This window comes from Somniosus microcephalus, chromosome 2 (assembly GCF_052327205.1).
Source record: "Somniosus microcephalus isolate GS21.2 chromosome 2, FLI_Smic_1.0, whole genome shotgun sequence".
NCBI lineage: Eukaryota > Metazoa > Chordata > Chondrichthyes > Squaliformes > Somniosidae > Somniosus > Somniosus microcephalus.
The window spans coordinates 365,296,379-365,368,467 of record NC_140988.1 but is presented as its reverse complement, the minus strand read 5'-3'; the positions used below and the strand labels follow the sequence as shown (position 1 = coordinate 365,368,467).

Genomic DNA, 72,089 nt, shown 5'->3' with positions numbered 1-72,089 from the left:
GTATTTCTCCCTTTTTAAGCTTAAATCTCTTTGGTTTATAGTTTCTAAGGTGTGATATTCACCATCTAGAATCGGGGCAGAGGGTATTTAAGAATAATATTAATAAATTTAATTAATTACATAGAATGGGAAATCAGGTGATGTGTTGCTGCTGCAATATGTGGGAGCTGGTGGACACCATTGATGCTCACGGTGATCACATTTGCAGTAAGTGTTGGCTGCTCGAGGAATTCCGGCACCGTGTTGAAGAGCTGGAGTCCGAGCTTCAAACACTGAGACACATCAGGGAGGGGGAGAGTTACCTGGACTCTGTGTATCACGAGGTATTCACACCAATTAGATTAATTAATTCAGATGTAGTCCGTGGCCAGGGTCAGGATGGTGTGACTAGAAGTGAGGCAGGTACGGGGATCCAGGAGGTAGTGTTGGAGGAGCCGCAGCCCTTGCACTTGTCCAACAGGTTCGAGGCTTTTACTCCCTGTGAGGATGGGAACAGGGACTGCGGGGAGGATGAGCAATCTGGCCACAGCACAGTGGAGCGGGGGTCCATTCAAGTGGGGGGAGTTAAAAGAAATGTTGTAGTGGTAGGGGATAGTATCGTTAGGGGGATATATAGAGTTCTTTGCAGCCGAGAGCGAGAGTCCCAAAGGCTGTGTTGCCTGCCCGGTGCCAGGGTTAAGGACATCTCCTCTGGACTGGAGAGAAACTTGGAGTGGGAGGGGGAGGATCCAGTTGTCATGGTCCATGTTGGTACCAACGACATAGATAGGACAAGGAAGGAGGTTCTGCTGAGGGAGTTTGAGCAGCTAGGGGCCAAATTAAAAAGCAGAACCACAAGGGTAATAATCTCTGGATTATTACCTGAGCCACGGGCGAATTTGGCTCGGACAAATAAAATTAGAGAGTTAAATGCGTGGCTCAAAGACTGGTGTGGGAGAAATGGGTTTTGCTTCCTGGGACACTGGCACCAGTACTGGGGCAGGAGGGAGCTGTTCCGTTGGGACGGGCTTCACTTGGCCAGTGCTGGGACTAGAGTCCTGGCGGATCATATAACTAGGGCTGTAGAGAGGGCTTTAAACTAACTAGCGGGGGGAGGTTCCTCGAGAGCAAATAATAAAAATGACAACAGAGAAGGTCATAGACTTAGGTAGCAGTGGGGAAATTAAAAACCAGAGCGTGTCAGGAAGGGGCAGAAGGTATGGAGTAAACGGTAAAGTAATAAAAAGGGCAAAAGCAGGAACTAAGTGTCACAAAACATATTTGAAAGTTCTCTATCTGAATGCACGTAGCATTCGTAACAAAATAGACGAGTTAATGGCACAAATAACTACATATGGGTATGATCTTGTGGCCATTACAGAAACATGGCTGCAGGGTGACAATGCCTGGGAATTAAACATACCAGGTTATTTAACGATCAGGAAGGACAGGCAGGAAGGAAGGGGAGGTGGGGTGGCTATGTTAATAAAGGAAGGAATCACTGTAATACAGAGAAATGATATTGGGTCAAAGATCAGGATAATGAAACAGTTTGGGTGGAGGTAAGGAATAATAAGGGGAAAAAAACACTAGTGGGCATAGTCTATAGGCCTCCAAACAGTGGCAACTCTGTTGGACGGAGTATCAATCAGGGAATAGTTGAGGCTTGTAATAAGGGAACATCTATAATTATGGGGGATTTTAACTATCATATTAATTGGACAAATCAAATTGGGTAGGGCTGCCTTGAGGATGAGTTCATTGAGTGTATTAGGGATGGGTTTCTTGAGCAGTATGTAACTGAACCGACCAGGGGGCAAGCAACCTTAGATCTGGTCCTGTGTAAAAATGTCCTAGTAAAGGATCCCCTTGGAATGAGTGACCATAACATGGTTGAATTCCATATTCAATTAGAGGGCGAGAAGGTTGGATCTCAAACAAGCGTGCCAAGCTTGAATAAAGGAGACTATGAAGGTATGAGAGAGGAATTGAGTAGAGCGGATTGGGAAAATAGATTAAAGGGTAAGACGATACATGATCAGTGGTGTACATTTAAGGAGTTATTTTACAACTTCCAAAAAATATATATTCCACTGAGAAGAAAAGGGTGTAAAAGAAAAGACAGCCATCCGTGGCGAAGTAAAGAAATTAAGGATAGTATTCGACTAAAAACAAGGGCATATAAGGTAGCCAAATCTAGTGGGAGGATAGAGGATTGGGAAAACTTTAAAAGGCAGCAAAAAATAACAAAAAGATTGATTAAGAAAGGGAAGATAGACTATGAAAGTAAATTAGCAAAAAATATAAAAACAGATAGTAAGAGTTTTTATAGTTATATAAAAAGAAAAAGGGTGGCTAAAGTAAATGTTGGTCCCTTAGAGGATGAGGCCAGGGAATTAATGGTGGGAAATATGGAGATGGCAAAAATACTGAATGAATATTTTATATCAGTCTTTACAGTAGAAGACACTAAGAATATCCCAACACTGGACAAACAGGGGGCTAAAGGGGGGGAGGAGCTAAACACGATCAAAATCACTAAGGAAGTGGTACTCGGTAAAATAATGGGACTCAAGGCGGATAAATCACCTGGACCTGATGGCTTACATCCTAGGGTCTTGAGGGAAGTGACGGTAGGGATTGTGGATGCATTGGCAATAATTTTCCAAAACTCCCTGGACTCGGCAAAGGTCCCGGCAGACTGGAAAACTGCTAATGTAACACCCTTATTTAAAAAGGGCAGTAGACAGAAGGCTGGAAACTATAGACCGGTTAGCCTAACATCTGTGGTAGGTAAAATTTTGGAGTCCATTATTAAGGAGACAGTAACAGGGCATTTGGATAATCATAATTTAATTGGACAAAGTCAGCATGGTTTTATGAAGGGGAAGTCATGTTTGACAAATTTGCTGGAGTTCTTTGAGGAAGTAACATATAGGGTGGATAAAGGTGAACCAGTGGACGAAGTGTATTTAGACTTCCAAAAGGCATTTGACAAGGTGCCACACAAAAGATTATTGCTTAAGATAAACAATCACGGGATTGGGGGTAATATTCTGGCATGGATAGAGGATTGGCTATCTAACAGAAGGCAGAGAGTTGGGATAAATGGTTCATTCTCAGACTGGCAATCAGTAACTAGTGGTGTTCCGCAGGGGTCAGTGCTGGGTCCCCAACTCTTTACAATCTATATTAACGATTTGGAGGAGGGGGCCAAGTGTAACATATCAAAGTTTGCAGATGATACTAAGATGGGAGGGAAAGTAGTGAGTGAGGAGGACATAAAAAACCTGCAAGGGGACATAGACAGGCTAAGTAAGTGGGCAGAGATTTGGCAGATGGAATATAATACTGGAAAGTGTGAGGTTATGCACTTTGGCAGGAAAAATCGTAGAGCAAGTTATTACCTTAATGGCAAGAAACTGGAAAGTACTGAAGTACAAAGGGATCTGGGGGTCCTGGTGCACGAAACTCAAAAGGTTAGTATGCAGGTGCAGCAAGTGATTAAGAAGGCCAATGGAATGTTGGCTTTCATTGCTAGGGGGATAGAATATAAAAATAGGGAGGTTTTCCTTCAGTTGTACAAGGTATTGGTGAGACCGCACCTGGAATACTGCGTACAGTTTTGGTGTCCATACTTAAGAAAGGACATACTTGCTCTCGAGTCAGTACAAAGAAGGTTCACTCGGTTAATCCTGGGGATGAGGGGATGGACATATGAGGAGAGGTTGAGTAGATTGGGACTCTACTCATTGGAGTTCAGAAGAATGAGAGGCGATCTTATTGAAACATATAAGATTGTGAAGGGTTTGGATCGGGTGGATGCGGGGAAGATGTTCCCGATGATGGGTGAAACTAGAACTAGGGGGCATAGTCTTAGAATAAGGGGCTGCTCTTTCAAAACTCAAATGAGGAGGAACTACTTCACTTAGAGGGTGGTAGGTCCATGGAATATGCTGCCCCAAAAAGCTGTAGAAGCTACATCATTACATAAATTTAAAACAGAGATAGACAGTTTCCTAGAAGTAAAGGGAATTAAGGGTTACGGGTGTATTGATTTCTTTGTGGGTTCAATGATGAGACATTTATGAAAGAGAATGTCTTTTAATCCAAAGTCTGTTCAACTCTTTATACAGCATTTACAGGAGACATTATGCTAGTGATGCATCTAGAACAAAACTGAAACTAAACTCCACTGCCTTGCTTGTCTCGGTCACATGCCCTCTGCTGGTCAGGCACAAGCAATCAATACATGCAATCATGCTGGTAAGGCATCATAATCGAACAGGCAAATACCATCTCTATTTGCTGATATCATTACAACGGGGAGCGGGCAGGAATTTGGACATGAGTCTAGGTTCGGATCGGTCATGGCCCTGTGGGTAGCGGAGCGGGCCCAGGGGCCGTGTAGCCTGATCCTGCTCCTATTTCGTGTGTCTAATTCTGTTAGATTCAGGAGATGGTTCTGTGATAGTAGAGTGGCGGTTAGGATCAGATCAGCCATGATCTTATTGAATGGCGGAGCAGGCTCGAGGGGCCGATTGTCCTACTCCTGCTCCTATTTCTTATGTTCTTATGTTCTTATGAAAGAACTGAAAGTTGAGCCAGCCCCTTAGTAGGGTTAAGGAAGTACTTGCACTTGTATAGAGCCTTGCACGTTAACAGGACCTCCCAAAATGCTTCACTTTCAAAGTATAATCATTGTTGCTATGCCCACAAATGCAAGAGCCAATTTATGCACAGCAAGTTCCCACAAACAGCAATGAAATAGTTTACCTTTGTATTAATTCATTCTCAGGATGTGGGCATCGCTGGCAAGGTCGCCATTTATTGCCCATCCCTATTTGCACAGAGATGCTCTGCAGCAACTCGCCAAGGCATCTTCGACAGCACCTCCCAAACCTACGACCTCTACCACCTAGAAGGACAAGGGCAGCAGGCACATGGGAATACCATCACCTCCAAGTTCCCCTTCAAGTCACACACCATCTTGACTTGGAAGTATATCGGCCGTTCCTTCATCGTCGCTGGGTCAAAATTCTGGAACTCCCTCCCTAACAACACTGTGGAAGTACCTTCACCTCACGGACTGCAGCGCATCAAGAAGGCAGCTCACCACCACCATCTTCTTGAGGGCAATTAGGGACGGGCAATAAATGCTGGCCTTGCCAACAACACCCACATCCCATAAATTAATGTTTTTAAATCTTGGAGAGTTAAGGGTTAATAATCGAACGACCTTGCATCTTGGAACAGCAGGCCTTCCAAGATAAACAAGATTGCTTCAGGGTGCCATGAGAAGAAAGTATGGCTTGTCTTCTGCTTTTGATGTTTTGAGTATTATCTATGAGAAATGCTTGTGCCAGGAAATAAGTGACTGGGAAGATATCAAGCATGAGTGATTAAAGTATAATTTTAGGGGCTGGTGTAATAAACATAGGCAGAGGAGTCTATTAACTATAGTATAGAAAGATAACGGTTACTAAAACTACTACTCAAAGGAGTGTAGAACAGATAAATCAGGAAGTCTTGTTTGAAAGAAGTATCTATTAAAGTAAACAACTATGACTGTGTACGTGAATAGACTGTTTTCAATGGATTCAGGAACAGAAACATCATGAGGTCTTAGCTGTGACATGTACCTTTGAAGTAGACAAAATATTATTATGATATATAAAGGAGCATGGTATTCAACAGTTCCTCGGAGGGCTCGAAAGAGAGATGGCTTTTGGTTTCTGGTTCTATGACAAACTCCGTTCCCTAGCCACTGACTCCATCCCTCTCCCTAACATCTGTCTGAGGCTGAACCACACTGTTCGAAACCTTGGTGTCATATTTGACCTTGAAATGAGCTTCCAACCATATATCCACAGCATAACAAAGACCGCCTATTTCCACCTCCGTAACATCTCCCGTCCCCGCCCTTGCCTCAGCTCATCCGCCGCTGAAACACTCATCCATGCCTATGTTGACTCTAGACTTGACTATTCCAATGCACTCTTGGCTGGCCTCCCACATTCTACCCTACGACATTCCTTGACATCCTTTGTGACTGTGACAAAGGTAAACTATCCCTTGTAGCCCTCCATTCTCTCCGATCCAAACCTAACATTGTCATTGAACCTGCTGACAAGGGTGGTGCTGTTGTTATTTGGCGAACCGACCTCTATCGTGCGGAGGATGAACGGCAACTCTCTGACACCTCCTCCTACCTCCCCCTGGACCATGACCCCACTACCAAACATCAAGCCATTGTTTCCAAGCCGGCCATGGCTCAGAATAGTATCAGTCTGCTATCCAGCTTTGAGAGGATTTGTTATTTGGCCATCCCTGCATACATTGCTGCAAGTGTCAGCCTTGGCTCAGAGGTTGCACTCTTGCCTCTAAGTCAGAAGGTAGTGGGTTCAAGCCCCACTGCAGATAATCTAGCCTGATGCTCCAGTGCAGTACTGTTGGAGGTGCCATAATTTGGATAAGATGGTAAATCAAGGCCATGTCTGCCTGTTCAGGTGGATGTATAAGATCCCCACGGCACTATTCAAAGTTCAGCAGGGTAGTTCTCCCAATCTCTTGGCCAGTATTTATCCCTCAACCAACACCACCTATAAAAAACAGATTAACTGGTCATTCATCTCATTGTTGTGGGTGGGATATTGCTGTGTTGCAAATTATCTGTTGCATTTTCCCACAGTGACTGGACGACAGAAGTAGTATAGTGTAGGAATTGACGAATTCCTAACTAATAATTAAGGTCGACTCAGGCGATCAATCAAACAGGTCTTTAATGTAAAACTAAACGAGTTCAAACAGTTTGATGAGATCGATACAGGAGAACCACGAAAACAGGTCTTAACAAGATGGAGCTTCCACGAGGACTGCCAGGGCGGTCCCGTGGATGGCGTCATGACGTCATCATGTTTTTCCCGCGCTTGGGGGGTCACGTGATTAGCGGCATGTTGTCATCGCGTTTGCCCGCGTTTTACTGCGGTCTTAAAGGGACCACGCCCCGTACATGCAAACAGTATGTACAAACACAGAAATAACTAACAGACTGGTACAGGTTTAGGTTGGAGTAAAACATCGTTAAAGGGAATTATGTGCAGTTGCTCAGAGTCCCTCAGTGGCTCTGCCACAATAGAAAGATAACGGTTACTAAAACTGCTACTTAAAGGAAGTCTTGTTTGAAAGAAGTATCTATTGAAGTAAACAACTATGACTGTGGACGTGAATAGACTGTTTTCAATGGATTCAGGAACAGAAACGTCATGAGGTCTTACCTGTGACATGTACCTTTGAAGTAGACAAAATATTGATATATAAAGGAGCATAGTATTCAACAGTTCCTCAGAGGGCTCGAAAGAGAGAGTGGCTTTTGGTTTCTGGTTCTATGACAAACTCCGTTCCCTAGCCACTGACTCCATCCCTCTCCCTAATACCTGTCTGAGGCTGAACCACACTGTTCGAAACCTTGGTGTTATATTTGACCCTGAAATGAGCTTCCGACCACATATCCGCAGCATAACAAAGATCGCCTACTTCCACCTCCGTAACATCGCCCATCTCCGACCTTGCCTCAGCTCATCCACTGCTGAAACCCTCATCCATGTCTTTATTACCTCTAGATTTGACTACTCCTGGCTGGCCTCCCACATTCCACCCTATGTAAACTTGAGGTCATCCAAAACTCGGCTGCCCATGTCCTAACTCGCACCAAATCCCATTCGCCCATCTCCCCTGTGCTCGCTGACCTACATTGGCTCCCGGTTAAGCAGCACCTCGATTTCAAAATTCTCATCCTTGTTTTCAAATCCCTCCACGGGCCTCGCACCTCCCTATCTCTGTAATCTCCTTCAGCCCCACAACACCGCCCCCCCCCCCGAGATATCTGCGCTTCTCTAATTCTGCCCTCTTGAGCATCCCTGATTATAATCGCTCAACTATTGGCGGCCGTGCCTTCAGCTGCCTAGGCCCCTAAGATCTGGAATTCCCTCCCTAAACCTCTCCACCTCTCTTTCCTCCTTTAAGATGCTCCTTAAAACCTACCTTTTTGACCAAACTTTTGGTCACCTGCCTTAATTTCTCCTTATGTGGCTCGGTATCAATTTATTTTTCTTATAACACTCCTGTGAAGTGCCTTGGGATGTTTTACTACGTTAAAGGTGCTATATAAATACAAGTTGGCACTGTTGTTGTTTTGTGCGAGCAGCCGGTGAGAGTCAGTGAGGGCCTTGGGAGTCGGGGGGAAGAAAGGAAGACAGGAGAATGAGTTTGGCGGGGGGTGGCGGAGACTGGGGGCACCGGGAAAGAGAGGGGCAATGGGGATCGGTGGATGGTATAAGATTCGCAAAATTCCCACATTCCCCCAAGGTTATTAATAAAAGGGACCTTGTATGGACAATTTTAAAAGGGGTACCCAAAAAGATGGTGTCCACACCTCGTGGTCAAAAGCCTGCAAGATTTTACAAGCTTGGACTCTGCAGCACAAACAGGCAGCTTTGGGAAATCGAAACTTAAAATGCATTTCTGTGAAAAGGACTTTGTGTTTGAAAAGCCAGACAGCTAGGCAAACACTGAATATGCATTGCGTCAGATCGAAACAGATCAAGCCCAGTTAGGCCTAAACATGAGACCATTAGTTTGTCCGCATAAATAATTGGAAACAGCTCAAGGGAGCCACCAAGGCTGGACAGGCTGATTAAAATGCATTAATGACAATACAACCCGGACATCGGGGCCATCGGGTGCGATAAACGGTCATCTAAAGCCAGTTAACTTAGATTGGTATAATTATATTAAACGAGCCCGTCTAAATTGGACAACAGACTAACCTGATTTGGCGCGCAGATAAGGGCCTTCAGAAGGAGTATAATTGTAGGCCCATCAGTAACCAACGCTCTCTTGCTCTTCCTCCCGCACTCGCTACCTGGCCACCACCCGTGTCTTCCCCAAATCCATCAGGGACACCCGGTATTGCACCAGGCAAACACGGTGGCATAGTGGTTAGCACTGTTGCCTCACAGCGCCAGGGACCCGGGTTCGAATCCGGCCTCGGGCGACTGTCTGTGTGGAGTTTGCACATTCTCCCCGTGTTTGCGTGGGTTTCCTCCGGGTGCTCCGGTTTCCTCCCACAGTCCAAAGATGTGCGGGTTAGGTTGATTGGCTATGATAAATTGACCCTTAGTGTTAGGGGGATTAAATACGTGGGGTTACGGGGATAGGGTGGGATATGTGTTGGTGTAGGGGTTACGGGGATCGGGTGGAATATGTGTCGGTGCAGGCTCGATGGGCCGAAATGGCCTCTATCTGCACTGTGGGGTTTCTATGATTTCTATGATGAACATGGGCAGACCAGGCCAGGCGAGATGGGACGAGACGAGACGGGACGAGACGAGATGAGACGAGACGAGACGAATTGGAAGAAGATTGAAAAATGCTTTGAATAATCGGGCCTTCAATCCAGCCGACCGACGACTATCTTCATGCAAAATTCAACCGCTGCCACCCGGAGAAGAAGAACCATCATCCCTGCGAGGTAAAGTACCCAAGCAAAGACTTTAATCTCGAGGTACTTTACCTGGACGATTCCCTTGCAGCGCCCTGAGATCACATGAGGACGGCGGGCCCCAGAGAGCACAAAGAGCGAACCCCAAACCCCACAACCGTTTTAAGTCAGCAGATTTTGACTTGGTGAGCATGAATTCTGGCCCCTCTTAGCTTAATCTAGGTTAGGTATAGGGGTGGGATAAGGATAAGGGGATTGTTAATGTAGTTGTTTTCCCTCGATGTGCTGTGTGTTCCCCATTCCCATTTAAGTATATTTTCTTTTGATAAGCCTGTGACTACATAGTGATTTCTCAGTATTTGTAATCTTTATCATCATTTTTAATAAAGTTCACGGTTTTCTTGTACCAAACCAATTGTCTACTTGTTTTTCCTGTGTCGCCGCCTGCACCTAAGTCCGGTGTCGAGAACCCAGGGGTGTGGGAGCGATTCGAACTGCTCACAGGCAGTCAGGGGCATAACTGACTGGGCACACGCCACCACCTACAATGGGGAAACTGGGGAATGGGGGTCAGAGAAAGACTGGGGGAATGGAGGAGGGGTCAGAGAAAGAGGGGGAAATGGGGGTCAGGGAGAGGGGAATGGGGTTTGGAGAGAGGGGGAACCCCAGGGGGCTATGGATACTCAGTCAATATTCAAGACTGAGTTCGATAGGTTTTTGGGCACTAAGGAAATCAAGGGATATGGGGATAGGGCGAGAATTAGAGTTGATGTAGAAGATCAGCCATGATCTTATTGAATGTCGGAGCAGGTTCGAGGGGCCCACTCCTGCTCGTATTTCTTATGTTCTTACATGTACAGTGTAGATTGATCACCTATGCTGGATATCAAGTGTCAGCCATGGCTCAGTGGGTAGCACACTCGCTTCTGTGTCAGAAGGTTGAGGGTTCACAGTCCCACTCCAGGGACATTGAGCACTTAAAAAAAAATCTAGGCCGACACTCCAGTGCAGTGCTGAGGGAGTGCTGCACTGTCGGAGATGCCGTCTTTAAGATGAGACGTTAAACCAAGGCCCCATCTGCTCTCTCAGGTGGACGTAAAAGATCTCATGGCACTATTTTGAAGAAGAGCAGGGAAATTATCCCCAGTGCCCTGGTCAATATTTATCCCTCAATCAACATAACAAAAACAGATTATCTGGTCATTATCACATTGCTGTTTGTGGGAGCTTGCTGTGCGCAGATTGGCTGCCGCGTTTCCCACATTGCAACAGTGACTACACTCCAAAAGTACCTCATTGGCTGTAAAGTGCTTTGAGACGTCCGGTGGTCGTGAAAGGCGCTATATAAGTGCAAGTCTTTCTTTCTTTCAACTCAATTCAATTTTATTTGCCGTATGTAACTAATATGTAACTAGTACAATGGAATGCTTACTCCCCGTAGGGACACGTCAGCTATTCTTACAGCGCCGTATTCAGAAAGTCCAATTCAATGGCATCCAGTGGCAGTGGGAGCACGATGTCCCTCAGCCGCTCCGTCCTCCTCGTCACCGCGGCCTCCTCCTCACTGTTGCCGGCTCCACGTGTGGTGGCCTGCTTCTCCCGCTCACGATCCAACCTCTGGCCACCATGCCCGGCTCCCCTCCTCCCAGTCGGACTGCGAGCTTCCCGCCAAGGAGCTGCCGGCCGACGTGCTGTAGCGTCAATGAGGTCTGTTTTGTATACTCCACCATCAAGTGTCTCGGGCTTACTCGAAGCGTGTCCTTGCGAACCAGAGAAGGAAGGAGATTGACTAACAGTTAAATCTTAACAACGTACGCATTCCCTGCAGGGGTCACAGGTCAGTGGGGAGGAAGGGGAATCTTGGGCTGAGATCATCTGGCTCAGCACAGACTGGGGACACAGAACATGGGACTTTCCCGTCAGTTTAGCTGAGTCATGCACCCCATAATTCCATTGTTGCTGAGCTGCCACAGGAGCTCCTTTACTGTTTACTGCTTCATTGCTCAAGGTAAGCTCCTGTGAGTAAAATTATGGGCCAGAAATTCGGGTCGGAGGCTTCCTGCGGGTGCAAGCCCCCAACCTGCACTTACCTAGCGCGCCGGCCGTTGTGCTGTGGGCCCGCGTGAGATTCCGATCCTGGGCCTCCTCCAGCTGCCGGTGCGCAGTGCTTGCGTATCCCAGGGGCGCAGTTAGTTCGAAGCATCCCCTGGGATCACGTGGGCCATGGGGAGCCAATCGGAGCAGGGAATCTCTATTCATAGATTTGACAGGAAGAGCTGTCAAATCTATGAATAGAAATCGGCCCCAAAACCTAACTAAAACTTCAAATACATTTTTTTTTAAATCACATTTTTAAAATAACTATAAATTACATAAAGTAACTATTTTAAACAATAATTAAAATTTTTGAAAAAAATTACAGTTTTTAACAGGGCTAAAATTAAACTTAAATTTCTTTAAAGTATTTAAAAATAATAAACCTGTGGAAAAAATGTTTTAATTTAACCTAATTCACCACTTACCTTGCTAAAAGCAGGCCTTGCGACTGCTTTTTAAAAGCGTAGCTGCTGGAGACTTACCCTCCCGGAGAAACCTGCAAAAAAAACGGAAGTTCCAGGCGTACGCGCTGCCTCTCCGGTGCACGCATTTGACGTGTGAACCCCTTCCTTCAAGGGAATGGAAGTTCCGGTTTCCAGCGCATACTCACCCGTGGGGACCCGAATTTCTGGCCCATAGTATGATTCAGCTCAATTTCTGCAGAGTGCTTGATCTATGGAGGAGACTTAAATGCAAAATGAAACCCCTCCAAGCATGTGACGTTTCCCAGTTATCTGATTTTTATTGTTCAACAACAGGGATACAGTCAATCTACTGCAAGATTTTGCTAAGAGGCAGCTGCATTTTACAATCTAATTACTGCTGGATAAAATATGGTTTATTACCATGCCTTTTACTGATTTTGTTTGAACTAAATTTCGAGATGAATATTTAATTGGGCCACGGTTGGCAAATTGGCCGTACTTAGCTCATGCTGATAGAGGTCCTGCTCCAAAATTTACTGTCTGGTTAAACTGGTTATGCTATTTTATGCTTCCCCCAATCATTCCCTGAAGGCACAGACTTATTATGTTGGGTCTAGCCAACCATCCCCCTGCTGCCTTGCCTCAGGGACATCCTTCCAACAGGAGCCTCAGTGAGTGTCAGAAGGATATTCGACTATTTCGATTCTGGCCTCTTGCGCATCCCCGATTTCAATCACTCCACCATTGGTGGCCGTGCCTTCAGCTGCCTCGGCCCTAAGCTCCGGAATTCCCTCGTACGATAGCAAAATACTGCGGATGCTGGAAATCCGAAATAACAACAGAAAATGCTGGAAAAACTCAGCAGGTCAGGCAACATCCGTGGACAGAAATTTGAGTTGACGTTTCGGGTCGAACCCTTCTTCAAAACTGGAAAGAAAAGATAGATCGGAGGCAGGGCTGCGATCGGACAAAAGAATAAAAGAAACAAAAGAAGTAAAAAAGAGGCAATAAAAGGTGTTAGAAGCTAGACGAGATGGTAATAGGCTGAGATTGGGTGTAAAGTGTACTGGCAGGGCAAGGGATAGCTGCCAGGTGTGAGAGTGAAACAAAAGGAAAGGGGGGGGGAAAGGAGTGGAAAAATTACAAGAAAAAATGAAATAGGGGCCGAGGTTATGGTCTGAAATTGTTGAACTCGATATTGAGTCCGGAAGGCTGCAGAGTGCCTAATCGGAGGCTTCTCCACCTCTCTACCTCTCTCTCCTCCTTTAAGACGCTCCTTAAAACCTACCTCTTTGGCCAAGCTTTTGGTCATCTGTCCTAATATCCCCTCATGTGGCTCGGTGTCAAATTCTGTTTGATAATAACGCTCCTTGGGACATTAAAGGTGCAATATAAATGTAAGTTGTTGTTATTATTATGGATCTCACAGCCAAGCCTGATCCTGTCCTAACCAGGCGTACAAACAAAAACACGCAAACAAAACCAAAGCGTACATTTTCAAACAGGGTTCACTGGATAGCAATCAGGAGCAGTAACCTTAGCTGACTTTACCCTCCCTTCCCTAGGATTCACTGAGACTAACTGGAGCCACACCTGAGATCAGCCAACCCATGGACAAGGAATGGAGGTCGCGACCTTGTCAGTCTGTATAGCTGAGGTTCACACTAAATGCTGCTTTTACCAGCTGAGCCATCAGGGAGTCAACCTGTTGTATTTTCAATGGACTTAACTAAACCTGACAGCGCATGAATATAGCATGCACCCAGTCATAAAAGCCTTAGCATCTTGGCACGGATTCTTTTGACACGATAACAGACAGGCTTGTAGATTTAAGCAGGAGATGCCTTTTATTTCAACTACAGAAGATGTTGTCACAGGCCGCCTTCAGTCAGTAATACATACAGTGAAACATACCCTGTGGTCATATTTATTGAACAGCCACCCATCTTAACCAGCCATTTAAGAACATAAGAAATAGCAGCAGGAGTCGGCCATTCGGCCCCTTGAGCCTGCTCCACCATTCAATGAGACCATGGCTGATCATTCGACCTCAACTCCACTTTCCCACTCGATTCCCATATCAGCACAAAAAAATTTGAAGTGCTCAGATATGGATTGCATCTGGCTGTCTTGGCGAAACAAACTACAGGAAACTCTTTGGTATCCGGCACCGACGGGACCGGCGTGTTGCCGGTTGATCAAAAATTCCGGATGACGGAGAGGGTTATCTACCGAGACTATTTTTAACAAAGAAAAATTTTAAAAATCAAGAAATGTGCAGTAAACAGTAATTGGGTACTTACCTATAGAGTGTTGTGTTAAATGGATGGTGGAAGATGCTTGATTAAGAACAGTACTGCCAGTTGAGGGTAATGCAATGCAATGACTACCAGCAGCGAGGGAGACACACAGTACCCCTGTAAAATGGCGGATCAGAAGAGACTACCGGCAGCGCGGGAGAGTCAGACTCCTGTTACAGGGGTATTGAGGTGTTCCGACTTCCGACAGCGCCAAGAAGCCGAGTAGTAGCAGTTTGGAGAACTACCCCCACTGACTAACTCGGCCACCGCGGGAGACTCGGACTCGGACTCGGCAACATTGCCGGTTATTGAGGTGTTGTTTTCGGAGTGAGAATTTTGCCGGTTAATAGAGAATTCCGGATATTTACGTGCCGTTTAAACGAGAGTTTCCTGTATTGAGCGCTTGGAATCCCGTCAATAAAGGTTGTGATTTCAACCGTTAGCACTTGATTTCCTTAATATCCAAACAACGTCTATCTTTGTTGGAACAGCGGCTCTGGACTTAGATCTGGAACCCCAGCATATGGAAGCCTTTACATATTCTGATATTCCTCTCTCTCTGCTATTTCAGGGGATTTTTAAATAAATGGGTTAATGTCCCCGCCAAGATAGTACAGATAGGAGCTTCAGCTGAATGTGTTAAGTATTCATAAACTAGTGTCCCAGGATGTAATTTCAAGGTCAATGGATTTTCAGTGTGAATAGGGAAGTGTGGACCTGGGGACACGGCACACTGTCCCTCCCACACCGTGTTACATTGCACAGGTTTACACCCAGATTTCCCTACACGGCCACTTTCCCAATCGCGGCCCTGCTGCCTTTGGGAAGGTGCCAAGCAGAGGCTAGGCACTTCTTCAAGGGAAGGTGGGCAAGTCAAGCAGCAAGTACCTTCTCCCTTCCCCTACCCACTCCCCCCCCCCACCAAAAGCACTCGTTGACACCTCCTAGTGGCTGCAGGTACAAACAACATTATTAAAACATCTTGGGAGCAGGAATCAGCTACCTACCTCCTGACCAGACATGGAAAAGCCTAAGGAAATCAGAAAAATAGAAGTGCTCAGGTATGGATTGCATCTGGCCGTCTTGGCAAAGCAAACTATTAAACATTTGGAATCCCTCCAATAAAGGTAGCGATTTCAACCTTTAGCACTTGCTGTCACTCACCTGCCTCCTTTGGGTGAGGATCCTCAATAGCGGACATGAGGTTCAGCGCCACATGTCACTGGGGCGTTCCATTCAAGCAGAGCGGAGGGAGGGAATTTGGAGCTAAAAAGTGACGTTCTTTGGCTCGGCCTGCTTGAACCACACCTTCCCGTGGGCAATCAGTTTTTTGTTGATGATGCCAATAGTGAAGGAAAGTTCAACAGGACTGATCATCCCATGGCATGAGTGCAGATAGTAATTTCTTGCATGATCAGGCAGCTGCCTGATACGTACAGAAACCATGTTTAAGAGGCTCCAGATCACATCTGTGAAGGCTTCCATTTGCCTGATATGGAGTACAAATTCTCTCCCTGTATCGATAGGTCCCACTTACCTAAATCAGTGAGCTTAGATGCAGGTTGGTTGGATATGGAGACCTCAGCTGGGGTACCGTGTCCAATTTTGGGCACCACACTTTAGGAAGGACATCAAGGAGCCTGGAGAGGCTGCAGAGGAGAGTTACTAGAATGGTACCAGGGATGAGGGTTTTCAGTTGTCTGGAAAGACTGGAGAAGCTGGGATCATTCTCCTTAGAGCAGAGAAGGTTAAGGGGAGATTTAATTGATGTGCTCAAAATAATGAAGGGTATTGATAGAGTAAATAAGGAGAAACTGTTTCCACTGGCAGGAGGGTCAGTAACCAGAGGACACAGATTTAAGGCCAGGGGGAGATGAGGAGAATTTTTTTTTACTCAGCGAGTTGTGATCTGGAATGCGCTGCCTGAAAGGGCGGCGGAAGCAGATTCAATAGTAATTTTCAAAAGGGAATTGGATAAATACTTAAAAAGGAAATATTTGCAGGGCTATGGGGAAAGAGCAAGGTGGAGTGGGACTAATTGGACAGCTCTTTCAAAGAGCGGGCACAGGCACGATGGGCCGAATGGTTTCCTTCTGTGCTGTATGATTCTATGATTTTATGAAATGTGAAATAAATTAAAAGGAACTGCAGCTGGATTAAAGCAGAACTCGGTGCCATTTTAAATATGAGAAGTCACATTTTAAATATGGTGTTACCTTGCCTGTTTAACTGGCAATTATGCTTTTATGTTATTGTCAAAGCTAATTCCATAATCAACCTAATGAGCTTGTGTAATTATGTTAATAATTATGCTAATTTGTTTTAGCATCCATTACACTATTGTGGGCAATCTTTTTTATGTTTAGTAAAGCTGAGGCTTGGCATGGATGCAGACAGGATGCAAATTACATTCCCAAAGGTAAGAAGGGATATTGGAAAGCTCGTCACCCATCCCTCCCCTTTGCAAAGTGCTCCCCCCCTCCGCCAGCAGTCACAGAATGTCTAAGGGATGGAGAGCAGTGAATGGAGGATAAGGGATTGGGTTACGTTGGCGCTTTTGTGCCACCATGGCTTCCGCTTCGTAGCAATACCAAAATGACAGTACAGCTCCAGAGCAATGTCCCACTCCAACTTCACAGCGGAACAGTGTTGGACTCCTTACCCGTTGGGCTGTCTCACACTGCTTGGCTTTGGCTACATATGGAGTATAACTCCAGTCCTTGGGTGAGAGGTAGGGAGGGTGGGTTGGAAGGGGCAGTTGGATATCCCAGGTACTTCCAAATTTAAGCAGTGCTTATGTAGCCCTGGTTAGACTACACCTGGAGTACTGTGAGCAGTCTGGGCACCACACCTTAGGAAGAATATATTGGCCTTGGAGGGAGTGCAGTGTAGGTTTACTACAATGATACCTGGACTCTAAGGGTTAAATTACAAGGAGAGATTACACAAACTAGGGAATTTAAAAGATTAAGGGGTGATTTGATTGAAGTTTTCAAGTTATTAAGGGAAACTTACAGGGTAGCGAGAGAGAGAAACTATTTTCGCTAGATGGGGAGTCTAGGACTAGGGGACATAGCCTAAAAATTAGAGCCAGACCTTTCAGGAGTGAAATTAGGAAACACTTCTACACACAAAGGGTGGTGTGGAAGTTTGGAACTCTCTTCTGCAAACAGCAGTTGATGCTAGAACAATTGTTAATTTTAAATCTGAGTTTGCTAGATTTTTGTTAACCAAAGGTATTAAGGGGTATGTGGCAAAGGCAGGTGGATGGAGTTAGGTCGCAGATCAGCCATGATCTCATTGAATGGCGGAACAGGCTCGAGGGGCTGAATGGCCTCCTCCTGTTCCTATGTTCCTAAATGCTCTGTATGTGGAAGTGCCAACCTGCGCTCTCAATACATTTAAAATTTACCAAAGGTATCTGGGCCCAGAGAGTCCAACTCACAGGCAGGCAGCACGTGCAGGGTAATAGTTTCTCTCTCGCTACTCTATAAATTACCCTGAATAAAACTTCGATCAAATCACCCCTTAATCTTGTAGATTCCAAGGGATACAACCCTAGTTTGTGTAATCTCTCCTTGTAATTTAACCCTTAGAGTCCAGGTATCATTGGAGTAAACCTACGCTGCACTCTTGCCAAGGCCAATATATCTTTCCTAAGGTGTGGTGATGATGTTGTACAAAGATTGGGAGCTGCAATATGACCACAGCCTGAGAAGAGTGGAAGAGAAACAGATTTTAAATTCCCCATAATAAAGAAAAATTACCCAGGACATTTTCTATCAACAACATTCACTTTTCGGGTGTTTTACTGAGCGCTCCGAATAAGACATTCATTTTAGGTGGTATATTCACTATTCTTATAGGGATATCAAAGGGCGTGTATTCAACAGAATTGATACATAATCCTGGATGTCATAACAGCAAACATCTCTATATTTATCCATGACCTTAGGTTACTTCCTCATGCAAAATGTTACAGCTGTTCCTTAGGAATCCATTCCATTACATATGAGGCAGAGTGAAAATCTCCCCCCCCCCGCACCCCCACCTCCCCCCCCCACCCCACGTTCTACACCTTTAAACTGCTTCTTAAGGGCAATCAGAGAGCAAGAGCTCTGCCGCTGCACCCTGTGGGACACAGACGTTATGGTTTTGGTTCCTGTTGCCTTTTTTTAAAACATCAACAACAACTTGCATTTATATAGCGCCTTTAACATAGTAAAATGTCCCAAGGCGCTTCACAGGAACGTTATCAAATAAAATTTGACACCGAACCACATAAGGAGGTATTAGGGCAGGTGACCAAAAGCGCGGTCAAACAGGCAGGTTTTAAGGAGCGTCTTAAAGGCGGAGAGAGAGGTTGAGAGGCGGAGAGGTTTAGAGAGGGAATCCCAAAGCTTAGGGCCTAGGCAACAAAGGGCACGGCCGCCAATGGTGGTGCGATTAAAATCGGGGATGCGCAAGAGGCCAGAATTGGAGGAGTGCGGAGATCTCGGAGGGTTGTAGGGGTGGTGGAGGTTACAGAGATAGGCAGAGGGGCGAGGCCATGGAGGGATTTGAAAACAGGATTGACAATTTTAAAATTGAGGCATTGCTGGACCGGGAGCCAATGTAGGTCAGCGAGCACAGGGGTGATGGGTGAATGGGACTTGGTGCGAATTAGGATACGGGCAGCATTGTTTTGGATGAGCTCAAGTTTATGGAGGGTGAAAGATGAGAGGTCGGACAGGAGAGCCTTGGAATAGTCAAATCTAAAGGTAACAAAGGCATGGATGAGCATTATATGGCCATTAGATGGATTTTCACAGATTCAACAATTCATGATTCTCCACATGGTGAGTTCTGTCTCAATCAGAGTCAAGCCCCAAGAGATGACAGGCCCTTTCCCAAAGAGAGGACGGTCCATTGAAAGTCACTGTCAATCATTCCCAACTCACTGTCAATCACCTCCGAGTGGCCAGTGTTGGAGTGACATTAGCAGATACTTGGGAGAACAGCATACTCCCTGCTGGGTTTGCCACCTAGACCATCAAGTCCAGTGAAATGGAAGGCGAGTGAGAACAATTAAACATCCTGAAAGAAAAACCTTGGGCATAGGATGTTAACTGTTGAAATAGTGAGAGATTTTATTTTCAAAACTGGAATTGACCTCCACTTTCAGCCAACTGCTAACCCGATCAGAATCGCTGAGGGAGACTCTCAACCTCCGGCTGCCCAGTTCTTGCCTGAACAAGTGACTGCAAGTTGCAAGTCTGGTGGGGGGTCCTGGTTGTAGTGTATGTAACCTGTACCACCTTAAGAGGATACCTTAAGGTGATGGACTACTTTTTGATGGCTCCTGTACATTGTAGTACCGGTGGTGACCACACCGGTATATAAACCCTGCGGAGCAAAGTTGTATCCCAGTTCAGCCTTGACCCTCAATCACTAAAGACCTGTTTAATTATTTCTGTAGTCTGTGTTCCGTTATTCAGCATAACTACATTTAAAAACACAGACTCAACAGTGGCGACGAGTCTGATCTTACCTAGCGGCAGTTGCATCAAAGGAAGCTTCGCCCTCTGAAACGGGCATCGAACAAGGACATCGACCCTCAACATCCTGCTGGGCACTGCATCGCACGGGAGGCCATCGGGAACCCGGGTTGGGTTCTGGCCACGAAGTCAAACATCAGTGAACATCCCTTCGACGACAGCGGCGGGTAAGCCCGATCGAGCGGCACGGGGGGGGGAAGTCGGCCGAGTTGTCAGTAAGAGAAGGGGAGGGTAACGACGAAAAAAGCGGAGAACATGACCACAGCCGGTGTCAGGGGTCGGACTGCTATTGGGACAGAGACGCGCAGCAGCCAGGAAAGCGTTTATGACCACAAGGACCGCGGGAGCGGCAGGGAACAAGAGCAGCAGCGTAGGGGAAAATAAAGGACCGCTGGGAGGCGAGAACGGCAACAGAGCGGTAATCGCCATTTTGAGTCGGCGGGGGAAGAAGACAAGCGCGGGAAAAGCCGCCAAGCGCGGGAAAAGCCACCAAGCGCGGGAAGCCGCCATTTTGAAAAAATAAATAAATAAAATAAAATAAAATAATAATCATACCCGAAGGAAAGGAAACTCAACAAGGATGCCAAAAACGGGTAACATCACTGCTTTTGATAGCGATGTAGAAGATTGGGCCACTTATGTGGAATGCATTGAAGTTTACTGTACAACGAATGAGGTACCAGAGGGTAAGAAAGCACTAACCCTATTAAACTCGCTGGGTGCGAAGACGTACGGGTTATTAAGGAACCTTGTAACACCAGATAAACCGGTAGGAAAGAGTTTCGTGGATATTGTTACTATCCTGCAAGAGCATTTAAACCCCACGCCGCTGCTGATAGCGGAACGATTTAAATTCTACAAAAGAATTCAGCTTAAAGAAGAAAGCAATGCTGAATTCTTAACCGAACTGTGCAAGTTATCAAAGTACTGTCAGTTCGGTACAGGACTAGCAGACGCACTGAGAGATAAGTTTGTGTGTGGGCTCCTAAGGGAAGGAACCCAGAAGCGACTGCTAGAGGAAAAGGATCTTACGCTGGACAAAGCTTTCAGCATTGCAGCATCGCACGAGGCAGCAGCACGAGGCGCTGCAGAGATACAGCAAAGGCCATTGGAATTCAGCACCAATGAAATGTCATTGGGCGCAGTAAAGTACTATCGTTGCGGAAGGACAACGCATGACCAGAACCAGTGCTGGTTCAAAGATAAAGAATGCAGGCAATGTGGCAAACTTGGTCACATAGCGAGAGTATGCCGGTCAGGAAAGAAGACCAGCAGCAAAACGTCGCCGCAGGAGAAGTACAAAAAAGTACACAAGGTGACAGAGAACAGTTCGGATGAACAGAAGATGGATTCAGACTCCAGCAGTAAGGAACTGGGTTGTCTAAAAATACATAATGTGGGTAACACAGCAGACCACCAAACTATCTGGGTCATGCTTCGGATAGCAGGAGTCCAAGTGAAGATGGAATTGGGCACTGGATCGGCATTAACGGCCATGAATAAGCAAGATTACAAAGGTTATTCTCGCACATTCCCCTGAGGGATACGGAGATTGTATTGAAAACATACACGGGGCAAATAGTATACCCCAAAGGAAAGATAAAAGTAAATGTGGTCTACAATGGTAAAGAAAGTCAGAACATGGACTTGTATGTGTTACCTGATGGAGGTCCGCCACTACTGGGACGGGAATGGATCCGGAGAATAAATGTGGACTGGCATTCCATACAAGCACTGACTGTAGATGCCTGTAAAGAGGACGACGTCAAACCTAAACGACTGTCCAAAATATTAGACGATGCTAAGGAGGTGTTCCAACAGGGACTGGGAACACTGAAAGGAATTACGGCAACCATCAAGGTTGAAGAACATGCAAACCCAAAATTTTTCAAAGCCAGGCCGGTGCCTTATGCGATACGACCTGCTGTGGAAGCAGAGCTGGAAGGGCTAGAACGTTCAGGAGTACTGTCCAAGGTGGACTGGAGCGAATGGGCCACACCCATTGTTCCTGTCATGAAGCGTGCGTTGAGCAACAAGCCGGGGGAACCTGGGAAGGTTCGCATCTGTGGCGATTTCAAGATCACTGTTAATCCGGTTCTTCACACGGTGCAATATCCGTTTCCGCGGATTGAAGATATCTTCGCTTCGCTGTCTGGCGGGAAACATTTCACCAAGATAGACCTGGCGCAGGCGCACCTACAGATGGAAGTGGATGAAGCGTCACGCCAGTATCTCACGATCAACACACATAAGGGCTTATATCGGTATAATAGACTGGTTTTTGGAGTGGCATCGGCTCCAGCGATTTGGCAAAGGGCCATGGAGCAAGTATTGCAGGGAATTCCAGGCACACAATGCTACCTGGACGACATCCTGATTACAGGAGATGATGATAAGGAACACCTCGCGAATTTGGAGCAGGTGCTCACCAGATTGAAAGAATATGGGCTCAGAGTTAATCGCCAGAAATGTGAGTTCTTTCAAAAGCGAATCTCGTACTGCGGCCACGTCATTGACCAGGAGGGGCTCCATAAGTCACCTAACAAAATCGAAGCTGTTGTGAAGGCTCCTGCTCCGGAAAATGTATCCCAGTTGAAGTCGTTCCTTGGGTTGGTTAACTATTACCACAAGTTTCTTCCAAATTTATCCACGGTGTTACACCCGCTGAACACTCGCAAATGGGAATACCATGGAAGTGGAGCGATGATTGTAAGCGGGCTTTTCAAAAGAGCAAGGCACTGATCACCTCTAAGGAAGTGTTGGCTCACTTTAACCCAACGCTGCCTATTCGCTTAGCTTGTGATGCTTCTCCATATGGTATTGGGGCAGTGCTCTCACATAAGTTTCCAAATGGCTCGGAAAGGCCAGTCGCGTTCGCATCCAGATCATTGACCTCCGCAGAGCGCAACTGTGCTCAGATAGATAGGGAGGCTCTCAGCCTCATGTGGGGGGTTAAGAAATTTAACCATTACCTGCAAGGCCAGAAGTTTATGCTGCTGACAGATCACCAGCCGTTGGTTTCCATTTTCAACCCTAAGAAGGGTGTTCTGGTAATGACGGCGCAGAGGCTTCAGAGATGGTCCCTTTTCCTAGGGGCACATCAATATGATATCGAATTCAAAGGTACAAAGCAACATGGTAATGCTGATGGGCTGTCGCGCCTGCCACTACCTGCAGTGGAAGAGGCACCGGCAGTTGACCCTGTCGAGATATTTCACTCGACCATCATCGAATGCTTACCAGTCACCAATGCGGGTATTGAGAGAGAGACCCGAAATGACCCGACACTGTCTCGGGTCTACGACTTGACAGTGAAGGGATGGCCAGCACATGGCGACCCACTGTTACCAGCATTCTCAGCCAGACGAGAACAGCTGTCCGTATGTCAAGGAACATTGATGTATGGAACAAGGGTGATTATTCCTCCTAAATTAAGGGAGAGAGTTCTGAAGGAATTGCATGAAGGTCATCTGGGGGGAGTCAAGATGAAAAGCCTTGCTAGGGCTTATGTGTGGTGGCCAGGTATCGACAAACAAATAGAGGATCTGACTAAAAGCTGCTCAGGGTGCCAAAAAGTTCAAAATGCACCTCCAATTGCACCGCTGCATCCGTGGGAATGGCCTTCAACCCCATGGCAACGTGTGCATATCGACTTTGCAGGTCCATTCATGGATTCCATGTTTTTGATAGCAGTAGACGCACATTCTAAATGGCCAGAAGTGATTAAGATGTCGACCACTACCTCTGAGATGACGATCGCAGTTCTAAGAACCATATTTGCAAGGAATGGGTTGCCGGAACAAATATGTTCAGACAACGGACCACAGTTCGTGTCAGAAGAATTCCAGAAATTCATGAAAAAGAATGGGGTGAAACACTATACATCTGCCCCATATCATCCGGCTACAAATGGGTTGGCCGAGAGATTTGTACAAACGTTCAAAAAGGCGATAAAGGCCATGAGCGAAGACCATATTCCACTACAACACAAGGTGGACAATTTCCTGATGGCATATCGAAACGCCACGCATGCAGTGACAAATCAAAGCCCTGCCATAATGTTTTATAACAGGAGGTTGCGGTCCCGGTTGGATTTGTTAAAACCCAATGTGCGAAGGGAAGTCGAAAACAAGCAATTCCAGCACGTAAATAACAAGGCCACTCGGAGTTTCGAAATAGGACAACCAGTGTTGGCCAGGGACTATAGGGATGAGAAATGGCAATCCGGAACAATTCGTGCCCGACAAGGACCCTTGATGTACACAGTAGACGTTGGAGAGAACGTAATACAACGTCATGCTGACCAACTCGTGGAATCGAGAACAAGGGTCGACCCCATGTCTACGGCAGAGACACCAGTTGAAGAAGTTATTGAGCCTGTAGCATCTACCTCAGACTCGAACGTACATGATGATGTTCAATGCATAGGAGATCAAATGGATGAGTCACCCCAGCAACGAGAACCAGAGACCCCTGAAAGGCGTTATCCGGCCCGGATCAGGAGGCCTCCTCAGAGACTGAATCTTTGAACAGTTTGTGTGAAAGTTGTATATATGTTATCCATGTAATGTTTAACTTGGGGTGTACACTGTTAAGCTAAAAGGGGAGGAATTGTAGTGTATGTAACCTGTACCACCTTAAGAGGATACCTTAAGGTGATGGACTACTTTTTGATGGCTCCTGTACATTGTAGTACCGGTGGTGACCACACCGGTATATAAACCCTGCGGAGCAAAGTTGTATCCCAGTTCAGCCTTGACCCTCAATCACTAAAGACCTGTTTAATTATTTCTGTAGTCTGTGTTCCGTTATTCAGCATAACTACATTTAAAAACACAGACTCAACACTGGTGAACCCATTTGCCCGTCGACATCAACATCCGCATCCGCAGTATTTTGCTATTGACCGTCTACATCAACTGATTAGGCAGGCCTTTAAGTGGGTGCCCAGCACTCGAGCCCAAAACAGGCGAGAGGCTCATATGCAAATTGGGGTCCTACGCCTGGCATTGAGAGGTCTAGCCGGCAGTCCATAATGGGAGTGCTGGAGGCCTCTCCCAAAAGGTTAAGTCGTTTAGGCATCCACTCCTGCCCCTGTAGGCCTTCCTGCCGGCAGTCTGTATGCAATGGTTGGCCAGTTATCATAGATTCATAGACATTTACGGCACAGAAGGAGGCCATTCGACCCATTGTGTCTGCGCCAGCTGAAAAAAGAGCTATTCAGCCTAATCCCACTTTCCAGCTCTTGGTCCGTAGCCCTGTAGGTTACGGCACTTCAAGTGCACATCCAAGTACTTTTTAAATGCGATGAGGGTTTCTGCCTCTACCACCCTTTCAGGCAGTGAGTCCAGACCCTCCTCCCCCCCCCCCCCCCCACCACCACCCTCTGGGTGAAAAAAGTTCTCCTCAACTCGACCAATTACTTTAAATCTATGCCCCCTGGTATTGACTTCGCTGCTAAGGGAAATAGGTCCTTCCTATCCACTCTATCTAGGCCCCTCATAATTTTATACACCTCAATTATCCTCCCAACTAAACCAGCAAGCTGCAGCAGGGGGCCCATTTAGCGCCTGCAGCTCAGCAAACAAAATGTTAATGAGGCCCGACACCGAATGTGGTGCGATGAACGGACATCGCGGGCACGCTTGATATTGGGTCCATTTGCCGACCAACGCAAAGGTCTCTCCCACTGTTACAAACAATCTAAGAGAGACCAAAACCTAGGTTGAACAGTTGGGATTCAAAATGAACACCATGGTTTCCTTGAGAATGAACTATATGAGTCTTTGTAACAAGGGATTTTAACACCGACCTGCCTTTTGAGGACACTGGTACCAAGGTACAAATGCTCAATGTACGCTTCACTGCCCCTCAGTAGCTCGGTGGGTCGCACCCTTGCCTCCGAGTCAGAAGGTTGTGGGTTCAAAGTCCCACTCCAGAGACTGGAGCACAGAATCCAGGCTGACGCTCCCAGTGCAGTGCTGCACTGTCAGAGGTGCCGTCTTTCAGATGTAACATTAAACCTCTCAGGTGGACATAAAAGATCCCATGGCGCTCTTTTGAAGAAGAGCAGGGGCGTTCTCCCCGGTGACCTGGCTCAATATTCATCCCTCAACCAACATTACGAAAATAAAACAGACTATCTGGTCTTTATCGCAAAGCTGTTTGTGCGCAATTTGGCTGCCGCGTTTCCTACATTACAATAATGACTATACTTCACAAAGTACTTCATTGGCTGTAAAGCGTTTTGGGATGTTCTGAGGTCATGAAAGATGCGATATAAATGCAACTTTTTCTTGTCCAATGTACAATATAAATTAGTTTCTAAACCTGTGCTCATGCAGATGTAATGTTTGCCTTGCAATGTATTAACAGTGGCAACCAAAGCTTTAGCCAGGGTCCTCCTGGGTTATCCCGCACTTTGTGTCCAAACATCAAAAAAACTATCCATCGTCTTGACATAATAATTTTTGTGATTGGTAATATCAAAACAAAAGGTCGAATTTTAAGTTCAGTTTGTTCAATAGTAAATATTCAATGACATCCCACTCCAAGCTCCTAACACCTTCGAATGCAATGAATTTGTCCATAAGGCTACTTTCTGTCTTCTGTGGTTTTGATCGCTTTTCGCAAATAAATCAACATTTTTTTTTTAATACTTAAATAGCGTTTTAGGACATTACAAAGTCCAAAAAAATCTACCAGCTTGGTTCAACTGTGGACTCTTCATTTTAGCCTCCTGATTTCAGTTGGTTTTTGACCCATTCTTCTACATGATTCAGTCTCGTATTCTTTAAAAGTCCACTTACTCCACAACTTGGTCGCTGCTAGCAATTCAGGACCTTTCCATGTTTCCTGGACATTCTTGTCCCAGATCAATTGGCTGATCCACTTGATCTCTGAATCCAAACTCGCATTCTCCTTCTGGATTGCTATCATTCCTTCTCCAGTAAGTTGCTTCTCCTTAGAGTTCTGTTTGTTCTTCTCCCCATATCGCCTGGATGCCTCTCAATGCAATGGCATTTGCTTTACCATCGGTCAGTTTCATTTAATTGGCCAGCTTTTAAAGTAAAAATACAGCAACGGCCATCTTAATGCCTGGCAGTGTTTGGATCGCTAACAAAAATAATCACAGTTTCATTTTTTGCAAATGTTTGCGTCTATACAGGATTAAATGTTTTTGTGAAATCTCCTGGAGGGCTATCTGTGGTTCAGATTTTGTTTCCAATCATTCCCCTCCCACTCCTGGTTGGCTACTAGATTCCGATTTGCGATGACTGACAGGGTTCAAGTTACAATATGCAATCATGTCTCTCAGTGGCTTTGAGTGCCTCGTGCATGCTGGCAGCGGAGAGCCTCCTGTTGATGTTCCTGTATTTGCATCGCAGCAGGTTCCAGAAAGTAGTCCTCAGATCTCGGTTGAAGAAGGCGTAGATGAGTGGGTTGATGAGGGAATTGGTGTACCCCAGCCACAGAAACGTTCTCTCCAACCTCAGGGGCATGCAGCTGCACTCAATCCCGCAAATGAAGGGCCGAGCCGCGGAGAGCAGGAAGAAGGGCAGCCAGCAGAAGGTGAAGGCTCCGACGATGATCCCCAGTGTCCGGGCTGCCTTTTGCTCCCTCTTAAAGATGGAAATGTTCTTGCGGTCGTGCCGGAGGAGCTTAGACAAGGTGGCGCATTCCTCTGCAGCCTTGGACCTCTTGGTGGCATGGTGGGCGCGAAGGTCCTCTTCCATGTTGTAGACTCCGTCCTGCTCGAATTGCCGGGGAATGCTCATGAACTTGTGCTTCTCTGCACTTACTTTAGCAGCTTTGTAGATCCTGTAATACATAATCAGCATGACAGTCATGGGGATGTAAAAGGCCACCCCTGTCGAGTAGACGGTGTAGCCAAAGTCTTGGCTGATGAGACACATCCTGTCCACTGTAACATTTTTGGCCCAACCAAACAGTGGCGGTAGAGTTATGGATGCTGAAAGGAGCCAAACGGTGATCACCATTTTGGCCATTGATCTTCCATTTTGTCTCACCGGGTACGTCAGAGGACGTGTTATTCCCAAGTACCTGAAACACACAATCAGAGAAATGCATTGATCAACTCTAATTGCTGTTTATACACGATAATGTAAAACACAAGGCGCTGCTTATTTCACATTCTCACTCGAAGATTTAGGCTCCTCACTCTTGTATCGATGCCCGTTTCTTTTTTCATGATGTAATTAAACAATGCAGTTTGATTAATATAACAGGCTCTGAGTCTCAAATTTCATTTAGCTACTTGCCGGTATAGCATTCTGTATCCAGGATAAACCAGCCTGCTTGATCGGCACCCCATCCACCGCCACCTTGATTTCAAAATTCTTATTCTTGTTTTCAGATCCCTCCATGGCCTCACCCCTTCCTATCTCTGTAATCTCCTTCAGCCCCCCCACGCCCCCCCCCCCCCCCCCCGGGATATCTGTGCTCCTCTAATTCTGCCCTCTTGAGCACCCCTGATTATAGTCGCTCAGCCTTTGGTGGCCGTGCCGTCTGTTGCCGAGGCCCTAAGCTCTGGAATTCCCCCCCTAAACCTCTCCGCCTCGCTACCTCTCTTTCCTCCTTTAAGACGCTCCTTAAAACCTACCTCTTTGACCAAGCTTTTGGTCACCTGCCCTAATTTATCCTTATGTGGATCGGTGTCAAATTTTTTGTCTTAAAATACTCCTGTGCAGCACCTTGTGATGTTTTAAAGGTGCTATATAAATACAAGTTGTTGTTGTTGTTGTTAAACATTCACTCCCTCCACTACTGGCGTACCGTGGCTGCAGTGTGTACCATTTACAAGATGCACTGCAGCAACTCATCAAGGCTTCTTCGACAGCACTTCCTAAATCAGGGACCTTTACCACCTAAAAGGACGAGGGCAGCAGGCGCATGGGAACACCGTCACCTGCAAGTTCCCCTCCAAGTCACACACCATCCTGACTTGGAAATATATCGGCCGATCCTTCATCGTGGCTGGGTCAAAATCCTGGAACTCCCTCCCTAACAGCACTGTGGGAGCACCTTCACCACGCGGACTGCAGCGGTTCAAGAAGGCGGCTCACCACCACCTTGCCAGCGATGCCCACATCCCGTGAATGCATAAATAAAAAAGTACGGTGCCCAATGAATAACCACCTCCCTCACTCCAATCTGTATTCTCCATTGTAAAAGTAGGCAACTCGCAGCACCTGAAGAAAGAAGATTTGGAATAATGTTTTGTGTTAGCACCTTCAGGATTCTGATGAAAAGTGGAAGACAGTTCGAATTGGACACCAAATATGGTTTGCAACGTACTCCTATTGTATTCAACCAAGTCCAGACATTTACAAGGTCTTTGAGCAGTAGACATACAGAGAAATAAACAGTATTACCGCGATTCCCTGGGTAACCTTTGTTGATCCCTTTCGATCACGACTCTCTCTACAACTTATTAAGAAAAGCTTAAGATCATTTCTAGACCATCTCTCATGAACACTGTCGTTGCTGATTCATTATGGCATATGTTATTGCGAACAAGAGCCACAGAGATTAGATATTTCCTTCAAAAAACACCTGATGCCAACTTGTTTACCATTTAGGATGTAACTAATCATTCTGAGATCCATTGTCTCACTTCCTCTCTCAAGATTGCCTTGGCTATCTCATTTCACAACGTGGCCACAAATCTAACTCAACAGGCACGAATCACACATCCTGCACTTTTAGCAAACCCTAAACCACACAGTCAGCTTAAATTGTACCCTGACACATTAAACCCTGAAGCATCCTGGGAATGAACAACTTTTAACTATTTCATTATCTCTAGCCACCGTACAAAACCACAAGCTATCTACAAGTAAAAAGAAACCAAAAACTTTAAATCATTAGAAGATTAAACCAAATCTTAACCCTACGGGTATATATATATATACACGACTAGTGTATCTTACAAAGGTTTCGACTCAAAGAGTTACCTCATCCCTTCTTCGAAAGTTATCCCTTCTTTGGAGTTCTCCCCGGTGTCCTGGGGCCAATATTTATCCCTCAACCAACATAAGAAAAACAGATTATCCGGTCATTATCACATTGCTGCTTGTGGGAGCTTGCTGTGCGCAAATTGGCTGCCGCGTTTCCCACATTACAACAGTGACTCCACTTCAAAAAGTACTTCATTGGCTGTAAAGCGCTTTGAGACGTCTGGTGGTCGCTATATAAATGCAAGTCTGTCTTTATTTCTTCTCTTTTCAGATGCTGACTGATTGGCTGCATATTTCGCTCATTTTCTGCTTTTATATCAGATTTTCAGTTTGCATTTTTATTTTTCCTCGCCTTTTAATTTTACTTCAAATCTAACTGTGCTGTACCCTGAATGCCTGATGCTGACACTGGGTGACTGAAATAGGAGAGTTTTCCAATCTCTCGTGCTAACATGCCTCAGCTTGGCCACCACCGAAAAAAAAAGGTTTAACCGACCTCCTTTCAGAAATGATCGCACAATCGCGCAGCAAGATCACGACTTAGGTTTATGAATCTCGGATGAAGAACAGAATGGTGGAGCCACAAAACATTTATCCTCAGGCACCAACCATCAAATAAAATGCAAATCATCAATCTGATGTGTTTACCACAAACATGTCATTTTTGATGAGATTATTACAATCCATTTCTCTACCACATCAAAATGATATGTTTGTATATATTTCCATGGTGCACTTCACAGCGATAAAGATACGAATTTCACAACAACAACTTGCATTTTTATAGCACCTTTAACGTAGTAAAACGTCCCGAGGCGCTTCACAGGAGCGTTGAACAAAATTTGACACCGAGCCACATATGGAGATATTAGGGCACATGACCTAAAGCTTGGTCAAACCGGTAGGTTTTAAGAAGCGTCTTAAAGGAGGAAAGAGAGGTAAAGAGGTCGAGAGGTTTCGGGAGGGAATTCCAAAGCTTAGGGCCCAGGCAGCTGAAGGCACGGCCGCCAATGGTGGAGCGATTAAAATCGGGGATGTGCAAGAGGCCAGAATTGGAGGAGCACAGAAATCTCGGAGGTTTATAGGGCTGGAGGAGATTACAGAGATAGGGAGGGGCGAGGCCATGGAGGGATTTGAAAACAAGGATGAGAATTTTAAAATTGAGGCGTTGCCGGACTGGGAGCTGTAAAGTCCACGCCTCAATAATACACGGGCTTCGGGAGAACAGTTTAACAGGTACTTTACTGAACAAGAGGCAGCTTGAAACTGAAACTACAGAAGCCTGCTAGGGCCTTTTATACAGGGGTGGTCACTGCCGGTACTGCAGTCTAAGACCAGTTATTCCCTTAAAGGTACATACACAACAGGAGCCAATGTAGGTCAACGAGCACAGGGGTGATGGGCGAACGGGACTTGGTGAGAGATGGATATGGGCCAAAGAGTTTTTGATGAGTTCAAATTTATGGATGGTGGGAGGTGGGAGGCTTGTCAGGAGAGCATTAGATTGCCATGTTTAGCGGTATCAAAGGCATGGAATAGGGTTTCAGCAGCAGATAAGCTGACGCACTGTTGGGCGATGTTACGGAGGTGGAAGTAGGCGGACGTGCTGGAGTGGATATGTGGTCGGAAGCTCGGGGTCAAATATGACACCAAGGTTGCGAATGGTCTGGTTCCGACTCAGACAGTTGCCATGGAGAGGGATGGAGTGGGTGGCTGGGGAACAAGAGTTGATGGCAGGGACCAAAGACAATGGTTTTTGGTCTTCCCAATATTTTGTTGGAAGAAATTTATGTTCATCCAGTCCTGGATGTCGGACAAGCAGTGTCACAAATTAGAGACAGTGGCGGGGTCGAAAGAGGGTGTAGTGAGGTAAAGCTGGGTGTCGTCTGTGTACATATGGAACCCGATGTTGTGTTTTTGGATGATGTTGCCGAAGGGCACCAGGTAGATAAGAAATAGGAGAGGGCCAAGGATAGATCCTTGGGGGACTCAAGAGGCAATGGTGCAAGAGCAGGTGATTCTTTGGCTACAACTGGATAGATAAGAATGAAACCAGGCAATGGCAGTCCCACCCAGCCAGACGAAGCTGGAGAGGCGTTGGAGGAGGATGGTGTAGCCAAACATGTCAAATGCTGCAGACAGCTTGAGAAGGACGAGAAGGGATAGTTTACCATGGTCACAGTCACATAAGATGTAATTTATGACTTCCATAAGGGCCGTTTCAGTACTGTGACAGTGGTGGAAACCTGATTGGAGGGATTAAACATAGAAACATAGAAGATAGGTGCAGGAGTAGGCCATTCGGCTCCTCGAGTCTGCTCCGCCATTCAATGTGATCATGGCTGATCATCCAAATTCAGTACCCGGTCCCCGCTTTCTCCCCATACCCCTTGATCTCTTCAGCCTTAAGAAATATATCCAACTCCTTCTTGAATATATTTAATGAATTGGCCTCTACTGCTTTTTGAGGTAGAGAATTCCACAGGTTCACCACTCTCTGGGTGAAGAAATTCCTCCTCATTTCTGTCCTAAATGGCTTACCCCTTATCCTTAGGCTGTGACCCCTGGTTCTGGACTCCCCGACGATCAGGAACATCCTTCACACATGGTGTTCCGGGAAAGGTGGGCACGGATTTGAGGCGACAGCACGTTCAAGGACTTGAGAGGAAAGGCCGCTCTGCATTTTCTCAGACGGTCACTATTCTGATGTTGTAGAAGAGTTTTGAAAACAATTATAGGATTAAAATGTGTGCACCTGCCCCGATGGTCTGGGGGTTCGAGTCACCACCCAATGTAACTCCAAACCGTGCACTCCCAGAAGGTCCTAGGTTCAATTCCTACTCTTGTTATTGGATGACCTCCAGCTCTGGCAGCAGATGGGGAGCTAACATTGACCTTCACTAAACTGGGTTAGGTTAAAATTACCCCCTGTGAGTCTAACTCCCATCATACCTGTTAAGTCCGTGAATGATTGAGACACGGACTAGCAGGAGAGAAACAAACAAGTCTTTACTGTTGAAAGGCATAAACGAATCTAACCAACAGAGGCTCTCTAGCGCCTTTTATACAGGGGTGGTCACTGCCGGTACTGCAGTCTGAGACCAGTTATTCTCTTAAAGGTACATACACAACAATACCAACTTCTGAAATTGAATTCAATTTGTGGTAATTTGTGGGGTGGCACCAGAAATCTACTGAATGATCACTAACCAATCTGGATTGTCAGTAACTTATCTGGATTATCACTAACCTGGGACCAGATTGTCACTAACCTGGACTGGATTCGCTCCTGTCCCATTTCTTTAAGGATACAATCTGTGCCGGCAGTTCAATCTATTTTAAAGTTTCTCATTCTATCCAAGATGATATCCTCATCTACTTTAATAATAACAATTTTACTGTCAACATCACAATTTAAAGCTATCAGTTGAGCATCATTTTCAAGAGTGAGGACTGATGCAATGTACCCAGCCATATCCTCAGCATCCTTCTAATCTGTCCTTGAGCATTTATTGCAATGGCCCACTACAGTCTTTGAAAGCCCTGACTCTTAATGTAGCTGAAAAAAAGCTTTTCCATTTACTACCACATGCATCCACTATCCTCTTTTCCATTAACTTTTCAGCTGATCTGACAGCAGCTTTAGGTAGCTTAGGCAGTCCCTCGGAACCGAGGATGACTTGCTTCCACATTAAAAATGAGCTTGCAGCTGACTGCTGAGTCCAATGCGGGACCTACAGTCTCTGTCACAGGTGGGGCAGACGGTGGTTGAAGGGGCGGGTGGGTGGGGTGCTTGGGTTGACGTGCGCTGCCTGCGCTCGGCTTCCGCTTGCTCCCGGCGAAGAGACTCGAGGTGTTCGGCGCCTTCCCGGATGCTTCTCCTCCACTTTGTGCGGTCTTGGGCCAGGGATTCCCAGGTGTCGGTGGGGATGTTACACTTTTTCAAGGAGGCTTTGAGGGTGTCCTTGAAGCGTTTCCTCTGCCCACCTGGGGCTCTCTTGCCGTGCCGGAGCTCCGAGTAGAGCGCTTGTTTTGGGAGTCTCGTATCGGGCATGCGGACAATGCGACCCGTCCATCGGAGCTGATTGAGCGTGGTCAAAGCTTCGATGCTGGCCTGAGCGAGAACACTGACGTTGGTGCGCCTATCCTGCCTCGACAGCAGCCTTGGTTTTCTTTGACTGTTCATGGATTTTGTATTTGACTTCCTGGCTATTAGCTACTTTCAATCCATAGAAACATTTTCCCTTCAGTCTTATTTGTCTTTGTATGTGACCATTCAGCCACCTTGGCTTATTTTTGCCACACTCCCTTCTTTGGACCAGCATTGAGCACTTTTAAGGTGAGAAATCAATGAAGAACCTCACTGATCTGTACGCCTTAGGATAAAACCATGAAATATCAGTCCCCACATCGCCCCCAACCAGCTTTTCAAATGGACAAAACAAGCTAACAAGCAAAGGAACAGTATACACACAAATATCTCTGTTACTACTTTTTAGATCACGTTACAACATTGTAAATGATTTTAGGTTATGAGGACTATTCCTTCAGAATGGAAGGCAGTTTGTTTAATACACTTCTCCTTTAAACATAGACAGAATTGCACCTATTTTATTGTTTCATCTGAAAAGGGATATATTCTTGTCTTTACCATACGGACATTGAGCATCACCTGGGCAGAAGCACAGGGAGGAACGTCCGGTGGGAAAGGTGGTAGACCAGTAACAGAGCCAGGCCGATTTTCCTTCTATTGATTTAAACGCAAGGTTAAGTCAAATGGGTTCGGTGATGCTCCTCTACCCCAGATTCCCCATCTCCGCACTCTGCTCAGGCCACGACTAACACCTATGCGGTAAAGCCAAAAAAATCTACCCCACTATATCTTGCTAGAGTGTCAAATTAAATGGCTTCATCTATAACGCAGGTTTTAAAGCCTTACAAAACAAATGAGGCTAGAAATTATGATGGGTGATAACAACAACAACTTGCGGTTATACAGCACCTTTAACATAGCAAAACGTCCCAAGGCACTTCACAAGAGCGTTATCAATAAAAACATTTATGATGCTGAGCCACATAAGGAGCTATCAGGACAGATGACCAAAAGCTTGGTCAAAGAGGTAGGTTTTAAGGAGCATCTTAAAGGAGGGGAGAGAGGTAGAGAGGTTTAGGGAGGGAATTCCAGAGCTTAGGGGCCAAGGCAGCTGAAAGCACGATCACCAATGATGGAGCGATTAAAATCGGGGATGCGCAAGAGGCCAGAATTGGAGGAGCGCAGAGATCTCGAAGGCTCGTAGGGCTGGAGAAGGTTACAGAGATAGGGAGGGGCGAGGCCATTGAGGGATTTGATAGCAACATTTGGAGGCTCAACCTGTTATTTCGATGTTCCGCCATCCGCTACTTTAATAAAGACATTAATCTATTTCTGCCAAGTGTGTTGGAGCATGGAGCGCTTTGCCACAGAGAATAGTTTAGGTAGAGACCACTGCATCCGTTAAGGGAAAATTGGAAAAACATTTGAAGGAGGGGAAGATAGAGGGCTACGGAGAGAGTGCAGCGGAGTGGGATTAGTTTTGGACTGCCCCAGTAAAGAGTCAACACAAACATGATGGGTCCAATGGTCTCCTTCTAGGAACACATGAACCGGAGGAGACCATTCAGCCACCGGAGCCTGCTCCATCAATTAAATCATGGTTGATCGGTACCTCAACTCTACCTGTCGTAGCTCCATATCCCTTGATACCCTTACCTAACAAAATTCTATCAATCTCAGTCTTGACATTTCCAATTGACCCCCAGCCTCAACAGCTTTTTTTTTGTGGGGGGTGAGATTGCCAGGTTTCCACTACACTTTGTGTGAAGACGTGCTTCCCTGACGTCACCCATGAATGGCCTGGCTCTAATGTTACGGTTGTGCCCCCTTACACTCCCCACCAGAGGAAATAGTTTCTCTCCATCTACCCTATCAACTCTTTTGATCATCGTAAACACCTCAGTTAGATCACCCCTTAATCTTCTGCACTCCCGGGAATACAAGCCTAGTCTATGCAACCTGTCCTCATAAATTTAACCCTTTTAGCCCTGGTATCAAGTGGACCTGACTGACTGCCTTTAAGGGTTGGCGTTGATTATTAATGTCACCCCTCCCATTTTCCTCTGTGGGTGTTGACCTCTCTGATAAGGACAGTGTGGCTCTGTCTCGGGCTATGGCACGGTAAAAAAAAAAGGCCTCCTTCATATAGATTACAACAGGGAAAAAGGCCATTCAGCCCAACCAGTCCGTGTCGGTGTTTACCCTCCACGGGAGCAAATAGCCCCACTTACGTTTACCCACCCTGTTCCCATATCCCTCCAACCCATTTGCCTTCATCCACCCCTCCAATCTAATCTTGAATGTTGACAGTTTCTACCGCAGCCGCTAACCCTGGAAGTGAATTCCACAGCCTCACAGCTTCCCACACAAACAAACTGACAATACAATTAATCCCAAGTTTCACGATTTGATCTACCTTTTCTTTTATTTTTTCCTTTTCAGCCCGTTCAATCTCCGCAACATTTGCTGTAGAATCTACTCGGTAGACTGTAATAAAACTTTACGGGAAACCTCACTGTAGTATTTGAAATTAATTGAAACTCATCATCGCTCCAACCTGACTTCCTGTTTCATTTCCAAGCCCTGTCAAGTCTACAAATGCAGTGACAGGACTAGTGAAATAAGACCTGTCAATGTCTTCACCCCAGGAAACAGCCTCCTTATCTCAAAAATGCTGCTACATTTTGTCTTGAAGAAAATAAGGGATAGATTTTCCTCTACTATCCCACCCAAAATCGATGAAAAGGGGACAGAATTGGGCAGAAAGACCCCAACCTGAATGTTATTCCCCCTTCCCCCGCCAGAAAGGCCATTGGTCGCTCCTTTCCCGCCCACCGTAGGCAAATGCCAGCAAGGGGGTGGGGCCAGGATTCCCGACCCATTTCCCCCGCGTCTGCCCCTACATCTGCTGCTCCCTGGGACCTTCAGGTGAAGCCTGGTGGTAGTCACTGGGATAGCAGAGGAAAAAGCCCCAAAGTTACACTGATAAAGAGAGAGCGCTTTGCTGTATGCCTCCCCTCCTCCCCCCCCAACCTCCTTCCATTTCAGGCCCCTCCCCTCCCCCCCCAACCTCCTTCCATTTCAGGCCCCAGCACTTAACCATTGAAGGCCTCAGTCTTGGTCTCTCCGAGCAGCATCTGCTTGGGAACCGCTGGAAGATTCACACTTGCAAATGGATATTCCATTGGGAACCATTCAGGAATGCTTAATGATTCCCCACCCCCTACCCAGGAAACTGGGCCGGGGTTGTGGAAGGGGCAGGGCAACGGGCTGAAGTCCCATCCTGACCCTGTAGGAATAGGAAGACAACAGCTGGACGTGCCCTAGAATGGTCCTTTGAGGAAAATCAAAACATCTTAAAAGCCATAGATTCATAGAATGGTTACAGCACAGAAGGAGGCCATTCAGCCCATCGAGTCCATGCCGGCTCTCTGCAAGAGCACTTCAGCTAGTCCCACTCCTGCGCCCTTTCCCTGTAGCTCTGCTATTTTTTTCCTTCAGGTACTTATCCAACTCCCTTTTGAAAGCCACGATTGAATCTGCCTCCACCACCCTTTCAGGCAGTGCATTCCAGATCCTAACCACTCGCTGCGTAAAAGAATTTTTCCTCACGTCGCCTTTGGTTCTTCTGCCAATCACCTTAAATCTGTGTCCTCTGGTTCTCGACCCTTCGGCCAAAGGGAACAGTTTCTCTCTATCTGCTCTGTCTAGATCCCTCATATTTTGAACACCTCTATCAAATCTCCTCTCAACATTCTCTGCTCTAAGGAGAACAACCCCAGCTTCTCCAGTCTATCCACCTAACTGAAGTCCCTCATCCCTGGAACCATTCTTGTAAATCTTTACTGCACCCACTCCAAGGCCTTCACATCCTTCCTAAAGTGCGGTGCCCGGAATTGGACACAATGCTCCAGTTGAGGCCCAACCAGTGTTTTATAAAGATTCACCATAGGGGTCGATTTTCATTGACCCGTGGAGTCGGGATTGGAGGCATGCGGGGGGTTAAAGTCCCGAATTCGGGGGTCCCGACACCATCCCGCCCCCAACCCGCCTCCATGTAAGTTTCAATGGAGGCGGGTACCCGCCCCGCACTGGGACCCACCTACCCGAGACGGGAAGGGATTAGTGACAATTAACTGCCTGTTAACAGGTAGTTTACCAGGCAGTTTTTAGTCTAATCCCTATTTTAAAGCTTGAAGTGTGGGATTCCTGATGGCTCCAAGCCACGCCAAGTTAGAGGAGTCAGGTCGTCGGGTTGAACGACTTGGAGGGATCGAGATGTTGGTGTTCAGGTGAGTGATGGGTGCATGAGTGCAAAGGTAAGTGTGTTTGTGTGTCTAAAGTGTGTAAAGAAGTTTAAATTACCTGTACTTACCTTTTCAGCCTTCCTTCCTCTAGGTTTCGGGAGTCTATCATCTAACCGGCACAGAAAGCAGAATGGCTGCGAACTGTCAAACGTGACAGCCTGCAGCTTTCTGTGCTGGTGAGATTTATCACCCCCATAATGTCCTCGCTTTTGTACTCTATGGGGGTGATTTTCATTCAGAAGTTGGGAAGGAGGCGGGACTACAACTTTTAGGGTTGTAGTCCCACCTCCATCGAGATGTGGCCAATCCACATGATTTTAACTTGATTGACCTTGTTGAGCCCGCCCAGCGAGCTCAGCAGGCCAATTAAGGGCCACCCGGCAACAGGTGACGTCACAGACTGAAATTTCATCTGTCAAGACATTTTGACAGATGAAATATCAGTGTTTCACAGCTGTTTGAAGCTGTCAAACACTGACAGTCTTACTTCTAACCTGTGTCCTTCTACACAGACTCAGTTAGAAATCTCACTGGCACAGAAAGCTGCAGGCTGTCACTTTTGACAGTTCGGAGCCATTCTGCTTTCTGTGCCGGTTAGACGATGGACTCCCGAAACCTAGAGGAAGAAAGGCTGAAAAGGTAAGTACAGGTAATTTAAACTTCTTTACACACTTTAGACACACCAAACACACTTACCTTTGCACTCATGCACCCATCACTCACCTGAACACTGACATCTCGACCCCTCCAAGTCCTTCAACCCGACGGCCCGACTCCTCTAACTTGGCGTGGTTTGGAGCCATCGGGAATCCCACACTTCAAGCTTTAAAATAGGGATTAGGCTAAAAACTGCCTGTTAATTACCTGTTAACAGGCAGTTAATTGTCACTAATCCCTTCCCGCCTCGGGTAGGCGGGTCCCAGTGCGGGGCTGGTACCCGCCTCCTTTGAAACTTACATGGAGGCGGGTTGGGGGCGGGATGGTGTCGGGACCCCCGAATTCGGGACTTTAACCCCCCGCACGCCTCCAATCCCGACTCCACGGGTCAATGAAAATCGACCCCTATGCCTCTATTTATGAAGCCAAGGATCCCATATGCTTGTTTAACCACTTTCTCAACCTGCCCTACCACCTTCAACGATTTGTGCACATATACCCCATGGTCTCTTTGTTCATGCACCCCCTTTAGAATTGTAGCCTTTAGTTTATATTGCATTCCTCGTTCTTCCTACCAAAATGTATCACTTTGCACTTTTCTGCGTTAAATTTCATCTGCCACGTGTCCGCCCAATGTTTGCTTTCAGTGACTGGTGTGCAAGGATACCCAGGTCCCTTTGTACATCAACATTTCCCAATCTATCACCATTTAAATAATACTCTGCCTTTCTGTTTTTCCTACTGAAGTGGATAGCTTCACATTTATCCACATTATACTGCATCTGCCATGTATTTGCCCACTCACTCAACTTGTCTAAATCGCCTTGAAGCCTCTTTGCATCCTCCTCACAACTCACAATCCCACCTAGTTTTGTGTCGTCAGCAAACTTGGAAATATTATATTTGGTTCCCTCATCCAAATCTTTGATATATATTGTGAATAGCTGGGGCCCAAGCATTGATCCCTGCGGTACCCCACTAGTCACCGCCTGCCACCCCAAAAAACACCCATTTATTCCTACTCTCTGTTTCCTATCTGTTAACCAATTTTCAATCCACGCCAGTATATTACCCCCAACCCCATATGCTTTAATTTTACACACTAACCTCTTATGTGGGACTTTATCAAAGACCTTCTGAAAATCCAAATACACCATATCCACTGGTTCTCCCTTATCTATTCTACCAGTTACACCCTCACAAAACTCCAGTAGGTTTGTCAAATACGATTTCCCTTTCATAAAGTCCATGCTGACTTTGCCTAATTCCGTTGATATTTTCTAAGTGTCCTGTTATCACATCCTTTATAATAGACTCTTTTCTCATTCTCAACCGTAGAATCATAGAATGATACGGTGCAGAAGGAGGCCATTTGGCCCATCACGCCTGTGCCGGTTCTTTGAAAGAGCTCATCAATAATTAATGATGCAAGAAAGTGGCATCTGATTGGCTCAGACAGCCTCCAGCCCTGACCTCCAGCCAATCTGAATAGCTCCAACGGGCTCCAGTTCCACTCTCTAACCATTGCTTGGTCCTGGCAGCCTCCAATCTTGCCTTCAAACTGATCTGATTGGATGACCCCCAGGAGGTTGATGGTAGGGGATTCGGCAATGGTAATGCCGTTGAATGTCAAGGGGAGGCGGTTAGACTCTCACTTGTTGGAGATAGTCATTGCCTGGCACTTGTGTGGCGTGAATGCTACTTGCCACTTATCAGCCCAAGTCTGAATGTTGTTCAGATCTTGTTGCATGCGGGCATAGACTGTTTCATTATCTGAGGAGTTGTGAATGGCACTGAACACTGCGCAGTCATCAGCAAACATCCCCACTTCTGACCTTATGTTTGAGGGAAGGTCATTGATGAAGCAGCTGAAGATGGTTGGGCCTAGGACACTGCCCTGAGGAACTCCTGCAGCGATGTCCTGGGGCTGTGATGATTGACCTTCAACCACCACAACCATCTTCCTTTGTGCTAGGTATGACTACAACCAGTGGAGAGTTTTCCCCCTGGTTCACATTGACTTCAGTTTTACTAGGGCTCCTTGATGCCACACTCAGTCAACTGCTGCCTTGATGTCAAGGGCAGTCACTCTCACCCCCCCCTTGGAATTCAGCTCCTTTGTCCATGTTTGGACCAAGGCTGAGAGGGTGGTGGAGGCAGATTCAATCATGGCTTTCAAAAGGGAAAAAAAATTGCAGAGCTACGGTGAAAGGACGGGGGAGTGGGACTAGCTGAATTGCTCTTGTAGAGAGCCGGTACGGGCTCGGCGGGCAGAATGGCCCCCTTCTGTGCTGTTAACCATTCTATGATTAGATGCTGCGATTAGTATACTGTAAAGTATTTATTTTTGAATGACATCCAATTCTGTGTTGTGATCTTGTTTTGGTCCAACTCTGCAATGAAGTCTTGTACATGGGTCTGATGAAAGGGTGGAACTGAAATAAATCAGTATTTGTAGGGAAATGGTGTTAGGAAAATTGATGGGACTGAAGGCCGATAAATCCCCAGGGCCTGATAATCTACATCCCAGGGTACTTAAGGAGGTGGCCCTAGAAATAGTAGATGCATTGCTGGTCATCTTCCAGAACTCAATAGACCCTGGAACAGTACCCATGGATTGGAGGGTAGCTAATGTTACCCCACTATTCAAAAAAGGTGGTGGAGAAAAAGCGGGGAATTATAGACCGGTAAGCCTGACATCGGTAGTGGGGAAAATGCTAGAGTCCATTATAAAAGATGTAATAGCAGAGCACTTGGAAAGCAGTGACAGGATTGGACAAAGTCAACATGGATTTACAAAAGGTAAATCATGCTTGACTAATCTACTGGAATTTTTTGAGGATGTAACTGGTAAAATAGATAAGGGAGAACCAGTGGATGTGGTGTATTTGGACTTTCAGAAGGCTTTCGATAAGGTCCCGAATAATAGATTAGCGTGCAAAATTCAGGCACATGGGGTTGGGGGCAAGGTATTGACTTGGATAGAGAACTGGTTGGCGGACAGAAAGCAAAGAATTGGAATAAACGGGTCGTTTTCCGAGTGGCAGGCAGTGACTAGTGGGGTACCGCAAGGATCGGTCCTAGGACCCCAGTTGTTCACAATATATATTAATGATCTGGACGAGGGAATTGGATGTAATATCTCCAATTTTGCAGATGACACAAAGCTGGGTGGGAGGGTATGCTGCGAGGAGGATGTCATGAAACTCCAGTACGATTTGGACAGGTTAGGTGATTGGGCAGAAACATGGCAAATGCACTATAATGTGGATAAATGTGAGGTTATCCACTTTGGTGGCAAAAACAGGAAGGCAATAGATTGGGAGAAGGGGAAGTGCAAAGAGACCTGGGTGTTCTTGTGCACCAGTCGCTTAAGGTAAGAATGCAGGTGCAGCAGGCGGTTAAGAAGGCAAATGGTATGTTGGCCTTTGTAGCAAGAGGGTTCGAGTACAGGAACAAGGATGTCTTGCTACAGTTGTACAGGGCCTTGGTGAGACCGCACCTTGAGTATTGTGTGCAGTTTTGGTTGCCTTATCTGAGGAAGGATGTTCTTGCCATGGAAAGAGTGCAGCGAAGATTCACCAGGCTGATACCTGGGATGGCAGGAATGACGTATGAGGAGAGATTCACAGAAATCACAGAAACCCCACAGTGCAGATAGAGGCCATTTCGGCCCATCGAGCCTGCACTGACACATATCCCACCCGATCCCCGTAACCCCACGTATTTAATCCCCCTACCACTAAGGGTCAATTTATCATAGCCAATCAACCTAACCCGCACATCTTTGGACTGTGGGAGGAAACCGGAGCACCCGGAGGAAACCCACGCAAACACGGGGAGAATGTGCAAACTCCACACAGACAGTCACCCGAGGCCGGATTCGAACCCGGGTCCCTGGCGCTGTGAGGCAACAGTGCTAAGCACTATGCCACCGTGTCGATTGGGCTTATACTCACTGGAGTTTAGAAGATTGAGAGGGGATCTCATCGAAACCTATAAAATTCTGTCAGGCCTGGACAGACTAGATGCTGGACGGATGTTCCCGATGGTCGGGGAGTCCAGAACCAGGGGTCATAGTCTAAGGATAAGGGGTAGGACATTTAGGACTGAAATGAGGAGGAATTTCTTCACCCAGAGAGTGGTGAACCTGTGGAATTCTCTGCCACAGAGGGCGGTGGAGGCCAGTTCATTAAATATATTCAAGAAAGAGTTGGATATATTTCTTAAGGCTGAAGGGATTAAGGGATATGGGGAGAAGGCAGGGACAGGGTACTGAATTTGAATGATCAGCCATGATCTCATTAAATGGCCGAGCAGGCTCGAAGGGCCGAATGGCCTACTCCTGCTCCTATCTTCTATGTTTCTATGTTTCTATGGCATCATGATTTGAGTGCACTGCCCACAGTCCTACTCTATAGTTGTGATTAAAAATGAATTAATTTTGGAGTACTGTACTGGGTCACAACAGAGCTGTTCTCATTAATAATTACCACTTCAATTCTATTATCTAGCCATATAATGATCTAATTTGTATTTTAATCCTTGCTCCTTCATGACGCAGACTGAGCAGCATTCGCTGCAAGAGGTCCCCGCCAAATACATGAGAAATTAAGTCTGCTGCCCACAACCTGCTATACCACTTCAGGACATCACTGAGGAACAGCTTCATGATGCCAAAGAAGTATCTGCATCAGTTAATCCTCGTGGATCAAAGACGAAAATGTACATTGGATCACTAATCGGCTGCGTAAAATAATGGAGAGAAAATGCCCACTTCAGCGCCAAGCCATCCAGACCAGAATGCCCCAGCTTCAATCCCTAGTTTTTTTTTCTGGTTGCAGTCCAGGGAAGCTACAACTAGCCTTGGCATCCCTCGACTGGAGAGGGTTATCCAGGGCTGGAAACTGCGCAAGTGTGGACAATCAAAAGGGTGAGTGCAGTATCAGGCTGGGCTGGGATGTCCTTTTCATAGAAGATAGGATAGGAGCAGGAGTAGGCCATTCGGCCCCTCGAGCCTGCTCCGCCATTCAATGAGATCATGGCTGATCATCTAAACTCAGTACCCTGTCCCTGCCTTCTCCCCATATCCCTTGATCCCTTTGGCTTTAAGAAATATATCCAACTCCTTCTTGAATATATTTAACGAATTGGCCTCCACTGCCTTCTGTGGTAGAGAATTCCACAGGTTCACCACTCTCTGGGTGAAGAAATTCCTCCTCATCTCTGTCCTAAATGGCTTACCCCTTATCCTTAGACTGTGACCCCTGGTTCTGGACTCCCCCGCCATTGGGAACATCCTTCCTGTATCTAGTCTGTCTAGTCCTGTTAAAATTTTATAACTTTCAATGAGATCCCCTCTCATTCTTCTAAACTCCAGCGAGTATAAGCCCAATCGACCCAAACTCTCCTCATACGTCATTCCTGCCATCCCAGGTATCAGTCTGGTGAATCTTCGCTGCACTCCCTCCATGGCAAGAACATCCTTCCACAGATAAGGTGACCAAAACTGCACACAATACTCAAGGTGTAGTCTCACCAAGGCCCTGTACAACTGCAGCAAGACATCCTTGTTCTTGTGCTCGAATCCTCTCACTACGAAGGCCAACATACGTCAAATAACATGGCAACACTGACGCCTGAAGACTGGCCGCTTGGAGTGAGCATCAGACAGGCTAAACAGCTCCGAGCGAGAGACAATGCCTTCTGGAGGTTGAAAAAACAAAGGAAGCCGGGGGCACTTACGAAAAACAGTTGTTCCAATTCGGCAACTGTAATCATCAGAGTCCCCAAGGGCTAGGTCCTGTCATTCATAATATCGACTACTCACTTCATAGAGGGCCTTGTGAGTGCAGTTGGCAGTTGATTTGAATTTGGGAGGATAGATTTTAAGCAGATAGAATTCAAAGAATTATATGCATAAATAGTCACTGCAAACTGAATGACAATGGCCCAGAAATTCGGGTCCCCACGTGTGAGTACACACGGGGTACTCACCCGTAGGCCCAACGAAAGTGCCAGTTTCGTGCATGCACTGCGCATGCACGGGAAACCGGCACTTCTGTTCCCTTGAAAGAAGGAGTTCAGAGGTAGAACGCGTGCGCCGGAGAGGCAGCGCGTGCGCATCGAACTTACGTTTTTTTTCCAGGTTTCTCCGGGAGGGTAAGTCTCCAACAGTTACACTTTTAAAAAGCAGGCACAAGGCCTGCTTTTAACAAGGTAAGTGGTGAATTAATTAAAATTAAAACATTTTATCCACAGGTTTATTATTTTTAAATACTTTAAAGAAAGATGTTTATTTTTAGCCCTGTTAGAAAATGTAATTAATTTTTTCAAAAATTTAAATTATTGTTTAAAATAGTTATTTCATGTAATTTATAGTTATTTTAAAAATGTGATTTTTTTCAAATTTATTTGAAGTTTTAGTAATGTTTTGGGGCTTATAGTATTTATAGATTTGACAGCTCTTCCTGTCAAACTTATGAATGAAGCATTCCCTGCTACCATTGGCTCTCCATGGCCCACGTGATCCCAGGGGACACATCAAACTAACTGCGCCCCTGGGATACACAAGCACTGCGCGCCGGCAGTTGGAGGAAGCCCAGGATCGGAATCCCACGCGGGCCCACAGCTCAACAGCCGTTGCGCTAGGTAAGTGCAGGTCAGGGGCTTGCGAACGCGGGAAGCCCCCGACCCGAATTTCTGGGCCAATATCTAACAAGAGATGTAAGGAAATTCTTATTGCGACTAAAAACTGCAGCAATGATTACATAAGAAAGGGAACAATTGAAAGGCTGAATGCAGAGAAATTCATTCAAAACTGGAAGGTTGATTCTAAATTAAGGAAAGCATCAACTCAATTGATTTAAGAGCTTCTTCAAATATGCACACGATACATTAAGGAATATGCTGCCATCTAGTGCACTGAATGCCGACTTGGCTGAGGATATCAGAAGGCAAACTGACACGTTCCAGATTCAAAAGCGAACAATGGGATACAGACCTGGCACAATGGGTGACACTCTGGGTGATGATATTTTCTTTTAGACTCTGGAACCAGGGACTGAACCCAGCCAGACTGATTGGCTGCAAGCCTCCTCTTTCTGCCAGGTTCAAAAAGAAGTCAATAATTCTGAACTAATTGACACTGAAAGGGCAGCCCAGCAAGGGCACATTAAATTAATGTTTTCATAGTGGAAATGTCAGACTGCAGCATTAAGAGTTATTCTTCTGATGCTGGGATTAGAAGCATTACTGGGGCACAGTAGGACCTTTTCCATTGTATAGAACTCATGTATGCCTACGTGGGAGTACTTGATGCTGACACTATCTACCAAAAGTGTTCCAATAATCAACATTTGCATCCCTATCCTTGATGAGAATGAACAATGACATCATTTCTATTATTACCTGAAAAAAAACAAATGGGCTGATTCTTAACTTAACAACATGAAGCCTGGCCATGCAGTAATGAATGAAACCAGTCTCTGCTGATGGTTCAATTGGTCAAGGCACGGCCCCATAATGAACTGAGGTATAAAGAACTTAACTTGAAGGTCGGTGCTATTTTAGAAGAACTCTGGAAGACAGTGGTAGGACTCTCCAGTGGACCTTAGTGTCACTGGACTAAGGAGAGGGGCCAACACATCAGCCAAGGTTCCCAGTTACCATTGATTGCTGGAAAGTGCAATAATGGCCCAGAAATTCGACTCTCCCCGGGTGAGTACGCACGGGGTACTCACCCGTAGGCCGAATGGAATTGCCGTTTTCCTGCATGCACTGCGCATGCGCGGGAAACCGGCACTTCCGATCCTCTGAACGAAGAGGTTCAGAGGTCGAACGCGCGCGCAGGGGAGGCTGCGCGTGTGCTTTGAACTTAGGTTGTTTTTACAGGTTTTCCCGGGAGGGTAAGCCTGCAGGATTTACACATTTAAAAAGCAGGCGTAAGGCCTGCTTTTTGCAAGGTAAGTGGTCAATTAATTAAAATTAAAACATTTTTCCCACAGGTTTATTATTTTTAAATACTTTAAAGCAAGGTAAGTTTATTTTTAGCCCCGTTATAAAATAAAATTATATTTTTCAAAAATTTAAATTATTGTTTAAAATAGTTATTTAATGTCATTTATAGTTTATTTAGAAAGTGTGATGTAAAAAAATTATTTGAAGGTTTACTGCTATTTTGGGCCCGTAGTATTTATAAGTTTTGACAGGTCTTCATGTCAATCTTATGAATAGGCTTTTCCCTCCTCCGATTGGCTGCCCATGGCTCACGTGATCCCAGGGGACGCATTGCAGTAACTACGCCCCTGGGACACGCAAGCACTGCGCGCCGGCAGCTGGGCCAGGCCCCGGAGCAGAATTCCACGGGGCCCTACAGCTCAACTGCCGGCGCGCAAGGTAAGTGCAGGTCGGGGGCTTACACCCGCAGGAAGTCCCCGACCCGAATTTCTGGACCATTATGAATGTTGGGTAAGGGGAGAATCTGCCTCAGCAATGATATCTCATAAGAACATAAGAAGTAGGAGGAGGAGTACGCCAAAGATCCCCTTGAGCCCTCTCCGCCATTCAATATGATCATGGCTGATCTTCTACCTCAACTCCACTTTTTCACCCTATTCCAATATCCGTTGATTCCCCTAGAGACCAAAAATCTATCTATCGATCTCTGTCTTGAATATACTCAACGACTCAGCAACCACAGCCCTCTGGGGTAGAGAATTCCAAAGATTCACAACCCTCTGAGTGAAGAAATGTCTCCTCATCTCAGTCCTAAATAGCTGGCCCCTTATTCTGAGACTGTGACCCCTGGTTCTAGACTCTCCAGCTAGGAGGTCTTCTTCCCCCCTTCTCCAATCGAATGGCCTGTCTAGACGCATGAAGAATGGCCAATTGGGCAAAACCACCACAGAATAGCCAGTGCCTGTGGAAACATACTGAGGTACGGGTCAGTGTCTATAGGAGAGGAAAGGAGAACATTAGTGGAAAAGCTGGTGGAGAAAGTGGAATGGACTTTAGTTCCTGTTTGCATTCTAATCTCAAATTCAATAATCAATCTCAATCTTTTACTCCCCATGATATTAGCGCCAATTTTAATTTGCAGTTTTAATTCGCATTATTTGCATTTATTGAAACTAATTAAAAGAAGAAAATTGCTGTTTGCAGTCAGCAATAACACTGCCATTTAATTGAGTTCACCTGAACAAAACTTCACCATTCCTGACATCTTGTGAATTCCTCAATTAAATTCCAATCTTCTTAGTGACCCAGCCATATTATCTCCCGCATTTACTATCAGGAGAATGTATGCATGGTTCACTTAAGTTAATGGGTTTGTTAATAGTGCGAGTTGGCATCAGTTAAAAATAAAGAACAAATGTTCGTCACAGAGCTAAAACAATCAGGCATTTCCACGTCAGATTGGCTCTGGGTGATCCCAGCTGGTGAGAGAAGGAAGCATACCAGAGGAGGGTGCAGGGACCAGAGAGGGGAGGGAAAGAGACAGCAGATTCCACCTAGAATGCTTAAGCACTGGATATCGTGAATGCTCATCTACTGTTCCCGCCTGTAGTGATTACCCTCCCCCGTTTTTCAAATCAAGGTTTACTGTCTATCTTTACTAAATATCCTGTTCAACAAAAATAACATACTTGCATTTATATAGCACCTTTAACGTAGTAAAACATCCCAAGGAGCGTCATCAGATATATTGGCACTGAGCAACATAAGGAGATTGAAGGGATAATTACTAGTCAAACCCCTACGGGTATTGTACTAGTTAAGTTGCCCAAAGGAAACCGAGAGGTACCCCCGAGACACAAATGAGAACAGCTTGTAAAAAAAAAGCTCATGAGGGCATAAGTCAAGCACATTGTGGCGCCAGAACAACATTCTGCAAATTGACCCCCTTATATTGGTGGCCAGGCATGCTTAAAGTCTGTAAAACATACGTGGCAAATTGTGAGCTATGCTATTTAACCAATAAGTCATCACTAATTAAGCCACCACCATTGGCTCCTGTGAAAGCTGATGAGCCAATGGGTAAATTCTTTATTGACTTTATTGGACCACTTTCCCCATCTTTGGGATATAGACATGTTCTCATTTGTGTAGATGGATGCACTTCCTTCTGCTGGCTGGTCCCCACAAAAACTGTTTCGGAAAACGCACTCGCCAGGGCTATTTCTGATATAATTACTGTGGCTGGTGCAACCAAAATCTTACACTCCGATAAAGGCGGAGCCTTTGTATCTAAGGTCTTCAAAGACTACTGCGAACAAAGAGGGGTTGGGTTAGAGCACAGCGCGCCACGTCATCCGCAATCAGTGGGGCTGGTGGAACGTAAAAATCAGGAAGGAATAAAGCTATTGGTCAAACTGTTGAGAATCAGGGGGAATAAGTGGACCGCCATCATTCCGGAGGTAGGGCTATCACTTAATAATGTGCCCACATCTGCATCAGGGACAGTATCCCCTAAAAAACTCCATATTATCTGATGTATGGGGTTGAGATGTATACACCGCTTACCCATGGTTCTTTTATTGCCTCTACACTCTCCGAGTCCTTGGCCCGACAGCGACAGTTAGAAAAAAAAAGTAACAAAGGAGATTCATCGAATTGATCAGAGGATAAGGGAAGCAAATAGGCAGAAAAATTTGACAAATAAAGTGTGGCAACCCATAGTAGGAGAATGGGTACAGGAAAAGAAGTTCGAGCAAAAACCAGGTTTGTCTGAAGTGGAAAAACTGTTCAAATACATTCTGTTATTTACGAAAGAACAGTTCAAATACATATTAGCCAGCCGAATGGCAAGCATATTCTTAAAACTGTCTCCATAGATAATATCAAAAGATGTCCTGTGGGATACCGAAAAGGAGGAACAATACAAGGTGCAGTCGTACACTATCTTTCAAGACCCAGCTTGGAGCACGGCACAGGAAATGGATGCGATCGAATTACTGATGCGACAGTCAGTCAGACGGTGTCACCAGCTCCTCCACACGTTGCCTGGCAACGCCTCAGGAATTGGATTTGCGAAAAGCAACAACCAAAACAAGGAAAGATCAAAGAGTTACTTCAGTGAAGGAGGAAGACACCACGGATAAAGAAGGAATCAACTGAGTGCCTGGCAAGGCCTTTATGACAACACGCATCTGTACGCACATCGGATCGAAGGAACAGCGTGTCAAGCTTCAACTAGTTTCAACTGACGTCTCCTTGACTTGTATGAATAACTCATCTCTACGGAACATACATCTGCCGAATGGACATTCTAAGTACATGTTGTTTCGCTTATTGCATGACTAGGTACTTATCATCCTTTTAAATTGTGTACAATTTAAAATAAGGCAAAACATTGTCCCAGGATGACTTCAAAGGAATTTTCATGTAGCACGTGAAATTAATATGCTATTGTAACCTCATGAGGAATATTGACCAAACTCTGTCTAGATGTTCCAGCTCATTTTTTGGTCAAGAAGGGGGTGTGAAGGAGTAAGCCATATTTCAGAAAAATACACCATCATATGAACAGAATTCTGATTTTATTAATACATGATATATTGGGTTTAAAAATCTGGAAAGCCTCGGTGACACAAGCTGTTTCAATACAGACTTCTGAGATAAGATGAAGTGTTAACATACAAGCTTTTGAAATGGGAATTGGTTAAAAATACTAAAACAATGGCCCTATTGAAATAGCAGTTTGTTGCTTCCAGAGAGTCTGAGGTTTGGAACCAACACAATGGAATGACCCAAGTATAAAGTGTTATAAATTAACATGTTGAACAGAAACACAGAAACATTAAAAGAGGCATTTGCCTTTGAAAAGATGACATCAAGTAACAGAAACACCTGCTGGTCAAATAGATTTTATGTTAAACTTGAAAGACAGGAGACATAATTCTTAATACAACCAACTAAGATGGCTAGGAAAACAAGCACCCTAGTTGAAGTGTCTTTAATTTACATGTTGTAAATAAGATATCAACAGAACACTTTGAAGATATGACTTCAATAGATGCACCAAGCAATTACATTGTGTTAATGTTGAACTTGGAACACATAGGAGTCACAACATCTGCTAATAGCCAGTTAAGCCAATATTAAGAGTTGAATGGAAGGCCTTCGATAAGAATAACATCAAATAAATACTACTGTCATATTTTTTTTATGATAAGTTTTGAAACACCTAAACAACAGACATAAGTCTGCAAGCTCACAGTTGATTTGGCAGTAAGATCAGAAAGAAGTCAACAGAAAAAATGACTAGAGACAATTAGCTTACATCAGCAGAAAACTTCAAAGGATAAACCACTAAAAAAGGTATACAAATAGAGCTTTTTCAGATAGACAATCAGAAGTCACTGGGAAGGGGCAAGCGATTCTCGGCTTCAGATCCACTCTGTAAGCCTACAACTCTGAGTCTCGGGTAATCAAGATATTTGATTTTGGTGGATATTCTGGATTAGAATAATAAGAAATGTAAAAATGTACGAAGTTAAGATTTGAGAATAAGAATCTCTGAGGATAAGAAATGTAAGCTATTTGTTTTTGAACTGTTAATGTTGCGATTGACTCATAAGCTGTTAACTGCATGTCGGCTCTTAAATAAATCTATTTATTTTTAGAATTGTCTCAAGTAGTATTTCTGTATCAATCTCACAAACTCAATTTCTGTACACTCTTTTGTGAGGAGTTGCAGAATTCTGGGGGGTATTTCGGACCCTCAAAATATCCGGAAGGTTACAGTCTAGTTAAACTTATTAAATATAGAAACATAGAAACATAGAAGATAGGAGCAGGAGTAGGCCATTCGGCCCCTCGAGCCTGTTCTGACATTTAATGAGATCATGGCTGATCATCCAAATTCAGTACCCTGTCCCTGCTTTCTCCCCATATCCCTTGATCCCTTTAGCCTTAAGAAATATATCTAACTCCTTCTTGAATATATTTATTGAATTGGCCTCAACTGCCTTGTGTGGTAGAGAATTCCACAGGTTCACCACTCTCTGGGTGAAGAAATTCCTCCTCATCTCAGTTCTAAATGGCTTACCCCTTATCCTTAGACTGTGACCCCTGGTTCTGGACTTCCCGCCATTGGGAACATCCTTCCTGCATCTAGTCTGTCTAGTCCTGTTAGAATTTTATAAGTTTCAATGAGATCCCCTCTCATTCTTCTAAACTCTAGCGAATATAAGCCTAATTGACCCAATCTCTCCTCATACGTCATTCCTGCCATCCCAGGTATCAGTCTGGTGAATCTTCGCTGCACTCTCTCCATGGCAAGAACATCCTTCTTCAGATAAGGTGACCAAAACTGCACACAATGCTCAAGGTGTGGTCTCACAAAGGCCCTGTACAACTGCAGCAATACATCCTTGCTCCTGTACTCGAATCCTCTCGCTATGAAGGCCAACATACCATTTGCCTTCTTAACCGTCTGCTGCACCTGCATGCTTACCTTCAGCAACTGGTGCACAAGGACACCCAGGTCTCATTGCACTTCCCCTTTTCCCAATCTATTGCCGTTCAGATAATAATCTGTCTTCCTGTTTTTGCCACCAAAGTGGATAACCTCGCATTTATCCACATTATACTGCATTTGCCATGCATCTGCCCAATCACCCAACCTGTACAAATCATACTGGAGTTTCTCTGCAACCTCCTCACAGCACACATGCCCACCCAGCTTTGTGTCATCTAGTTCCCTCATCTAGTTCATTTATATATATTGCAAATAGCTGGGGTCCTAGCATCGATCCCTGCGGTACCCCACTAGACACTGCCTGCCACTCGGAAAAAGACCTGTTTATTCCAGCTCTTTGCTTCCTGTTTGCCAACCAGTTCTCCATCCAAGACAGTATAAAACTGCTATCCAGAGGACGGTAATATCTTCATGTCATTCCTTTCCTTTAGGGAGAGATAGTCTGAACCTTTACACCCAATTAAGCGTCTTATAGAATTCGGCTATCTTTAACTTTAGTTGAAGGTGAACGTCTGGGGAATATGCCTGATTTGAGGTAGCCCAAAAAGGGCTAGGACTAGTAATTATCCCTTCAAGATAACTAGGACAGGTGACCAAAAGCTTGGTCAAAGAGTTGGGTTTTAAGGAGCATCTTAAAGGAAATTGTATTACTATTCTTATTAACCAGCATTTTTAAATTTGTTTTTATTTTTATTTTTTCTATTTTCCCATTTGCTCCCCATGCTGAGTCTTTGTGGCAAGGGAGGCTTGGGGTGGGGGGGGGAGTGGGGAGGAGGTGCACTCTACAGCTTCCAGTAACCCTAAAGGGTCTCAGCCAATTGGTCATATGTGAACTGAGAATAGCAGCAAGCTGTCCAGCATTAGAGGGCATCCCAACCGAGTTCTCTCTCAATCCCCATGCTCCTACACTTTCCAGCAGCAGCCTCCAGGGAGTGATCAGGAGTGACAGATTTTTCCCCACCCTGGGAAGGGAGTGCGGAGGCCATCCTGGATCTTCTGGCTTGTGTGATTCTGTTACACATAAAGTTTATCAACTGTGCCTGGGAAAAAAATACTATGGGCTGAATTTTGTCAATGGGGACGTGATGGAGGCGGGACTCCCACTTTTTGGGTTGTAGTCCCGCCTCCATCAATTTGTGGCCAACCCACGCAATTTTCCCTTGATTGACCTTGTTGAGCCCGCCCAGCAGGCTCAGCAGGCCACTTAAGGGACACCCGGTTACAGGTGACGTCAGGGATTGACATTTCATCTGTCAAGAGCTTTAGACAGATGAAATGTCAGCGTTTGACAGCTCTGTGAAGCTGTCAAACACTGACAATCTGACTTCTAACTTGAGTCCTTCTCCACAGACTCAGTTAGAAATCTCTCCAGAACAGAAAGCTGAATGTTGCAACTTTTGACAGCTCGCGACCATTCTGCTTTCTACCGGTGAGATGAGGGACTCCCGAGACCTGAAGGAAGGAAGCCTGCATTAGTAAGTAAAGGTAAGTAAAACTTATTTAAACTCTTTACACACACCAAACACACTTACCTCTGCACTCATGCACCCATCACTCACCTGAACACCGGATATCTCGAACCCTCCAAGCCCTTCAGCCCGACGGTCCGCCTCGCTAACTTGGCGTGGCTTGGAGCCATCGGGCAGCCCACACTTCAGGGCTAGAAATAGGGATTAGGCCAAAAACTGCCTGTTAACTACCTCTTAACAGGCAGTTAATTGGCACTAATCCCCTTCCCGCCTCGGGGAGGCGGCTCCCAGCACAGGTCGGGTACCCGCCTCCTGGGAAACGGACACGGAGGCGGGTTGGGGGCGGGAAGGCTTCGTGCCCCCCGATTCTGCAACTTTCCCCCCACTCCCGCCTCCAAACTCGCCTCCACGGGGCTTGGAAATTCGAGCCCATTAAGTAAAAAATCAGATGATGCCATTGAGAAAACTGGCTCACAGGAGTTACTGAGGACTGCAATGTGACGGGGCTAAGCTAAACCACACGATTCAAATGTGCTGAAAGTTTCTATCGACCCCCAGCATCCACGGCCTTTTGTGGGAGAGAGTTCCTGATTTCCACAACCCTTTGTGTCAAAAACTGCTTCCTGGTTTCACTCCAAAATGGCCTAACTCTAATTTTAATATTATGCCCTCTTTTTCTGGCTATATACATATACATACATATATATCCATTGCTCATGGTGAGTCAGATATACTTTATAACATATAACTTTTATAGAAGTGTTATGTCCTCTAACAGACTACAATATCAGAGCCACTGATTTACTTGAGCTATTTAATAAAGGATGGCTAGGAAAGTGCAGCAGGGCAAATTCACTGGAAGCAAGTGTGACATTTAAAGGAAGTAAATGAAAGGTGACATAGAACCCAGGTCGAATGACTGTATGAACTGAATTGAATGCAGCTATCTGACATGGGCAGCAACTCCATTTGAGAGATTGCGTAGATTGGGCCTATACTCTCTGGAGTTTAGAAGAATGAGAGGTGATCTCATTGAAACATATAAGTTTCTGACAGGGTAGCTGCTGAGAGGCTGTTTCCCCCTGGCTGGAGAGTCTAGAACTAGGGGGCATAGTCTCAGGATAAGGGGGTCGGCCATTTAGGACTGAGATGTGGAGACATTTCTTCACTCAGAGGGTGGTGAATCATTGGAATTCTCTACCCCAGAGGACTGTGGTGGCTGAGTCATTGAGTATATTCAAGGCTGAGATCGATAGGTTTTTGGACTCTAATGGAAGCGAGAGATATGGGGCTCGGTCAGGAAAGTGGAGTTGAGGTCGAAGATCAGCTATGATCTTATTGAATGGCGGAGCAGGCTTGAGGAGCAGTAAGGCTTATTTCTCATGTTCTTAACTCAACTCAGACAGTTTTCTAGAAGATGTCATCAACAATACTTTTTTTGTTGTTCATTTGCTCATGGAATGTGGGCAACACTGGCAAGGCAGCAGTCGTTGCCCATCCCTAGATGTCCTGAGGGCAATAAAAGTCAACCACATAGTGTGGGACTGGAGTCACGTGTAGGCAGACCAGGGAGGGGGTGGCAAGTTTCCCCTCGTTGAAATAGCAACAGTGAACTAGTTAGGTTTATATCATAACAACAGGCTTTATGACTATTTTCTGCTGCCAAGTCACAAATGAGCAGATATGTATTGAATTTGATTTCACAATTGGACCATGGTAGGATTGTGCTAATCCAGGACCCTACCACACCCGCAGTCATTATTGGTTAAAGATTGCTTTGTGGCGGAGCCACCAAAGGACTCAGAGCGGTTGTACATAATTCCTTTAACAGCAATGTAGTTACTGTCTGTGCCTGTACCTTTAATTACACTGTTTGACTGTACAATGTCTAGTTACCTTTACAGCGCGGTTTCAACGTGATGATGTCATGCCGTTAGTCACGTGATGCCCCAATGGCGGGAAGAACGTGATGACGTCATGACGTCAGTCTTCTGACCAGGAGATTAGTCCTCGTGGAGCCCTCAAGGAGAGCAGACCTGTAGTTGATGTATTCCAGCAGTTTCTAGTTAAAACCTGTTTTGTTCCATTAAAGTTCATTGTTTTAATTGCCTGAGTCGAACTCAGTCTTTTCGATAGGAACCTCCGTTCCTACATTGGCGACCCCGAATTCTACGAACAATTTTCATGGAAGATTCATCATGGACACGAACGCCGTCACGCTGAAACTGCCACAGTTCTGGGAGCAACAACCAGACGCCTGGTTTATCCAGGCTGAAGCCCAGTTCGCCATTAGGAACATCGTCGCGGATCAGACCCGTTATTATTATGTGGTCTCCGCCCTCGACAGCGCTACTGCCTCATGGATCATCAGCCTCCTCGGTAGTCCTCCTACCGACAGCAAGTATGATGCGATTAAGGCGCGGTTGCTTCAGGTTTTCGGGCTCTCAAAGTCGGAGCGCGCTCGCCGGCTCATCACGCTGCCCGGCCTCGGGGACTCCAAACCGTCCGAGCTCATGAGCCAAATGCTCACGCTCTTGGGTGCTGAACCAGAATGCTTCCTCTTCCGGGAGCTTTTCCTCTATCAAATGCCTGAACAGGTTCAGGCTGCCCTGGCCAGATCCAACATTACAGACTGCACCGAGCTTGCTGCCGAAGCCGATAAGATTTTCACGGTGACCCAGCAGTGCTGCGCGGCCACGAGGCGCCCATCCCCCACAGACGTGGTTCCAGCTCCTCCTACAGCGGGCTGGTGCTCCTACCACACCCGCTTTGGCACGAAAGCACGATGCTGCCGTTCCCCCTGCAGTTTTTCGCCCCCAAAAAAACCAACAAAGCACCTGCGGCGTCCCTGGCGAAGGAGGACCGGGTCTAACGGGCGCTCCGCGGTGGCGATGGCCGTCGGATCTACGGGGAAACTCCTTTATATCACCGATTCCCTATCAGGCCGACGTTTTCTTTCTGTCACCGGGGCGCAGTCTAGCATTCTACCTGCGTCGAAGCTCGACATGCAGACCGGGAACCTCGGTTTTTCCCTTGTAGCGGTTAATGGCGCAGCAATTCAAACTTTCCAAAAGCGGCGGGTCGAAGTCTGTTTCGGAGGTCAGCGTTTCTTTTGGGAATTCATCACGGCCATCCTAGGGGCGGATTTTCTGTGTGCCAACAGCCTCCTCGTCGATGTCCGGCACCGCCGGCTGATCAATGCGGCCACCTTCCACTCGATTCCATGCTACCACGGTACCTCCGTGTCGCACTCTATTGCTTGCGCTTTCCCTCCTCCGGATGAGTTCACTCGGCTCCTCGGGGAGTTTCTGGAGCTGACAAGGCCCACTTTCTCCTCTGCGGCAATGAAGCATGGTGTTGAACATCATATCACCACCACTGGCTCCCCGGTTTATGCACGAGCTAGAAGGCTCGAACCCGGCAAGCTCGCGGCTGCGAAGGCCGAGTTCGACACGATGGAGCGGCTCGGGACCATTCGGCGATCCAGTAGTCCCTGGTCCTCGCCTCTCCACATTGTGCCGAAACCGGGCGGCGGCTGGCGGCCATGCGGTGACTACCGACGCCTGAACGACGCCACCACTCCGAATCGGTACCCGATTCCGCATATCCAGGATTTCTCGGCCCATTTGGCGAGAAATTCTATCTTCTCTAAAGTCGACCTCGTCCGTGGATATCACCAGGTTCCCGTGCACCCGCAAGACGTCCCGAAAACCGCAGTCATCACCCCTTTTGGCCTCTTTGAGTTCCTGCGGATGCCGTTTGGCTTAAAGAACGCAGCACAGGTGTTCCAGAATTTAATGGACTCTGTTCTTCGAGACCTACGCTTCATCTTCGTCTACCTTGACGACATTCTCATCGCCAGTGCCAGCAAGGAGGAGCACATCTCCCATTTGCGTTCCCTCTTTACGCACCTCAGCCAGCATGGTTTAATCATCAACCCGGCCAAGTGCCAGTTCAGCCTGCAGCAGATCGATTTCTTGGGACACCACATAACATCAGACGGCGCCGTCCCCTTAATGGCGAAGGTGGAAGTGGTTACCTCTTTCCCGCGGCCGCCGACAGTCAAGGCCTTGCAGGAGTTCCTGGGGATGATCAACTTCTACCACTGTTTTGTCCCTAAGGCAGCTCAGCTTATGCAACCCTTGTTCGGGGCCCTCAAGGGCAAGTCCGGTAAGGATCCAATCAGCTGGACAGCCGAGATGGTCCAGGCGTTCGGCAACACCAAGAGCGCTTTGGCCAATGCAACCATGCTGGTGCACCCACTTCCAGGTGCCACCATCGCCCTTACCACCGACGCGTCAGACTACGCCATCGGTGCAGTGCAGGAACAGTGGGTCAACGGCACGTGGCAGCCGCTGGCATTTTTCAGCCGTCAACTACGGAAAAATGAGAAAAAATACAGCACCTTCAATTGGGAGCTACTGGCCCTTTTCCTTGCCATTCGCCATTTTCGGTTCTTATTGGACGGGTGTCCCGTCACGGATTTTGTCGACCACAAACCTCTTATGTTTGCCATGGCCAAGACTGCCGAACCGTGGTCCGCTCGTCAACAACATCACTTGATGTTCATTTCCGAATTTACCACGGACATTCAACATGTGTCTGGTAAGGACAACCTGGTGGCGGATTGCCTCTCCCATGCGACGGTCCATGCAGTGCACCTGGGGATCGATTATGCCCTCATAGCTGCAGATCAGGCCTCGGACTCTGAGGTCCAATCATATAGAACCGTTCCCTCTAGCTTCCAAGCGACCAACGTCACTTTCCAGGCCGCAGGCGCCACGCTCCTTTGCGACGTCTCCATGGGTTTTCCACGACCTATCGTGCCAGCCGCATGGCGCCGGAAGGTGTTTGATGCCATACACGGGTTGTCGCACCCTGGGATGAAGGCTTCACAATGGCTTATGTCGGCGAAGTTCGTCTGGAATGGTATGCACCTCAATGTCCGTGACTGGGCTAATACCTGCGTCGTCTGCCAGAAGGCCAAAGTCCAGCGTCATGTTAAAGCTCCAGTGGTTGCGTTCGCTGTTCCGGAGCGTCATTTCGATCACGTGCATGTGGACCTTGTGGGGCCGCTTCCGCCTTCTCAGGGTTACACTTATCTCCTCACCGTGGTGGACCGCACCACTAGGTGGCCAGAGGCAATTCCTTTGGTTTCCACCACTTCGGCAGACGTCGCTAGAGCTTGCATCTCCTGCTGGGTTACCCGTTTCGGGGTACCGGCGGACATCTCTTCTGACCGCGGGCCACAATTTTCCTCGGAGCTTTGGAACGCTCTAGCTCAGGGGCTCGGCACCAAACTTCATCGCACCACCACCTATCATCCACAGGCGAACGGCCTTTGCGAGCAATTCCACAGGTCACTTAAAGCTCCTCTTCGGGCCAGTCTTCAAGGTGCAGGATGGGTGAACAGACTTCCATGGGTCCTTTTGGGTCTTCGTACGACGCCCAAAGAAGACCTGCAATCGTCCTCAGCTGAACTCGTCTATGGCCAGCTGCTCCGAGTACCGGGGATTTCCTCCCTTCTCCCACAGAGCCATGGTCTGCGTCCCAGCAACTCGTTAGCCACCAGGAAGCGGCCAGATGCTTCGCTCCGGTGCCTACATCAAATCACGGTTTGCAGAACTCCCACGTGCCACCGGGACTGAAGAATGCGGAGTATGTATTCATCTGCCATGACGCTCACCGGGATCCGCTCAAGCCCCCTTACACTGGTCCTTTCCGCGTCATCGAACCAGGCGACAAATCCTTTTCAGTCGACGTCGGAGGAAAGCTGGATTACATCTCGGTGGACTGATTGAAGCCGGCTTACCTGGACCTGGACCACCCTGTCGTAGTCGCTCAACCACCCAAACATTGCCGACCGCCGGCAGCCGCCGCACCAGATCAACCAAAGCCACCCGCCAACTCGACCGCGCTCGCCACGCCTGCTCAACCACAACCAGCTGACAACTCGACCACCGGTCATCAACTTCCTCTACCAGAATATCGAAGTCGATCGAACAGACTTGTCAGACCTCCTCCTCGTCTTACTTTTTCTGTTAAAGACAATTCTGGGGGGGCGCATGTGGCGGAGCCACCAAAGGACTCAGAGCGGTTGTACATAATTCCTTTAACAGCAATGTAGTTACTGTCTGTGCCTGTACCTTTAATTACACTGTTTGACTGTACAATGTCTAGTTACCTTTACAGCTCAGTTTCAACGTGATGACGTCTTGCCGTTAGTCACGTGATGCCCCAATGGTGGGAAGAACGTGATGACGTCATGACGTCAGTCTTCTGACCAGGAGATTAGTCCTCATGGGGCCCTCAAGGAGAGCAGACCTGTAGTTGATGTATTCCAGCAGTTTCTAGTTAAAACCTGTTTTGTTCCATTAAAGTTCATTGTTTTAATTGCCTGAGTCGAACTCAGTCTTTTCGATAGGAACCTCCATTCCTACAGCTTACTGTTTAAAGAAAACGATTTAAACAATTGACAAAATTAATAGTCTAAGATAACCACAGCTCTTTATAACTATTTGACTTTAACCCGTGTATCAATTGCAAAACTTCCCCTTCAAAAGAGATATTGTTACGTATAAGATTTACCAGAATGATACCAAGGATGAGGAACTTCAGTAATGCGGAGAGACCCGAGAAACTGGGACAGTTCTCCTTACAGCAGAGAAGGTTAAGGGGAAATTTAATAGAGGTGTTCAAAATCATGAGGGTTTTTTGATTGTTTCCACTGGCAGGAGGTTCAGTAACCAGAGGACACAGGTTTAAGAAAATTGGCAAAAGAACCAGAGGGGAGATGAGGAGAAAAATTATCAGTGAGTTGTTGTGATCTGGAATTCACTGCCTGGAAGCAGATTCAATCGTAACTTTCAAAAGGGAATTGAATATATACTTGAAAAAATTGCAGGGCTATGGGGAAAGAGCAGGGGTGTGGGACTAACTGGATCATAGAATCATAGAATGGTTACAGCACAGAAGGAAGCCATTTGGCCCGTCGAGACCATGCCGGCTCTCTGCAAGAGCACTTCAGCTAGTCCCACTCCCCCGCCCTTTCCCCGTCTGTGCTAACTCTTTCAAAGAGCCAGCCCAAACATGATAGGCCTACCTTTGTGCGGTATGATTCTATGATACGATTTTCTTTTAGCCATGTGAACACTTAATAACATAAGTCACATCAAAAATTGTCACTGTAAACTTCCCCCAAAATGGCTCAGTTGGTGAATGCACCGCCTGGTGTTGAGCTGAGCGATACAGACCTGGAGCAGAGAAACAGGAGTAGGCCATTCAGTGAGGTCATGGCTGATCCATACCTCACACCATTTATCTGCCTCTGTTCCATATCCTTTGAAATCCTTACCTAACATAAATCTACCCATCTCAGTCTTGAAAATTTAAATTGTCCTAGTGTCCACAACAGACAGACAGACCGACACAGAATATACATGGTTTTATAAAGATAGTACGTGTGAGTTATAACATTACATCACTATCAGGGCCACTGATGTACTTGAGCCAAATCAATAAAATGTGGCAAGGAAAGTATAACAGGGCAAATTCACAAGTAAAATGAAGACTTGCATTTATATAGTGCCTTTCACTACCACGGGATGTCCCAAAATGCTTCACACTTTTGAAGTGTAGTCACTGTTGTAATGTAGAAAAACATGGCAGCCAATTTGCGCACAGCAAGCTCCCACAAACAGCAATGAGATATTGGCCAGATAATGTGTTTTTAATGATGTTGGTTGAAGGATAAATATTGGCCAGGACACCAGGGAAAACGGCACCCGAGAGGGCAGATGGGCCCTTCTTTAATGTCTCATCCAAAAGATGGCACCTCAGACAGTGCGGCACTCCCTCAGTACTGCGCTGAAGTGTCAGCCTGGATTATGTGCTCAAGTCTCTGGAGTGGGACTTGACCCCAGAACCTTTTGACTCAGAGGTGAGAGTTCTACCCACTGAGCCAGGGCTAACACCTTAAAAAAAAAGCAGATTTGAAACGGTAAGTGTGACATTTACAGGAAGTGTGCTTTATTATACAGTGTTTACTGTCATAGCAACAGAGAGCAGCAGGAAACAGCTACAACAAAATACTTCACGAGTTTCACCCTGATGGTCCCTGGGCTCACAAGAAGTCTTGGAAAGATCACAGTGGAGGACAAGGAGCAAATCCCTGATTTCACGTAGCCCAGTCCACATTCCAACAATCATCCTTGTTTTACCTCTAAGATTCCCAGTGTTTTATTGATGATAAAACTGAAAGTGAGATATTCAGCTATCAAAGATGGTTTCTTTCTGTTTGAAGTCAGTGTTCCCACTCTCAGCATACCTAAAAATAATATACACAGAGTATATATATAGGATTTATCATAGAGATAATTTCCACCCAATCCTTTGCACCCTTTCCCACCCTCATAAGCCGGTATGGAGTATGCCAGCAAATGAACACAGGAGCTGCTTTCGTTTGAGTTTGGTGCAGGTTGCTGCTGGAGACTTCAGTGAGCATTGCACTTGAAGCAGTAACAATCAGGCAGAGCTATTCACTCTATGGAGGGAGCGGGGGGACATACGTCTTATAGCGAGCATTCCCCCTCGCCCTTTCGCCTTCCTGCGGCTCACCCCATCTCCTTGGAACCAAATCACTGACCACATCTTTGGTCAGCGTCTTTAACTCTTGCTCCTCCAGCTCGGGTCTGACACAAAAGCAATGGGATAGAAACATAGAAACATAGAAACATAGAAGATAGGAGCAGGAGTAGGCCATTCGGCCCCTCGAGCCCGCTTCGCCATTCAACGAGATCATGGCTGATCATCCAAATTCAGTACCCTGTGATGTAATAAAACTCACTACGCACTTGGTTTGAGTATAAAGCAAGGCTTTAATCAACTTGTTTCAGAACATGGAAGTCTAGTTGTACTTCACTAGTTCCTTGTCTTACAAAATGTCCCTGGGCAAGCTGGGCCCACGCCCGAGTATTTATACTCCTTGGACGGCGCCACCAGCTGGCCGTCCAGTGTTATTTCATAGGTAGTTTCTCGATGATGAGATTTATGGCACCCTGTCCCTGCCTTCTCCCCATATCCCTTGATCCCTTTAGCCTTAAGAAATATATCCAACTCCTTCTTGAATATATTTAATGAATTGGCCTCCACTGCCTTCTGTGGTAGATAATTCCACAGGTTCACCACTCTCTGGGTGAAGAAATCCCTCCTCATCTCTGTCCTAAATGGCTTGCCACTTATCTTTAGACTGTGACCCCTGGTTCTGGACTCCCCTGCCATCGGGAACATCCTTCCTGCATCTAGTCTGTCTAGTCCTGTTAGAATTTTATAAGTTTCGATGAGATCCCCTCTCATTCTTTTAAACTCCAGCGAGTATAAGCCCAATCAACCCAATCTCTCCTCATACGATCATTTTGCTGTGTTAAAAGGTACAAATAAGTGCAAGTTGGTAGCAATCAGTGTAGCCAGTCTGCCCGCTAGGCTGGCATTCCTTAAGGTTTGGGATTGCTGTGTGACTGGTCAAGACCAGTGCTATATACATATATGTGTGTGTGTGTATGTTCTTGATGGTCGGGGAATCCAGAACCAGGGGTCACAATCTAAGGATAAGGGGTAGACCATTTAGGACAGAAATTAGGAGGAATTTCTTCACCCAGAGAGTGGTGAACCTGTGGAATTCTCTACCACAGAAGGCAGTTGAGGCCAATTCATTAAATATATTCAAGAAGGTGTTGGATATATTTCTTAAGGCTAAAGGGATCAATGGATATGGGGAGAAGGCAGGGACAGGGTACTGAATTTGGATGATCAGCCATGATCGCATTGAATGGCGGAGCAGGCTCGAGGGGCCGAATGGCCTACTCCTGCTCCTATCTTCTATGTTTCTATGTTAGGAGACAGCAAGAGAAACTCACCTGTCCACGCTGATCACACACAAGGTCATTATAGAAGCCGTGCAGCACATTACATCCATGGCGATGAAGACGTTACAGAAAACTTTGCCAAAGAGCCACTCTCCCCCCACCAAGTCGGTGATGATGACAAAGGGCATGACGGCCACGGCCACCGAGAGGTCGGCGGCAGCCAGGGACACCACCAGGTAGTTGGAGGGCTGCCGGAGCTTCTTGACGATGCAGACCGAGATGATGACCAGGGAGTTGCCGGCCATGGTCCACAGGGTGATGACGGAGAGCACGATCCCGATGATAACTTTCTCCACCTCGCCGTAGAGCAGGATCTCCTCCCCGCAGTCGGTGGAGTTGCTGGTGTTGGCGGCCAGGGTGGGGTAGGGGACCTCGGCGGTGAAGGGCGACAGGGCCACCTCCTGCCAGTGGCGCAGGGTCTCGGCGTTGTTCAGGGAGCGGTAACGGAGCAGGATGGGGTCGGTGTGCAGCACCATCCTGGATCGCTCTGCGGGCTGGAAGCAACGATGCCGAACAGGTCCATTCAGAAAGTATCCCAGGACTCCGGGGGTTGTGGGGGGCTCGCCACTTAGGACTCAGTTAAGCAGGGACCAATTCCACATTCTTCCCATTTCTTCTCATTTGCCTTGATGAAGACTCAATGCTTCCCGGTGTGTCCCTCTCCCTGGTAGAAAATCCCAAGCGATTCCTCACTGAGATCCCAAATCAAATCATGCAGATCCGGTGGGGTGGCGGGGGGGAGTTTGCTTGAAGTCCAGAATCAGTGATGTTGCCAGATCTTAGTTCATCAGAGTTTTTCTAAATCCCCCCCAAAAAAATACATCTCTATAAAACTCCATGGCTTGTGCAGGACCCGCCGTTCTGCCAGAACCTGTCTATATGACAGATAGCAGCCGCCTCCTGGGGGTGTCCGATCACCAATTGCTTAAGCATCCACTCAAGACCACAGCTGAAATGCAAAATCCCAAGAAGGGAAGGCAATCAATTGGCTCGACAGACAAAGCTCGTGGGCAGCTTTCAACTCAAACGCTTCCCATTTTTATGACTCCCATCACTTTTGAACTAAACGAAACTCGCTGGATTCACTCAAACGTCATAACAACACGAGAGAGAGAGAGAGAGAGAAAGGTTCAGTGAGGGTTGTGTTTCTCCTTAATCTTGCTTAAAGCAGACCCAGAGAATGCCTTGATTCCGCTCCGCTTTATAAGATGAAATGTTACATCTCTCGAGGCAACCACCTACTTCGAGAAGGGGTTGGAGGAATGTGGCGGGGAGGTGGTAAATTCGGCGCCCAGCGAGGAAACTGTTAACGCTGCTCTCCCTTTAAGATAACAGCACGGAGAGATTCAGAGAAGGGAGGGAGTGGGACCCTCTTATATATTTATATAATAAATAAAGCCAGGGGCCAACAATCTGTTAATGTGCTCACAGACCCATCATGAATAAGCTTGAGCAAAAAATAAACCATTAACCCGGCAAGCCGTGTAGGAGTTGATATGAGTTAAAAATACTTTAAAAAAAAAATAGATTTCTGCACAGCAAAATGTTTAACCATCCAATAACCCTTTTTGCAAAATATATATCCTCGTCACTGTCGGTGCAACTCGTAAAATGCCTTTTTTTTATTACTGTCTATTTTTAAACGAGTATGAAATGCGCATGTTTCACCCAAGCAATCAGCTCCGACCGAAATGTCAGTAATGATCGGGTCTACTTTTCCGGCAGAATGGTTCAACGCCCGATAAACGGCCGCTGGCTTGAGTGCTTTGTGAACTATTGTTCCCCAGCTTGAGTTACTTCACCCTCAGTCTCGGTCAGGTCTCACTGCCCTCCTCGCAACTCAACACCCCGATATCTTCAAAACTTCAAATTGCCTCTGGTCCTTTTCCCGCTGGGGGAAATAATTTGAACAAGCTGGTGTCTCGGTCCCAATACGCTCTTTGAAGCCAGCAGCAGTTCAGGGGATGGCTTGCTCCATCTGTGACTGGACACCTGGTAGCTGGGGATGACTTAGAGACCAGAGGATAACGAAAGAAAGGCTTGCATTTATATAGCGCCTTTTTCACGACCACCGGATGTCTCAGAGCGCTTTACAGCCAATGAAGTGTTTTTTAAAGTGTAGTTACTGTTGTAATGTGGGAAACTCAGCAGCCAATTTGCGCACAGCAAGCTCCCACAAACTGCAATGTGATAATCACCAGATAATCTGTTTTTTTGTTATGTTGGTTGAGGGATGAATATTGGCCAGGGGGATAACTCCCCTGCTCTTCTTCGAAATAGTGCCATGGGATCTGTTTACATCCACCTGAGAGGGCAGATGAGGCCTCGGTTTAACGTCTCATCCGAAAGACAGCACCTCCGACAGTGCCGCACTCCCTCAGCACTGCACTGGAGTGTCAGCCTAGCTTTATGTGCTCAAGTGTCTGGAGTGGGACTGGAACCCACAACCTTCTGACTCAGAGGCAAGGGTGATACCAACTGAGCCAAGGCTGACACTGGTCGACACTGATAGTTGGACACAAGTAAGAGGCGTTGGGATTAATCCATTTGGGACTTGACTTGAAGTCTGTCCAACTACCTGCGAGTCATAAGAACATAAGAAGTAGGAGCAGGAGTAGGCCATACGGCCCCTCGGGCCTGCTCCACCATTCAATAGGATCATGGCTGATCCGAACCTAGACTCACGTCCACTTCCCTGCCCGCTCCCCGTAACCCCTAATTCCCTTATCAGCTAGGAAACTGTCTATCTCCGTTTTAAATTTATTTAATGTTGCAGCTTCCACAGCTCTCTGAAGTAGCAAATTCCAAAGATTTACTACACTCTGAGTGAAGAAGTTTCTCCTCATCTCAGTTTTGAAAGGGCAGCCCCTTATTCTAAGATTATGCCCCCTAGTTCTAGTCTCACCCATCAGTGGAAACATCCTCACCGCATCCACCCGATCAAGCCCCCTCACAATCTTATATGTTTCGATAAGATCGCCTCTCATTCTTCTGAATTCCAATGAGTAGAGGCCCAACCTACTCAACCTATCCTCATAAGTCAACCCCCTCATCTCCGGAATCAACCGAGTGAACCTTCTCTGAACTGCCTCGAGAGCAAGTATATCTTTTCTTAAATATGGAAACCAAAACTGTACGCAGTATTCCAAGTGTGGCCTCACCAGTACCCTGTATAACTGAAGCAAGACTTCCCTGCTTTTATACTCCATCCCCCTTGCAATAAAAGCCAAGATTCCATTGGCCTTCCTGATCACCTGCTGTACCTGCATACTAACCTTCTTTGTTTCATGCACCAGGACCCCCAGATCCCTTTGTACTGTAGCACTTTGCAGTTTCTCTCCATTTAGATAATAACTTGCTCTTTGATTTTTTCTGCCAAAGTGCATAACCTCACACTTTCCAACATTATATTCCATCTGCCAAATTTCTGCCCACTCACTTAGCCTGTCTATGTCCTTTTGCAGGTTTTTTATGTCCTCCTCACTCACTGCTTTCCCTCCCCTCTTTGTATCGTCAGCAAACTTGGATATGTTGCACTTGGTCCCTTCCTCCAAATCGTTAATATAGATTGTAAAGAGTTGGGGTCCCAGCACTGACCCCTGCGGAACACCACTAGTTACTGATTGCCAACCCGAGAATGAACCATTTATCCCAACTCTCTGTTTTCTGTTAGATAGCCAATCTTCCACCCATGCCAGTATATTACCCCCAATCCCGTGATTTTTTATCTTGTGCAGTAATCTTTTGTGTGTCACCTTGTCAAATGCCTTTTGGAAGTCCAGATACACCATATCCACTGGTTCCCCTTTATCCACCCTGTTTTTTACGTCCTCAAAGAATTCGAGCAAATTTGTCAAATATGACTTCCCCTTCATAAAACCATGCTGACTCTGTCCGATTAAATTATGCTTATCCAAATGTCCTGTTACTGCTTCCTTAATAATGGACTCCAACATTTTACCAACCACAGATGTTAGGCTAACTGGTCTATAGTTTCCAGCCTTTTGTCTACCTCCCTTTTTAAATAAGGGCATTACATTAGCAGTTTTCCAATCTGCTGGAACCTTTCCTTTCCTGAATCCAGGGAGTTTTGGAAAATTACCTCCAATGCATCCGCAATCCCTACCACTACTTCTCTCAAGACCCTAGGATGTAAGCCATCAGGTCCAGGGGATTTATCCGCCTTTAGTCCCATTATCTTATCGAGTACCACCTCCTTAGTGATTTTAATTGTGTTTAGCTCCTCCCCCCCATAGCCCCCTGTTTGTCCAGTGTTGGTATATTTTAGTGTCCTCTACTGTAAAGACTGATACAAAATATTTGTTCAGCGTTTTTGCCATCTCCATGTTCCCCACCACTAATTTCCTGGTCTCGTCCTCTAAGGGACCAACATTCACTTTAGCCACCCTTTTTCTTTTTATATAACTGTAGAAACTCTTGCTATCTGTTTTTATATTTTTTGCTAGTTTACTTTCATAATCTATCTTCCCTTTCTTAATTAATCTTTTAGTTATTCTTTGCTGGCTTTTAAATGCTTCTCAATCTTCTATCCTCCCACTAGATTTGGCTCCTTTATATGTCCTTGTTTTCAGTCGGATACTATCCTTTATTACTTTACTTAGCCACGGATGGCTGTCTTTTCTTTTACACCCCTTTTTCCTCAGTGGAATATATTTTTCTTGAAAGTTGTGAAATATCTCCTTGAATGTACACCACTGCTCATGTACCATCTTACATCTTAATCTGCACGGCATTGACTTTATACAGGAAGGAAGTCCTCATTCTCCAACCAGAGGCAATGCCACCAAGTTTAGGCAGCGATTAACAATAGGGATTTTCCAAAACTCCTTCAATCATGTATTAAATGTGTGGTTGGTTTTCTTTTCACGTTGCAACCAGAATTGGGCCACATAATACAACACAACAAAAAACTCAGACGAAAGGTCACCGACCTGAAATGTTAACTCTGTTTCTCTCTCCACAGATGCTGCCTGACCTGCTGAGGGTTTCCAGCATTTTCTGCTTTTCTTTCAGCCTGCACTCCTTGTGCTGATGATGCTCCCATGAAAGTGCTAGGTAGGGAATTCCAGGGCATTGACCCAGCAACAGGGGGACCAGCAGAATATGTCCAAGTCAAGATGGTATGTGACCTGGAGGGGAACCTGCAGGTGGTGGCGTCCCCATAGAGGTATTCATGTCCTTGATAGTAGAGGTTGGGGGGTTGGGGGGAGGCTGAGGTGCTGCCGAAGAAGCTTGGGAAGTTATTATAATACATCTGGTATATAGTACATACTGCAGCCACAGTCCACCAGAGGCGGAGGGGGTGGATGTTGAGTTTAGAGGCAGGGTGTTGAGCTTCTTTAGTGTTGGTGCAGCTGAACCCATCCAGCTGAGTGTTGACAAATCCATCACACCCCCAGTGAGCCTTGTAGTTGAAGTACTGAGGGGTCAGGAGGTGAGTCGCTGATTGCAGAATATCCAGCCTCTGCCCTGTAGCCACAGAGCTGATTATGCTGGTCCAGTTAAGCCCCTGGTCAATGGTAACATCCAAGATGTTGACAGTGAGGGAGTTGGCAACGGTGGTGTCATTGAATGTTGGCGGAAGTGGTTGGGCCTTTCCTTGTTAGTTATAGTCATTACCTGGCACTATTGTGGAGTAAATGTTACCCGCTACTTGTGAATCCGAGACTGGACGTTATCCAGGTCCTGCTGTTGGCAGCAACAGGATGCTTCATTATCGATGGAGTTGTGAATGAATCAGACCACTGTACAATCAGCAACTAGCAACACCAATCCTGACCTTGTGTCAGGGAAAATGTCATTGATGAAGCAGCTGGAGATCTTTGAGCCAAGGACTCTGCCCTGAGGAACTTTGGTAGTGATGTCTTGGGGCAGCCACGACCATCTTCCTATGTGTCAGGCATGATGACAGCCACTGAAGTGCGTTCCCATTGATCTCACATTTTGCTAAGGTTCCATTGTGATTGACTAGCTGGCCTGAAGATCTCTGCTCGGTCATTATTTGTCAGACAATGGCTATAAAATAAGCCAATGGTGGTAAATGGTGCACAATGTCAACCTGCACAATTGTACAACATTGGGAAAGATATTTGGTTGTTTTAAGTCTTTCCAGAATCTTGTATACAAAGATGCAACTTTTGACCGTTAACAAAACTTATTTTTTTTATTCATTCATGGGATGTGGGCGCCAGCATTTATTGCCCATCCCTAATTGCCCGTGAGAAGGTGGTGGTGAGCTGTCTTCTTGACAACTGAGTGATTTGCTAGGCCATTTCAGAGGGCAGTTAAGAGTCAACCACATTGCTGTAGGACTGGAGTCACATATAGGCCAGACCGGGTAAGGACTGCAGATTTCCTTCACTTGAAGGACATCAGTGAACCAGATGGGTTTATTATGACAATCCAGTAGTTTCATGGTCACCATCACTGACACTAGCTTTTTATTCCAGATTTGTTTAATTAACTGAATTTAAATTCCTCAGCTGCCGTGGTGGGATTTGAACTCGCGTCTCTGGATCATTAGTCATAGAGTCATAGAGTTATACAGCACAGAAAGAGGTCCTTCGGCCCATCGTGTCCACGCCGGCCATCAAGCCCTGTCTATTCTAATCCCATTTTCCAGCACTTGGTCCGTAGCCTTGTATGCTATGGCATTTCAAGTGCTCATCTAAATGCTTCTTGAATGTTGTGAGGGTTCCTGCCTCTACCACCCTTTCAGGCAGTGAGTTCCAGATTCCAACCACCCTCTGGGTGAAAAAGTTTTTCCTCAAATCCCCTCTAAACCTCCTGCCCCTTACCTTGAAACTATGCCCCCTTGTTATTGACCCCTCTACTGAGGGGAAAAGTTCCTTTCTAACTACCCAATCTGTGCCCCTCATAATTTTGTAGTCTAGGCTTCTGGATTAGCTAGTCCAGTCACATAACCACTATGCTACCGTTCCCTATTTTTCAATCTTTTTCAGTATAGTGGCTCATTATTATAATCTGCATAAAACAAAAATTTGTACCCAGCTAGACATTCCGTTGCAGGCCTCCTCTATCACTTAAGTGTATCATATAAGGTGTCAGCTGTCATCAAATCGTACAAGTAAACCTGCTTGTCTTGGCATTTAAACAGCAGACTGACATCCTCAAAACTATGACTCAGAACCTTCCAGATAATGTATGCAGAAACTCAGTGGAAGAATTTCAATTTACGTTTGCAAAGATCAGTCGAAGTGGCGTCCATTGCAGCTCCCATGACATTCTCCCAGAACCAGCAGCAATAGACAAACTACGCATTATCCAAGCTTGTGAACTCCAGTTTCTCTTCTGGTCATGGCCCTTACAGGAAAGGTCCGCACAGGCCAGCATGAGGGAGCTTGCAGGGCTTTACCAATAGGCGGAGGGCTTGGGATCCGGAATGCTGCAATGTTTCCGTTTACCGCCAACTGCGTAACCTCCTGGAAAGAAATGCAGGAAAACCATCTCTTCAGTTAGTCGTTTGCCCCTCTGGAAGCAATAGCTGCTGCTCATGTCGGAGCTGCACTTAATGCAAATGTGGCAATGCTCTCCATCTCTAGAGGGCTGGCATTAGCAGGGAGCTATTTAATAGGGTAACTATTGTGTTCAGATCCCTCCATGGCCGTTGCATCTTCCTATCTCTGTGACCCCCTCCAGCCCTGACACCCTCTGCGAACTCTTACATTCCTCCAATTCTGGTCTCTTGTTCATCCCCACCATCGGGGGCCGTGCCTTCAGCTGTCTCAGCCCTAAGCTCTGGAATTCCTGCCCTAAACCTCTCCACGTCCCCACATCTCCTCCTTTAAGAGGCTCACTTAAATCTACCTCTTTGATCAAGCAGTTGGTCACCTGTCCTAATGTCTTCTTCTTTGGCTCGATGTCAATTTTTTTTTGGTCTGATTACGCTCCTGTGAAGCGCCTGGGGACATTTTACGTTAGAGGTGCTATATAAATGCAAGTTGTTGGTGATGTAAGGCTGCATTTGCACCACACACAGCAAATCTCGTGATGCTGCTGCAGGTTTGGAAATCATCTTTACGATCCTGTAAAGTGCGCTGAGTTATGGTTTGAAACTTCAGCTGGCAGGCTTTTGCTTTTGAGTTCCCAGTGTGCTGGGAAGACGTAACCCCGTGTCTGCACTCCAATTTTAGCATCACAGGGAAGTGGAAACTGCTTCACATGGATGTTAAAACATAGTTTAAAAGTGTCGCCTTTCATAGTAAAATACAGGATCAGGAAAAGCTCTGCAGTCCATCAGGCCAGTGCCAAGAAAATAGTATCGCTCAGTCACATACCTCTTCAAGTCTGTCTGAA

General features: G+C 46.2%; 1 protein-coding gene across 1 annotated transcript; it reads right to left on the bottom strand.

The window, feature by feature from the left end:
- Positions 1 to 25,883: 25,883 nt before the first annotated feature.
- Positions 25,884 to 64,947, bottom strand: LOC147123739 (5-hydroxytryptamine receptor 7-like). The gene is made up of 2 exons (XM_085975605.1): positions 63,744 to 64,947; positions 25,884 to 27,904 (listed from the first exon to the last, which is right to left on the bottom strand). Exons 1-2 carry the CDS (start codon positions 64,226 to 64,228, stop codon positions 27,133 to 27,135), a joined length of 1,257 nt encoding a protein of 418 aa, XP_085831731.1. The 5' UTR covers positions 64,229 to 64,947; the 3' UTR covers positions 25,884 to 27,132.
- Positions 64,948 to 72,089: the final 7,142 nt, after the last annotated feature.

Excerpts from the sequence above, each read along its gene's own strand:
- LOC147123739 (XM_085975605.1), bottom strand. The coding sequence starts at position 64,228 with ATGGTGCTGCACACCGACCCCATCCTGCTCCGTTACCGCTCCCTGAAC. Across the intron at positions 27,905-63,743 it reads TGTGTGATCAGCGTGGACAG|GTACTTGGGAATAACACGTC; the intron begins GTGAGTTTCTCT and ends TGTGTGTTTCAG.